The sequence below is a fragment of the Erithacus rubecula genome, assembly GCF_903797595.1.
Source record: "Erithacus rubecula genome assembly, chromosome: 8".
NCBI classification, from domain to species: Eukaryota; Metazoa; Chordata; class Aves; order Passeriformes; family Muscicapidae; genus Erithacus; species Erithacus rubecula.
The window spans coordinates 31,705,709-31,777,797 of NC_136659.1; the positions used below are offsets into that span (position 1 = coordinate 31,705,709).

General features: G+C 42.2%; 1 protein-coding gene across 1 annotated transcript; it reads left to right on the forward strand.

The window, feature by feature from the left end:
• The first annotated feature begins 4,154 nt into the window (after positions 1 to 4,154).
• On the forward strand, positions 4,155 to 17,675 carry LOC306804596 (histamine N-methyltransferase-like). Its single transcript, XM_079311389.1, has 6 exons — positions 4,155 to 4,411; positions 5,284 to 5,336; positions 9,650 to 9,757; positions 13,097 to 13,227; positions 13,749 to 13,842; positions 16,476 to 17,675. The coding sequence occupies exons 1-6, from the start codon at positions 4,275 to 4,277 to the stop codon at positions 16,829 to 16,831; spliced, it is 879 nt and encodes a 292-aa protein (XP_079167515.1). The 5' UTR covers positions 4,155 to 4,274; the 3' UTR covers positions 16,832 to 17,675.
• The last annotated feature ends 54,414 nt before the right edge of the window (positions 17,676 to 72,089 follow it).

The window sequence follows — 72,089 nt, forward strand, 5'->3', positions numbered from 1 at the left end:
GGGACATTTGCTGGGACACTGCAAGCCAGTAGAAGCTGGCTTGGTGTGTAGCTGACAGGGTACTTAGGGTTTCATCTCCCTCAAAATACTCCTTGAAAATAAAGCCACAGAATTAGAGAACTACAGAATGGTTTGGGTTCAAAATTATCTGAAAGACCACCAAGTTCTAAGCATTCTGCTGTGGGCAAGAAAGTCAAGATTGTTGATTTGAAAGGGCAAAACTGTTGCTGGACTCCCCATTCTGCCTGTGTGGATTTGGAATCACTCTTTGAAGCACAGAATTATATAATATGTCAGGTACTAAACACTGTGGCATTGCCACTCCTGGTGAGATCCTTGGTAAAGGGTTTTTGTTTCATTCCCTCAAACAGGTGAGGAAATGGTGCTGTGAATAGAGAGAGAAAGAATTGCAGAGGGTGTTGCCTTTGCACACAGTCGTTGTTCTGGTTGAACAGTTTTAACTGTTGGTATGAAATCTTTATTTGAGTGAACTCTCAGCTAAATGTCAAGCTGCAGCCATTCTCCCTGTAACTGTGCCTTTGAAAGCATCCTTATTAATATTACTGGTATTATTTTATATGACTTTTGTCATGTGAACAGCTCATTTCTCCTTGAACAGTTCATTTCTCTAGCTCCAGAAGGAAAACATCTTTATTTAATTTTAAAAAATCCCTTCTTGCTAAACACAGAGAAACAAAGAATAATTTGAGGCACACACAGGGCAAATGTGTGGTGCCCTAAATACCAAATCACAATGTGATAGCAGACATGGGTCAATGGTTTTGTCCATACTTATATTCCTTGGGATAAAACCTCTCCTCACAGGGCTGCAGAGGGTGCACACAACTTGGAAATGCTTCCCATTGCTTAAGCTCTGGAAAGTAAGGGATAAGAGGAATATCTGCTGGCAAGAAAACAAGCTAAAAAAGCAAAGTTATCTATAATGGAAGGGTTCTATAGGCAAACTGCAAATGATGCTGCCCATCACCACATGCCACACACTGAGACAATTATTCCAAATTTGTCAGGAGCTGCATTTTCTATATTCCTCTGGCAGGGCTTCATTCGTCACCCCTGCTAATCAACACAGGGTCGAGCTCTGTGTGTGAACTTTCCCAGGGCAGGGTGGCTGTGCCAGGCTTGTCCAGGGGACAGCTGGGGACAGAGTGGGTATGGCAGGGCTGGAGCTGCTGCCACATAAGGCTCCAGCTCTGCCTGCTCCTTCCTCGGGCAGCAAAACTCCTGTGACGCTGCCCGGGGGTGGGACAGCAGGAATGGGGCTGGAATGGGGAGGGGGCTGCACAGAAGCTGGGAGCACATCCCAGGAGCTCAGCAGCATTGTTCACACACCCCAGAACAGCCCAGGTAAGTGCTGGGAGTGGGTGCCCATGGAGCAGATTCCCTGACAGGGATCCTGCCCTGCGCTGATAAACCCAAATCCTGCTGCAGACAGCACACAGCTTTGGCTCACTTTGTTTGCTGGCTTCACAGGGAGGGTTGGAAGGGTTTGTGGTGAGTTTAAAGCAGGTTCCACTCTGCACAAAACGGGGATGGATCAAGTAACAGCAGCATGAAGTGTCTGCTTTCAAAACTCCACAAACTTTTCAGGGAGCCACAGTTATGTTTGGATTATCCCTGGAGGGAACATGCCCGAGTGAGTATTGATTGCTACCTTACAACTTTCTGTCAGCCTAATTCAGAAAAAAATAATTTCCTTCCTTCTCTTTACTTATTTTTAAAGTTAGCCGGTCACAATTCAAACAGCAAAATACCCCACAGAATGAAATAAACAGGGTAAATTCCAACAGACAAAAGGGTAATGAAAGAAATGAGACAAATTCCTTGAACTGCACCCAACATGGAAATGAATCTCGGCTGCTCATTAGGGACTGCTGAGCAGGGGATGTTGGCAAATTAAATAATGGGAAGTAGAGGGAGACACAGAAAAAATGGTTGATTATCTAAATCTCCTCTTATAAACTGCAAAATATTTTTTCGAGATTGAAGGTAGTAAAAATGTATTAGTGCAAACAGCAAAACCTCCTTATGCACTTAAAATAAAAAGCAAGGAGTCAGGCATAGCAAAGGAATGGGTAAACACAGAATGCACTACTGTGTTTTCAGAGGGGGTTAGCAGTGAGTAATTCTCATCCAAGGTACATCCAGGAGTTTCCTTCCTTACTATCTCTGGAAAAATCCCCACTTGGATTCCCCAGGTTAATTCAGAGGTTGTTGGGTGCTTGAGTGCTGCTCATCTGGGTCAAGGAGGGGTTGTCAGTCAGAGGCTGATAAAGTTTTTAAAGCTCTCCCATCTACTTACTAATGTTGTACCAGCTCGCTTTTCATTAATGCTCTTTGAAATGCTCAGTTTTGCTATTTTTTCACTTGAAAGTATCCTTGCTGTCTGAGAAGGTGGGGAGCAGGGACTGAACCAAAGCCAGTCTGCCTTGGAGGCAGTATGGGTGGAAAATCAACCTTGGGATCTGCTCCAGAGGTCAGCAGTGGTCTTTGGGACTGCCCCAAGGACAGCAATTAGGCATTGCCAATTGATTATGAATTCTCAGCCACTGCCAATGGCTCTGGTAGCAGCACACTCTGGAGAGGGTGAATTGTCACCAAGCTTCACCACGGCCCTTCCTGCAGGAACCTTTGGGATGTGAGGAGATTTGGCCCATGGGCTGCAAAAACAAAACATGTCACGACTTGGGTGTTATCTTTGTCACAGGCAGGGAAGGAAAATGGGCAAAGTCAAGCAGCTGATTTTGTAATTGGAAAGGGGGCAGGAGAGGGAGCTGGGCAGCTGCTCAGCATGACTGCTGTCCTAGAAATAGTCCCTAGAAATAGTCCCTAGAAATAGTCCCTAAAATAGTCCTCCATGCAACAGAAAGAGAATAGGATGATGGTTAGGCAATGTGGAAATACCAGGAAGAAATTGTTCCAAGCCCATCTGGTGTACAGGGAAGAAGGACATGGTACCACTGTGTATGATATTCTCATAAACAAGTGAGGAAGATGTGGCCTTGATGAGACAGGTATTGGATGGGTGGAAAACTGGATGCACAGTTAGCAAATTTGTCAGAAGCTCACTGCCAGAATGGGAGGTAATGGCAAAGAGGGACCTGAGCCTGTTGCTTTTGTTTCTGTTTATGGTTTGAAGGAGGGATGAGACTGTGTTTTGATGTGCAGCTGGGAGGGACTTGAGCACAACAGAAGCGAGATTTATATTTCAAAGGGACAAGAGAAGCAGTCTGCAGAAGAGGCCATGATTTGAATTCCAGTGGTCATGCTGGTGAGTGAAGGCAGCGGGTGCAGGGTCTCACTGGAGCCAGGGAAGCCATCCCGGCCGTGCTGGGAGCCAGGAAAACCAGCAGTGAGGAGGGGTTTGTGCTGCACTTCAGCATGGATGGGGTTTGGCTGGAGAGAGTCCAAAGGGAGCTGCAAAAATAACAAGAGGTGGCTGGGATGTAACCTCTGCAGGAAAGCCAGAGAGGATGGCAAGAGACACTGAGGAAATGCAGTGTGTCCTTAAACATGGGGCCGAGAGGAGGGAGAGGGTTCTCCTCTCTCCTTGCCAATTAGGACAAGATGTGATGAACTTAAACTGCAGTGTGAGAGAGGACAAAGACATCTTTGTGCACTCTTTAAGGTACAGCCTGACACTTCCCTGCTAACACACTCTGCCTTCCCCACTCCTGATTCCCTACAGGCCTGGTTTAGTGTAACATCTATTCCAGTAACTCACGTGGCTTTGGTGAATGAGCTACCTAACCCATGGGAATTGTACCATCATCTTCAGAAGAACTAGAAAAATAAAGTGCATTTATAAGGTTCTTATTGTTTTCACCCCACCATCAGCATTCCCTTTAAGAACATCAAAAGATTAAAGAAGCAGATAGAGACATCTGCCAGCATCTCTGGAGATGAGTGTTGTGCTTTCTTCTAATTCAGACCCAGCCTCTGGAGCCTCTCCATGCCTCCACAAAACAGAGGCATTGTTTTTGTATTTAAGAACCATCCAAAGACTCTTTCACTGTGTTTAAACAGAGTCCTGTGTCAGCACAGTTAAAAAACGCTGGCACTTGCTCTGCACAGATTAAAGATGATAAATTACCCTTTGCTGCTTGGATCCATTTACTGGATTGTGCAACACTCGGAGGCAGCGCCAGGGCTGGGGAGCAAAGTCTGGGTGCAGGCTGGGCTTTCCTCTCCAGCACATTTTATCCCTTCTGCAGCCCTGAGAGAAGAGGCTGTCCCCTCTGCTCCCTCCTGGCAGCATGGCAGCAGCCATGAGGAACCTGCTGGCGGATCTGGACAGGTACACGCAGGCATTCCGCCTCTTCCTGGAGAGATCCACCGAGCACCAGAGCATGCAGCAGTTCCTGGAGCAGCAGATGCCAGAGGTGATAGCAAGGTAACACTGAGTGACCACACTGGGGACAGCCAGCTGGGCTCAGGGCTCAGGGAGCTGCTGAGAGGGGCAGGTTGGTGATTGCTGCCCTGTTTGTCAGCCTCTGATAGGGATGGGCTGGAGATTCCATCTGCACACAGGGCTGGATGCTGGGGCTGCCTGTGGAGGAGGAGATAAGGCTGCATTGTCTCCTTGCACACAAACACAGCTGGCCCTGAACCAGCTCTGAAATGCACTACCAGATGCTACACTCTAGCATCAAACCTGATGGAAAGCAGCTTTTTAAAAGTAAGCTTTTCAGGTAGTATTTAGGGTTTCTCTAGGATGGCTGGATGGTGCTCCTGCCCCTGGCTGGACTCCTCACTCTGCAGGCTGGTTTGGGAGCAGGCAGCCAGCACCAAATCCTGGCTCTGGGGAGGATCTTCCCAGGGCTCAGGGTTTCATGGCTCTGCCAAAGCCTCACTCAAGGATTTTAGGAGTGTTAGGAGCAACACTCTCCCCTCTCCTTTCTCCCTCCCCATTTTGCATAATACAAAACTTCCACAAATAATTTTAAAGCTGCTGGTCCACACTGAGAGAGCTCTCTGCTTCTCTGAGAGAAGTGTGAACTTGCTTCTGCTTGTATTCCCTCATAATAAAAGCAAAATGCCACCTCTACAAATTGTCAGAATAATTGGAAATCATGAATATCCAAAGGGAAGAGTTCTGAATCTGATCCCTCCTGCCCACTCGCAGCGTTGCCTGTCTACACAGACGTTACATTTGGGTTTTGCCCTACAAGTTTTAGTCATAATGGGATCTCCAATGTCTCACATCATGCATGGAACCCTTTCTATTGGGCAACTCTCCTAAAATGTATAACTAATGTTTTTCAGAATTGGAAATGGGAAGTCTACAATCAATGTTCTAAGCATTGGGAGTGGAGCAGGTATGTATGGACTTATCAACATATCAATACTGATATGTTTTTTCCTTTTTTTTTTTTTTTTTTAAGAATAAAGGACTAAAATTTTCAAAAGGAACAGAATGGGAAATAAGTCTTTCCTTGATAAGTCAGCTCCAGGGAACAGATGATGTTAGTTGGTGTGTGACCACATAATCTGAATGCAATTTGTGCCTCCCCACTCTTATTCTTCTGTCCTCCACAAAATAACTCTCCTTCTACGCCATCACTTCTCAAAGGCAGAGAGAAGCTAGAACTGCTCCATAGGGCTTTTCCCCCAAAAACCATAAAAACAGAAAAAAACCAAAGCTAAACAAATCCAAAACATTAAAAAAAACCAAAAAAACCCCAAAAAAACCAAAAAAACAAGCAGAAAACAACCCAAACAACTTATGTCTTAGATTCCTCAGAATATTGCATTTTTACCTGCATTGCAACTATTCTCCCCTGTAACTTTATTGAGGTGATAACTCCCATCACTGCTGTGCAAGACCCATGGCTGAGCTCTGCTTTGCCTGTATTTGCTGACTGACATCAGAGCACAAGCTCCTCCTGCAGCTACTGTGCCCTAAAACACTGGAGCTGAGCATAAGCTCCAGAAGAAATCACAAATAATAACTCTTTTATCTGATGTTCACTGAGTGGTAATACAATAACAGTAAAGATCAAGTGGTTTCTTTTCATTAAATTCTTGTTTAAGTGTCCCCATAATTGAAACCTATGTTTCCTTCTCTGTCCATTAAGTCACCACATTTAAATTTTATATGAACAGTTGAAGGAAGGAAGGAAGGAAGGAAGGAAGGAAGGAAGGAAGGAAGGAAGGAAGGAAGGAAGGAAGGAAGGAAGGAAGGAAGGAAGGAAGGAAGGAAGGAAGATCACGGGAAGGAAGAAGGAATGAAGGAAGATCACGGGAAGGAAGAAGGAATGAAGGAGGAGAAGGAAGAAGAAAGGAGAAGTAAGGAAGGAATGAAGGAAGGAAGGTGTAAGGAAGTGAAGAGGGGAAGGAGGAAGGAAGGAAGGAAGGAAGGAAGAAGGAAAGGAAGGAAGGAAGGAAGGAAGGAAGGATGAGGAAGGAATGAAGGAAGGAGGAAGGAAGGAAGGAAGGAAGGAAGGAAGGAAGGAAGTAGAAGGACGGGAAGGAAGGAAAGGAAGGAAGGAAGGAAGGAAGGAAGAAAGGAAGGAAGGAAGGAAGGAAGGAAGGAAGAAGAGGAAGGAATTAAGGAAGGAAGGAAGGAAGGAAGGAAGGAAGGAAGAAGGAAAGGAAAGGAAAAAGAAGGAAAAAGAGGAAGAAGGAACGGAAGGAAGGAAGGAAGGAAAGGAAGGAAGGAGGAAGGAAAGGAAGGAAAAAAAAAAAAAAAAAGGAAAGGAAGGAAGGAAAGAAGGAATGAGGAAGGAAGGAAGGAAGGAAAGGGAAAGGAAGGAAGGAAAGGAAAAGGAAAAAAAAAGGAAAGGAAAATGAAGGAAGGAAAAAGGAAATAAGGAAGGCATGAATGAAGGAATGAAGGAAGGAAGGAAAAAAAGGAATGAAGGAAAGTAAGGAAATTAAGGAAAGGTAAGGAAAGAAGGAAGGAAGGAAAGGAATGAAGGAAGGAAGGAAGGAAGGAGGAAAGGAAGGAAGGAGGAAAGGAAGGAAGGAAGGAAGGAAGGAAGGAGGAAGAAGGAAGGAAGGAGGAGGAAGGAAGGAAGGAAAAGGAATTAAAATGAAAGGAGGAAGGAAAAGGAAAGGAAGGACAAGGAAAGGAGGAGAGGAAAGAAGGAAGGAAGGAAAAGAAGAAGGAAGGAAGGAAGGAAGGAAGGAAAAAAGGAAGAAAGGAAAAGAGGAAGGAAGAATGAAAGGAAGGGAAAAAATGAAGGAAGGAGATGGAGAAGAAAGGAAAGGAATGGGAAATGAAGGAAAAGGTCGGAGGGAGACAGAAAGGGCCCCAAAATCACCCAACCCATCTGCCACGTTGTTCTGAGCACGGGTGGTTGTGAGGCCAGGAGGGAGCTGATTCTCAAATTCCTCCAGCTGATCCTGGCTGGTGAGGGAGGACAGTGATGGAAAGGATTTCCTCTCCACTTTTCCATCTGGGGAGAAGAGCCCATCAACTGCACCATCCCATCCCATCCCATCCCATCCCATCCCATCCCATCCCATCCCATCCCATCCCATCCCATCCCATCCCATCCCATCCCATCCCATCCCATCCCATCCCATCCCATCCCATCCCATCCCATCCCATCCCATCCCATCTCCCATCCCATCCCATCCCATCCCCCCCAACACCATGCCTGCTTTCTCTGCAGCCTCTGCCTTATTAAATTCACACTCCAGCACTCTGCACTCTGCACCTTTAAAAACCATAAAAGTCATCAGTGCAGCTATAAAGTAGCAACTGAGCCATAAACTGTCCCGTTACGTAAAATGTTTAATTAGAAACTTAATGGCCAACATAGTGGTAGCCTTTAAAAGGTAATTGTGTTGGAGAGTTTAAATAATTCGGATAGCCTAATTGCCAAATTGTTGATAATGCAAGCTGCCACCAATCTGACTGTAAAATGCCTCGGGACACTTGTTTGCATATAAAAGAGCTAAGTAAAGTCAGTTAAGGCTGTGGATTAAATTATGAATCAAAGGGGAGGGTTTTTTGGTTAAAAACAGTGCAAGGGTGATTTGGCCACACAAGACTGGAAGGGAATATATTAACCTATCTGTATATGGAAATACAAAATTATTATTTTTTTTTATCAGGACCTGCACAACCTTTTCAAAGGACTAAATCATTTTATGGAAAGTTGGCAAAACAAACCAAAAATCAGACTATTGCAGTAGTTCATTACAAATTCTGTGTTCCCAAGTTTTACCATGGCAGACTACAGAGTATGGGGCTTGCAGCAATAGCAAAGCTGCAGCTATTTCTGCTGCCTCAGAAATTCAATTTTCCTCCCTCAAACAACATGCTTCCAGAGATGCCTTGAGAATGTTGGTGTTGCTGGTTGAGAAATGTTGGTTAAGAAAGACACATAAGTCTGAAAAATGCAAGTCTTCCTCATTTGCATATTACATCCTCTGGGCACGAATGAGCAAATTAGTGCCCAGTGTTTTCCTTTTATTCCTCAACCATTCTGTAGATGGAGCTAATGCTGAAGGGGTGGCAGTCCAGGGGCTCTGAAAATGATGAGGGGGGCAGAGGCTGTGCAGGTCCTCCTTCCACAGCCCCTCAGCAGGGGCCTGTCTGGCCATCAGGGTGGTTTTCCATTCCATAACTTTGCTGGGTGGCCTTGCATTCAGTACAAAACTTTATTAATTTGTAGGGAATTTCATAACATGGAGTTTTGTGCAAGCACAAGTAAATCTTCCAGGTCAAAGCTCAACACTTGCTTGTAGCATGACCCCTGGATCTATAATTCACTGTAGTAATCCTCTGCTTCACTCTTTCTTAATTTATTCTGCTGTTATTTTTTCCACCTAAATTCTATCCAAGCACAATAGAGCAAGCCAGCAGGATATTGTTCCTGGACCCATGCCTCAGTCAGAAATATCATCCCCCTGAGTTTCCTACATTGCAGGTGGGGTGAGATGGCTGAGAATGATGGAGCTATTTTTAAATTTTGAAATCTTGGCTCTACAGGTACACCCATCAATAAAATAATTACAGCTGGCCTGAGCAGTGTTTAGAGAGAACTTTTCCTCAACAAAAACATGAAATGCAGTCATCTCTGGGATGTTCTATAAACAGAGGTTAGCTAAACACAAATGGCATGTGCTCTATTCATCATTCTTTTGGCAAAAGTCACAGAACACTAAAGACAAACAGATATGAATATTGTCTCTGATTCCAGTGTAAACACATATTCCCTTTCCCTCCCCCACATGACCTTGTAACCAGTGAGGTGCCTGGTTAAAAATGCTCCTATTGACTCCTAAGAAATCCTGCCAAGTTTGCTGTGACTTGGAACCATCAGATCTGGCACTGTGAGAATTGCACAGATCTCCCCCTCCAGGTTAGACCATGTCCAGAAAAACAGAGGGCAAGAATGACTGTGCCTGGTTTCCCCTTGGTGCTGGTGGTGCCATTTTTCCTTGTAGAAGAGAAATTAAAAGAGTTGGGACTGATATTTGCATTTCTGTCAAATCCAAGACCTCAATCTTCAGCTACAACCTGCTGAGAGTACAAAGCAGCTGCTTGGACCTGTGTGGTGCATCTGCACATAAATGGCAGAAATCAATCTGCCAAGCTGGGGAAGTGATGGTGGGGGGGATTTCCTTTGCCTGAGCTTTGTTTTCATTCTCTGTTTTGTGTCTCCTGCCTCTTTAGGTGAGATGGACTTGCAGATCCTCTCAAAAATACGAGCCAGGTATCCTGGGGTCACCATCAACAACGATGTGATAGAGCCAAGTGCTAGCCAAATCTCCAAGTACAAAGGTATTTTTACATTAAATAAATTAAATTTACATGAATTTAGGTGCATTAAAATGTGTTGAAAAGTGAATGACCCTATGTTCAAATGGCTTCTCATCAGAACTGTCGCTTAAAAGCTGAAAAATTCAAAATTTCTTGCTTTTATGCAAAAATTGCTTCTCAACAATGTTCACTCTCATTAAAATCTTAGTCTCTCACACTGCAAAGAACTCTGCATGGCAAATGCTTGGCTAGACAGAGTTTAAAAGAAAACAAGGTGGGAACTGATGGGTGATTTTGTGGAAATGGAGTGAAATCCCTGCGTTTCAGAGTTTTTCTACTTCAACTTGTGTTGAATCAAGAACCTTCCTCAGCATCAAAGGGAAAATTTTAGTGTCTCATGGTAATTCTCTCACATCTTAAAAATCGTTTCCAACAAATAACTAAACCTCACAGCAGGGCACTAAATTAGTTACCAGGCTTTGAATTAGAAAACATGGAGAGGAAAGCAGGAGTGATAGGAAAGATTTTGCTGGGTGCTCTGGGGCTCAGAGCTCCTTTCCTTCCCCCAGCCCAAAGGTCTGAGCAGCATTCATGAGGGAAAACAAAACATTTTCCGAGGAGAATTGAGTGTTAAAGAGGGTAATTTGATCAAATTGCCTTACAAAGTGAGCATCAAATAGCAAGGCAGAGTTTGATTATCCCTGGATCAGCCAGGATCCACCTGGCAGGTGATGGAGCTGGAGGTGACACCAGCCCTGAGCAGAGCACCCCTGGCCCAGAGCTGAGTGCATGTGGCAGCAATGAATGAACCTCCTCCAGCTCTGGCTGGAAATGCTCCAAACCATAGTAAACACCAGGCTGGAAAACCACACTGTAAATCTCCAATCTTGCTCTTGCTTAAGTCCTTAAAAATGAAGCATTCCTAGTGAGAATCAGCTTGTGGAAGTCAAAGGAAAAAAAAGCAACAATCTCCTTCTCCCTGCAGTGAGGTAGCTCAGAATCATTGGAAACACCAAAGGCTCCCAGGAAAAACCAATTTTTTTCTATATTTTTCTCAATTTAACACAGCCCTAATCTTTTAAAAGGTGCCTTGCACAAAATCCCCCCAGCTTTTACATTGCTGCAGGCTGAAATGGTGAAGGGTGGGCAACACAGCATCTTCTCTGTTTATAAGAGAGTTTGTGCACTTAAAGAGTTTCTGTCCTGTCTGGGCTACACTGGACTGGATTTGCTCTGAATCTTCCCAGTGGTCCCACAGCTACCACCAATTAACTGGCAGTCCTATCCTACTGCAGTGAGTTTCTTTCCAGAAGAAAGTTAAAGAAAATATAAAATGTTGTCCTTATTTTAAGTTTTATGCTAAACTAGAAATGAAATATTAATCTGAATTTCTTTCTTTAAACTCTTTTATTTGGTAATTAATCATGTCCCCAGTAGCTACCATTAATTAGGTTTCTGAGGCCTAAGATTTTCTGTAGAGAATTAGAAACATTATCCCCACCTCTGAGGATTCAGTAGTTATGTTTTCTGCCTCACCAAATGCTTTCTCCATGGGAAGGAGAAGCCAAGCTCACGAGAGCAACTCCCTGCTGGGATGTGCAGTGATGACAAACTCAGGTTTCTCTTAGGCTGTGGCATGTGAGGGAGGCTTTTCCCAAAGCCTCGTGGACAGGCTGTATCTGTGTCATTCCTGGTGGAATCTCTTGGTGGCCATGGTTGGAGTTTTGGTGGCCCCAGAGCTGATCTGCATCAGCAGTGCCCAGCTGCAGGCAGCCCAGTTTTGATGGCACACAACCAGCTTCTAACTGGGAAAAGAATCTGGGGTGAACCCAGGGGAAAAGGTAGGAAAGCTTTTCATGCTGGCTTCAGATGAATAATTAGGCAGGAATTTACCATAATCCCATAATGAATTTGCACTTCCTAGAATTTGGACTTCAAAGGCCCAGGCTGGAAAGCAATTCAGTTTTCTTCCCAGCTCCTCCTTACAGACAGACCAACAATTAAACTGAACCAGATTGTCCCAGATTATTGGTGAGGGGATAGGAGCTGCTCCTGAGTTTAGGACAGCAAATTAAATCTGAGCTGCCAGTGCTGGGGCCACTGGCTGATAAATGGAAGCTAACAGAGTGACAGTGGCAGCATCTGAAGGGGTGGCCCATTTCCAGCCTCAGAGGAGTGGAGATAAGCACTGATGGAGCATTTCTCATCTGTCTGATAGGGATGTGTCCAAACCAGTGCCCAAACACTGTGGTGAGTGTGTGAGGCACTGGTCTTAGCAAACCCTGCTGCTCTGGACATGGGATCTGTAGCTAAGGCTCAGCCTGCCTTTGGGCCATGCGAGTTTTAAAGGATGCTGACTCCAGTGAAGCACAGGAGCTGAACCAGGGCCTGGAGCAATCCTGAGCACAGGCAGAGAGGAGCTCCATATGCCAGCAGATGGACATTAGTATTCCAGCATCCCCCACGTTAGGAAATTATCTCTCAGTTTTGCTCCCATAAAAACAAAGGAAATGCAGCAATGAGCCAGACCCTCTCTGTAAGTCATTCTTTGAATCTGCTTCTCCAAATTTCTGTTTTCCTCAGTTGCTATGTGCATGGTATTGAGGTCTGAAGACATGCCATGTGTCACTCCTTAAAGTTCTTTGCTTTAAAACACTGTCATCCCTTTTGCCTGAAGCAGTTGGTCAGAACTGTGGGTTTCTGAAAAATTGTCTCAACACAGAAGCAGCTGAATGTCAAGAGATGGGTCCTTGTTTTTGGAACAAAGCTCATTCTGTCTTCTACCACCCCAGTTACACACATTTGGAAGAAGATATTCACTTTCTCTGCCCTTCTCAACCTTTTAATTGTGTTTTTCTTCTCAAGAAACCCCTGCTTTGATCCATCCTTGAGCACCTGTTTTAATATGGGGAAAATCCTCCACCATGGCCTGACTCCTGCTCAGCCACGTGGGTTTTGTGTGGCACGTGGGTGCTGTGGCCACCAGTCCTTCTGTTCACCATGAAATGTGCTGCTCCTGGTCTCATAACAATTCACCCCAGTCAACATCCTTTAATTCAGCTTGAGCCAGTCATGGGGAAGAAATTACTTTTTATTTTTAGCTCAGGTAAGCACCAGAGGAGCCCAAATGAGGGAGCAAAGGGGAAAACATCAGACTCTCTTAAGATTTTGTCCTATAAAGCCCTCTACAGACTTCTCCTCACATATGGGCTCAAGGTTTTAGATATTCCACTGTTGTGTTGAACTGATACCAAAACTCTCTACCTAAATATGACTTTTGGATGTATTAAAGCTCTGAGCAGAAATCAGCCCTATATTTGCAATTGAGATGACTCTGTCCTGCCTTCTCCTCTACTTTAGAGCACGTGGCTCAGGCATCAAACCTCGAGAACATAAAGTTTACCTGGCACAAGGAGACAGCTAATGAATATGAAAGTCGAATGAAAGCAGAAAAGAAGACTAAAAAATGGGACTTCATTCACATGATCCAGGTAAGAGTCTCTGCAAAGCAAATGTTGTCAGACTCAACTGTTAAAAGTATGCATGAAGTATGTGACCTCATTATCCACTTGTAGGGGAAGAAAGGTGAGTTTACTTCCCAGTAATTTGAAGTGCTTTAGCATAAATGAACTGCAAAAATGAAAAGCAGCTTTGAGCACAGTAGTCCTATTAACCAGGCTGTGGGTGGCAGTCAACTAAGAATGCATTTTAGCTAGGGTCTTCAAAAGCTCATTGTCCTCTCCATGAAATTGTCTTTGTATTTCCAAGTTCACTGAAGCCTTCACTGAAGAAAGGCAAACCTCTTTATCTCAGGTTGCTGAACGAACATGAGCTCAGCGCTGGCAGTGCCAGGGAGCAGGCACAGCCCACTGCCCACACCTGCCCAAGGTGCCTCCTTGTCCCTGATTTTCTGTCAGGATTGCCCCCATTTGGCTCCTTTTAACAGTGGTGCCAGTCACAATAGCCACCAGCAGGGCCCTGTACATCTCTAAGCACCTCTGCTTTTTTCCAGATGCTCTATTATGTGAAAGATATCCCGGCGACTCTCCACTATTTCCACAGCCTCCTGGAACCGCAGGGGAAGCTCCTCATCATCCTGGTGTCAGGTGAGAGCTGCTGCACCAGCACTGCTCAGTCAGGAAAGGCCTCTGAGGACCTTGGGGTTCCTGTGTGCAGCACAGACCATCCCCTGAAACCTGCACACTGTCTGTGGTTTCATGGGTTGTAAGACCAAGGATTTTCGAGCCATAACCCGCAATGTCATGGGCACAAAACACCTTTCTGTGCCCTTCCCTGTGCAGTGATGGATGGCAGCAGGGGCCCTGCAGCAGGAGAGGATCCATCCTGCAGCTCCCAGCCACAGGAGCCCCTGCAGCCTGTGCTGTTTGCTGGAAAGGCTCTCCAGGCTGGGCACTGCCTCCCAGACACTTGTGGCATTAAGCAAACGGCTCTGGGGGCTCGGGGGTGCCATACAGCAGGTGTTGGAGCACATATGGTTCATTTTCTTTTCCAACTGCCCATTTCCTTAATATCATCATTTTGGGGACAAAACAGCATTCTCAGGCTGTTTCAGATCTCAGAGATGCTCTGTGGTCAATCCAGCAGGAAAATGTTGGAGCAGAGTGAACGACAACTTTTTAATACTGTGGGCAAGGTATGCCAGAGACAGTGTGATGGTGGAGTCTAATTTGACTCTAGAAAGCCTTTAATTTGCCTCAAAAGCTATGGAAATTTCAGCTGTGTAAACAGTCACATCTAACAACTCTGAAAGGTATGTTGAGCATTATTTGTTCAGAGGTTTAAGTTTAATTTCTCATCATCTGGAAACGTGATGAAGTTCCTTTTAATTTTGTTTATGAAGGGTCCACTACCATGTGACACTTCTGACCTGAATTTATTCAGCTACTTTTTTTCCCCAAATGGTTTTGGTCTGAAGTGTTTTCAAAGCAGTTTACAACAAGAATGCTGTATTTAAATGATTTTTAAATAACCTGTTCATATTCTTTGGCTGAACAAGAATAGATCATAATATCAAACTATTGCTGATTACCTGCATATAGTTAATTAAAACTCTTTTCCAGTTGCTTAACCTGTCCCTTTGGATATTCATAAGATGTGAATACAGGAAATAATGTGTGCCTATTCAAAATTAAAATGATTAAAGTTCTGAGTTCATGAAAAGTATTTGAAGTCCTCTCTGGGCCAGATGACTCTGTGTTTTCTGATGGAGCAGAAATTGCTGGGGGCAACAAAAAAATGGGAGAGAGGAACAGGACTTGGAATAGCAGAGAGGAAAGGAAGAGAACCTTAAGGAATGCAAGTGAATAGAGAGGGGTAGGAAGCAGTGCCATGAAAATGAGCGCTGAAGCAAAAGGAGTTACTGAAAGATGATCAGAACAGAGCTCATTTCACAAAAGGTAATGTCATCTCACGCAAACACAGCAGCATGTGCTAATGAAACAGCCTGGGAGCAGGGCTGGGGGCAGGACAGGGCTGGGGTCACTCGGGAGGCTGCGATCCCCCTGCCCCGGGAGCAGGATGGAAGGACAGGGCTGGGGATGGGGATGATCCCCCTGCCCCGGGAGCAGGATGTGCAGGGATGGGGATGATCCCTCTGCCCCGGCAGCATGATGTGCAGGGATGGGGATGGTCCCTCTGTCCCGGGAGCAGGATGTGCAGGGATGGGGATGGTCCCTCTGTCCCGGGAGCAGGATGGAAGGACAGGACTGGGGATGGGGATGATCCCCTCACCCTGGAGCAGGGTGTGCAGGGCTGGGGATGGATGATCCCCCTGTCCCGGGAGCAGGAAGGAAGCACAGGGCTGGGGATGGTCCCTTTGCCCCGGGAGCAGGGTGTGCAGGGATTGGGATGATCCCCCTGCCCCGGGAGCAGGGTGTGCAGGGCTGGGGATGGATGATCCCCTGCCCCGGGAGCAGGGTGTGCAGGGGATGAAGATGGTCCCCTGCCCCGGGCACAGGGTGTGCAGGGCTGCGGATGCGCTGCCACCGCCTCGCAAACAAAAGCAGAGCCATATGCTGAACCTTCCGAGAGCCATTATCCTAATGCTGCGTTCAGGTAGGGGATAATTGTCTGCTCAGAGATGGCACTGAGTCACACAACACTGACACCAGCACATTTCCTGCAATTAGAGCTCTGCATTCAATTTCCACCAGGTGAAAGAAAATATTGTAGCCTCTCTTCTAAACACCAAACTGTTTATTTGACTATAAGTAACTGTTTGGACACAAAGCAACTGCAAAACCATGAGTAACTGGTTTTAGTACCTAGAGAGAATTATTGTTGTAACTTTCAGGAGCTGCTCATTAGGCTCAAAGTTATTTTTGTCCTGTCCAGTCTGAGTAATCCTTCTAAAAATTATTTACAGTAGAAATACCGAATCAAAGATCCAGACTGGGGGAAAATAAAGATGTGAAGGTATATGTGGGGACTTTTGAACTTACCCAGCTGGTTTGCTTTATAAAATGTCTCTGGAGAAGAGGCACACAGGTGTGAGCTGCTGAGGGCTCAGCTGGAGGCTGAAGGAGGTGCTGGAGCTCCGGGGTCGGTGCAGCCCCCAAAGCTGAGAACAGAAACAGGGAGGCAGCACCGCGCCCCAGGACAGCCCTGGAAAGATCCCACTTGCAATGCTGCCAACTGCTGAAAACCCCAGACAATCAAAACTCCTCTCAAATAGCGTTTTTCCTAACTCTGAGTGTTTTTCTGGTGGTTTATCTCTTAGGAAAGAGCGGCTGGGAAACGCTGTGGAGGAAGCACGCATCCTCATTCCCTTTGGAAGGTTTTTGCTCTTTTATTTCCTCTGGTGATTTTCCAAGGATGCTGGATTCAGCTGGGATGAAGTACCACGTCTACGAGCTCCCATCCCACCTGGACATAACGAGCTGCTTCATTGAAGGGGATAAAGATGGGGAGCTCTTGCTGGACTTCCTGACAGAAACAATTGAGTTTACTAAAACTGCCCCTCCTGAGCTAAAGCGTCAGGTCATGGAAGAGCTAAGAAAGCCTGGGTGCAGTGAAAGCAGAGATGGAAAGGTGTTTTTCAATAGCAGCCTGGGTGTAATAGTGATTGAGCCATGAGTTAACCTCTTCTTCTTGATCCAAAGCAGAGATACAAAATGTTAACAGCTGAAATGCATTTTTTTAATCTTTTATAAATGGCTTAATTTACTTCAGCACTGATAATAATTTTTGGAGCTTGTTAAGAAATTAGTATTAACATCTGTTGTTTTAAGTGAGCTTTAATACTTGATTAATTCGACACTAATCTATGAATGTGCAACTCACTAGGCAGTAAATTGTGCTTTATCATACAGATGTTGTGTAATCAGCTATAACTCAGACCATCCACTCAGGCACTGCAGAAACCCAACCATTTCCTAAGGAATAACCCAAAACTACACATGGTTCCACCATCTTCATTCAAAAACTCTCTACAGCCCAAATAAGCAAATTGTAACTTCTTGGTGCAGCTGGCAGGAGTGCAGGCTCAGAATTACCAACCATTGGGTGGATCTTTGATGGGATTTCTTGAGCTTGTGACTTCAAGATCTCAAAGTGGCCTGCATGGTCAGTGGTTGCCTGCTCTTACCTCTGCAGGCATCTCCATCTAATGGCACTGCCTCCCCTTCTGTATTTTTACTTTGTGATCTGCAGAGCTATTTGTGTGCCAGGTCCATAGTGGCAATACAAGAGGGGAGCAAGGGAAGATGGTTAAGGGTTGGTAACAACTGTCCTGGAGAGGGGGATTTCAGTGGTGAGTCCTGATGCAGAGTCTTTGTTAGGAATCAGCTTTTGCAGTCACACAAAGCTTTTTTTTTTTTTTTTATTTTTAATTAACCACATAATGCTTCTGGTCCCAGCTTTCCCTGGCCTGGCAGTTTTGTAGCAAGAAAAATGTAAAAATAAACTCAGATACCAAAATGTCTTGTTCCAGCAGCATTTTTTTTTCATTTTCATTGGCATTGTGTCAGGTAAATCTGTTCACTATACAGGGTCTTCAGGAAGAAGGGATTTCACCTCCTCAGCCTCTCCTCCATGTGAGGCTGTTGTGGTTGATGCATTTGTTTAGCTAAATGATTTTATAGTTTTCAGAACTGTTTTCTCTCCATGAGGCACAATACATAGTGGGATACAATAGAGTCGCTTGAATGGATTTAACAACCTGAATATTCCATTTATCCCCTGAGACAGGTGTGATTTCTGCCATTGAAATAATTTGATTCAGTGTTGAAATGGTTTACTTCAGGTAATACTTTAGCTGCAAGGATTTGTGTTTTATTTTTGCACACACATTTCTGATACAATATAGATTATTAATGATTTGAAGTGATTGCAAGAGATCATATTGGGCCTAATAGCTGTTTATATTTATTTTAGGGCAAGTTATTTGAAACATAAACTTCTCCTGATGCTCAGATGTTAATTCTGGTGGATTTTAGAATGTTCCTATGATAATCCTGTGTTGGACAGAACAAAATCTTTTACCATTTTCCCCAGTTCTGTGCACAAGCTCCTGCAATAGAAGACCTCAGTATATCTGTGAGCTGCTGGTCTCACGCCAGAGCAGGAAAGAAAGAAAATCTGTCATTAGAACAGATTGCTGCACGCATTTCTAATGGGAAACAAATTAAAGTTACATTTATTTTCGTGGCTCTTTTGGGCTGTCAGTGACCTTTTCTAAATGGTGCTTGCAAAGCAGGTGACTGCTGAATATTGCCACATCAACCCTGTCAGGGGTGAGATATCTCAGGGAGCCACAGAAATGCCAGAACAAAACCAAAAAAACACTAATAAGCCACAAAACCCAGCAAGAAGATGCCCTTGCAGATCCTGCTGTTTTATTGTCTATCAGACTTAAAAAAAAAAAAAAAAAGAAACAACAAAATGAGAAAAAGGGATTTTAGCAGTTTTGGAGGAGGCTTGTTCTGAAAATGTGGGAGAGAGCTGGAAAGACAAGAAGCAGCAGATCTGATCTGGAGAGAAGAGAGGAGTATTTGACCACACACACACTCACACAAACACACACACAAATATTCAGTGTGAATGCACAGAGAGCTTCTTCCCCTGTTTTGCTTCTGAGGAGAATTTCATTAAAAACTGGGAGGGGAAAATACAGGAAACTCCATTCTGTATCTTACAACAGCTTGTGTCAAGGGACTGGGGAAAATTGAACCAGCAGAGCACCCTTAAGTGATAAATCAGTTTTAATTTTAAATTTGTAACACATTCAAGCATTTCCAAGAAGCAAGTACTCTAAGTATTATTTAGAAGGAAGTGAATGTGGGGAAGCACAATTTTATCTCATTTTAACATAAAAACTGAAGGACATTTTGTAAATCTCTCAAACAACTTCCTAATAGAGTGAAGAACCACATTTTCATGTGATAGTGATCCTTAGTTGTACAGTGAGACACTGCTTTCCACAGCAGGGTTGGGAATACAGTTTGTCCATGGATTGGGATTTGCACAGCAGTCTGTGCCAGGGCCTCATCACCCTGTGGAATTTCTTCTTAATCCTTAATCTAAACCTGCCCTCTGTCAGTTTGATGCCATTCCCTTTATGCTCTCACTAAAAACCTCTAAAAAGGTCAAACCCCAATCCCATATTTTCCTGGCTTGCACCCCTAAAATAATTAATTTGTAGGCTTTCCACACAGGTTCATTGAGAACAATGGCATTAAACCAGCACAATACTGATTGGATCAAGCTGGGCTTCAGGATACCTGTATTAAAAATGCCAGAAATTATCCTGAAAGCTCTTCATGCATGGGTGCCCCTTTCTGGATAAATATATGTTTTGCATGTGAAATGTGACCCTGGGTAAATGCAATCCTCAACATTGCATCTCTGTGTTTGTCTCAAAGATGGCTCTGAGCAATGCTTGCTTTTAAATTGGGAGACATTCCTTTTTCTTTTCATTTCATGAGCACATAAACCTGGAATAGACAGATTCTAATGCAGGTACAGCAGAAAAAAAGCTGGAAGGAGGGAAGCAGGGAGGAGGAGGAGGAGGAGGAAGGGAGTCTTTTGAAACAACAAGCAAACACCTGGGCCTGTGTCCCTCTGATAAGTAAGTGTGAGCTTGTGGCTCTGATGCTGTGTCAGGTGATTATTCCCAAAGGAATTCCCGAGGGAATTCTGATGTCCATGAGTGGGGCACAGCTTTGCAGTGATGCCTCAAAGGCTGGGGGGGACCACAACGGGGGAGGAAAAGGCTGACCCCACCAAAGAGCCCAAGCTTCCTGCACACATCCCTCCACATCAAACACATCTGCCCAAGCAGCTTCAGGGCTGTTGCTTTAAATCATACACAGAAAAATATTCTCACTGCTTCATTAATTACTACAGCAAATTGTACAAATGCACTCACAGCTCGGCTGCTGTCACCATTCCTGCATTGGGGTAATTCATGCTTGCAGCCCATGATAGGATTTTTAATGTCATTACACAGTAGGGCAAAGTCTTCATTTTTAATAAAAATACAAATACTAAAATGAAACGGATTAATATCTAATTTTACATCTTCATTTACATGATGTGCAAAATTATCTTAACTATTTGTTATGGATGGAGTGGCTTTGCACCAATTTAGGCTTTTTTTTTCATACTGGAGAATGTTAACAGAAATTGTAGCATAAATCATTGCCTTGTAGAGTACCAGAAGGTGCATATAAAAACCCATATCTTTACTGCACATATTTCCCATTAACCATAATCTATTAGTAATTGAAGTTCATTACAAATTCTTGTAGACTTTATTGCTATCATGCTGCATGACATAGTGAACCTGGCTTGCATAACAAGAAGTCCTTGCTGGGAAATATCCTATTAACAATGACAGTGCATTTGTCATTGTGATAATAAATCCAAAGCTGCCTGTAGATTATAAATTATTGCAGCACCATTTCCACTGTTGTAGTTCAAAAGTTTTGTCAGCACTTCCATTTTGCCCCTGCTTTACGGGCAGTTATAACTTGACCATAAAAATCTGCAGCAAGCTGCATCCCATCTTACAAGGTCTCACTCTCAGAGACTGTTTCTTTCCCCAGTGAGATTCATATTTCATCCATATGAAAACCTTTGAGCCAGAAGCTGTGTTTGTGACAGATTTTTAGGTTCTGCATTTGCACAGATTTTAATTGGAAAGCCCAGGCCACTTGACAAGTAATTTGTCCATGATATTTCTAAAGATTGTGGTAAAATTAAAAAATTCAGCAAGACAAAAAGATGGGAGCTGGGCTGAGCTGAGCATTCTCTGGTTTAGCACCTGAAAGAGCTTCTGTCCTTATCTCCAGGTGCCAGAGACTTTGGGGAGCCACTGGGCAAACCCTGCTTCTCTTCAAAAGAGAAACTGGAGAGAAATGATTCTCCCCATAGGGCTCACAAAGGTGTTTTGAGGATTGATTACTAACGCAGAAATTCAGGCATGCACTCAAGTCATCCTTCATCATGTCTGTGCAATTCTTTCAGCTCTATATAGGTTTTAAGTGTTATTAAAAGAAAATTGCTATAGAGTTGAACTTTAAGTGTTAATTATGACTCGAGATATAAATGACATCAGGTCAAATCTTTCACAATTTAACTCCCTAATTGACTTCAGCTCTCTGCACCAAGGGATATCTCTCTAGCTGAATGCATCTGTCTATCACATTTCTCAAGTGCCTATAGCAATGCATCCAATTAGCTGGACGTAACCATTATGCCTCAACAGCTCCTAAATAGTGCAGGATGAAGCCTTCATCACCCTGAAATAATCAGGACAACTTTACCTCTCACCAGGCCAGGTTTTCACATCATCCTGCAACACACACTTTGTTTTCAAGTACTATTTCCACATTGGATAACAGATTCTGAAGTAAAGATGATAATTTTCTTTTCCCATCAGTAATGTCCTTCATCTCACAATGCCCCAAATTTCTTTAAAGTCTTGATATGCAGAATCACTTTGCTGCACCTCAGTGGTAAGTGGTGTCCTGGGTGCAATTCAGCAGCTGTTGGATCGTCCATGGAAGCATTTCCCAGTGATTTATGGCAGGATGAGGAGGAGGAAGCTGGCAGTCAAATGCTGAGGAGCAGAAAGCAATTTCCTGGGCTGGTACTGAGCAGGGGCAGGGGCACTGACGTGTGTCCTGCCAAAACTAATCAGCTTCCCCTGTTCCTTGGCAGGAGAGTGGTGGGACATTGGGCTGGCACATGGGGCTGGCTCAGGGTGGACCCTGGCACATCCAGCAGCTCTTGCTGGTGTGTCTGCCCTGGATGGGCTTGGCAGCAGCTCTGTGTGGCAGTGTCCTGGTGCTGAGTCCATGTGGAAGGCAGGGATGGGTCTGATGGGTGTAAGGGAAAAGAAAATGTCTTCCCTGTTTGTTTCAATGGGAAGCAAATTGCTCTTTGAACTCGCAGATGGATGTGAATGGTACCCAACAGAGATGTGACTCTGTGGTGCTGGTGTGGATCAGGATGGGGCTTTGTTCAAGTGTGGTGAATAGCTCTAAAAAAAGGACCAGAAAAAAATTGTTGCAATGTATTGCAGATTTCTTACTCAATGTTGTGTGTTTTGTTTGTATTATCTGGGCAAACAACTACAAAACCCAGTGAAAACAGAATTAAACAAATTAAACACTCTTTGAAATCCCTAAACCTAAACCATGTCGCCCTTTCCCATTTTGGAATTCCTCAATCTCAAACCTTTCATAGTTTTCCACTCAAACACAATAGAGAGACCTAATACCTTTGTGACTCTTAATGCTATAAATACATTTTGATACTTTTATAACCATGGTTTTACTGAGGTCACAGTGAGGTATCATTTATTTTGGTGAGGGTAAGTAGGCTATTCGCCAGCAGATATAATCTCTTTGTTTTCTTAAAGGAAAATGAAATGACAGTATTTGGAGGCTGCTTCAAGGATCCCGTGGGTTGCAGTGGATCCTGCCAGAGATGAATTGGTGGCCAGAGTATAGGTGATCTTGCCAAAAATGAATAGCAATGCAATTTATCATACCCTTCTGTAATTTATCTCACAACCATGTATTAGATTAGATAAAGACAGAAAGACATGTGAATTGGATGGACTGGACTAATACTGCAAACTTACACCTGCTTTTATTGAGGCTGACAGGAAGATTTCTGTTGCCTGCATTGCAATCAGGATTTGGCTTCACATTTTTAATTTGCTTTGAAGTATGATCTTGTCCAGCAAGGAGAAAAAAGCTAACTCAACATTAAAGTTTGTTGATTGTGTCTGCTATTTCTTATTCAATACAAATTTGTCCCATCATATATTTCACATTCAATCAATTAAAAAGTGTAAATCTAAACAAAAAACCCCTCAGCACTCAGAAGCTTAAAAAGAAGAGTAATAAGCAGCTGTGAAACTGCTGCAAACACTCATTTCATGCTACACCGTTTTCAAGGTAACAAACCAATAGTTTATTTTGTCCCTTTCCAACAAAATCCATACTTCAAAATCCACTTTTCTTACCAAATCGGTCTGTCTGTAAGACAAACAGTGTGCAGCTGGGAGTGTTTACCTACAACAGCAGAAAGATGTGCTACACTGCCTTCACATTCAGGAATATCACCAGCTCCCTTCCTCAGCTCCTTGTGAGCCAGTGATTGATATCTGTTCTTTTGCATTGCTTTCCTCTCATATCTCTTTGTCCTGCTGCTATAATCGATCACAGATTTTTCCATCAGGCTTCATGTCAGATTAGGATAGTGAACATGACTGGCTTAGAACAAACTGCTTCAATGTGCACTGAAGCAAGCCTGGGACTTGAACTGCTCCAGAAGAGATTGTTTTGGGCACATCCATGAAGGGAGTGCAACAGCAGGCAGTCAGAAATATGGTTTTATGGCAGGGGCTTGGGATGGCTCCTCTCTGTGGAACCTGCTGTGGTCACATTTCCACTTTGGGTGGGTGTTTTAAGAGAGGGGCAATGCCCAGCTCATCCTTTTCCTCTTTCAGGCAAAAATTTCTGCTTAGGAATCCATGGATGTACCTGGCAGGACCTGCACACGTTTTCTACCTGAGGCTGGAGCTGCAAACTCACACACAGCTTTTGTGTTTGGTGCTTTATGTGTGCTATCAAGAACTGCAAGGAGTGAACACCCAACTATTTTCCCTGAATAGAAATAGATTTTATATGTTCACTGTGACCAGTCTTCCCAGGAGAAATAAAATATCAGTCCCTTACTTAAACAGTTCTTTGGGGGATTACTGCTTGTCTTTGCAGTGCCTAACACAATTGAGTCTTTATCTTGGTGGGTGTTTTGGGTGCATCTGTTGTACAAATAACAATTTTTATTTTCATGTGAAGAATAGTGCATTGTTTGGAGAAGAAGGCTGTAAGGATTTGATCCCACTGTGGATCAGTGATCATGGATGAGTCTGCTGGCAGCAGTGGCCCCATGGATGCTGTTGCTCAGATCTACAGATCCTCAAAGGAGTTGAGCCATGGCAGCTGGGTGACTCCTCCTAGAAAAGGAACAGATGTTAAGCTTTTATCTAGGTTCAAGAGAAGACAAGAATGCAGTGGATAAGAAGTGTTTTGAAGAGGATCACCCAGGGTCTGTGCAGGACATCCCTGAGCTGTAACAGGCACAAAATTACTAAGGCAAATTATCCCATGTGCTTGCCCTGTACATGAAGATGGATAGGATAGTCACTGCTGGGTCCATACCTGTGACCACAGCTGGAGAAATACTAAATAAATAATCATGACAGCCCAACAATTCAGAGGTTGTTGTTATCCACACTGAAACCACCATCACTGGAGGAACTGTAAAAGACATTGTGGCACAGAAGTGTTTTTACCCATTTGACACAGTAAACTCCTTTTTCCTAACAATGGCTGACATCCAAGCCCAGCACCAGCATTGGGCCACTGGAAGCAGTTCTTGCACAGCCCACAGGAGCATGAGCTCTGACATCCTGAATTTAATCCCAGGAAGACACAGGCAGTGGTGCAGTGGTGTAACGCTCTTAAAGATATTCTGAATAAAAGGCTTTTGGCTATATGTGTGTAAAAAACAGGCACTCCTGGATTTTGCCATGTGAGAGTGGGTGCTAAGAGTGCCTGAAATTACAGCTTTCTGGAAAAAAAAAAAACCAAAAACCTGAGAATCCTTGAGAGTCAGCAGACAGAGAATATTTCCATCAGGATCTATTACTGGGATGGGGATCTTTGCAGAAATAAGTGAGGTGAAGTGCTGCTCAGATGGATGTGCTGCCAGGGCAGGGGGCAAACTGTGAGATAAATACTCAGGTACTCATGGGCTGCTGTAACCCTATACCATGTAATGGTCTAGGAGGGGTAAAAAAAAACAGGATTGAAAAAAATACACATACTGTGCCAGAGACAGGGTTTTCAGCACAGACTTTGAAGTATTCCTGGGTCCTACAGGTCCTGGCTCCTCTTGCCTTGTAGAGGTTCTGAGGCTGTGCCTGAAGACAGCACTTGCCCTAAGGAAGAAATTGGGGTCTGCTGGAAGGCAAAGGATGATGGCCAAAGAAATCTGGAGTTTTTTACCTTGCAGGTGAACCTCAGGCCAAACAGCTGAGCAGCTGATTTGAACTTTGGGTAACCCACACAGCAGGAAAGGTTAACCAGGATTACTGAGGGAAATCTCATTCTGGGATGATTTATGGAGAAGGCACAAGTGCCCTGTGTGCAAGCAAGGGCTGCAGATGCCATGGTTTAGTGTTCAAATGGCTTATCCCACTGTAAGGTCATTCATCACACATTGCTTTGGACTCCCAGGCCAATACACAGCAAAGTCTGTCTCACAGCAGGCACAGCCTTTTCAGCTCCCATCTGCCCACAGCAACCCTTCCATCCCTGCTAATTACATCCCTGTACTTGATTATCTCAGCTACAGCTCACCCCAGAGCCACAGCCAGAGTGTGTGCCCCAAGGGGGCACTGTGTTAATAAACAAAAACAAACACAGGGTCTCCATTTAAGAGCCCATTTCAAAGACCAGAAATTGGGAGCTCAGCCTCTGGACAACCACACTCCCATTTGTGCTCCAAGACTGCTTTATTTATTTCAATTTTCTTGCTGTAATTCAGTTTCTCATGGATAAGTGGCAGGATGCTCCCACTAACAATTGCATATAGGGGGTCAGTTTCTTTTGCAGACAGAAAAATAAAGAAACACACAGAGGAGACATGAATAATGAGCTTGAGAGGGAACCACAGGAGCAGCAAAGCTGATGCAGTGACTGGACTGTGGTGCAGGCAAGGCTGAGAATTCCAGATCTTCCCAGAGCAGGTGTGAGAGGGGAAGCAGTGCTTTCAGGGAAGAGTTTCCTGTCAGCTGTTATGAAAAGGATAAAAGGCAATTAAAATAACCTAAAAATAGGAAAGTCTCTTCCTTTTTCTTTTTTTCTATTTTTTTTCCCAGTGCTTCCCAAGGCTTTTGCTGACCTAGATAGAGGTAAGGGGACATGTCTGGCCTAATGCACAGGCAGAAATTGCTGTTTATTAACCAGGCCATGCTCTGAGGCAGCTCTTGCAGCCCAAGCCCTTGGAGGAGCTGGGAGCTCAGGCTGCAGCTGCTCAGCAAGGTGCCCTGGGGCCAGGCCAGGAGCACTGAGGAATGCCAGGGGAATGGTGAGCAGAGGGGTTAAATTACCATTTTTAGGACATAGGTGTTTATTCTGGTGACTGGACATGTGCATGCCCAGGGGGAGAGGCCACACCACCCAGCAAGGGCCAGGCAGTCGTGCACACCCAAACACTTGTCCCTTCTCCAAAGGAAGGGTGAGACCACCACAGCAGCTGGGAGCTCCAAGTGAGGTGGCTGCTGAAGGCTTTGTAGGCTCACAGCCACGGTGAGTTTTAGGAATGGGCTTGGAGAACATTCAAAACAAGCTCAGAATGGCTGGAAAGGAAATTTGGTGAGTGCGCGCCTTAAAAAATCTGATTGTACCAACAGCATTAACATAAAAGGAGCAGGGAATGGGAAATTGTGTAATGGAGTTCTAATTATTATTCCTTTTGTTTTCCTAAAGAACATTAAAAAGCCATGATGTGACCAACGACTCAAGCCCAAAAAGTACTTCCAATTTTATTTCTACACTCATTGGGGCCCTTGTTAATTTACAGCTAGTGAAATAATAAACAAAGCTGATCTTCTCATTTCCATCTGACACTATAGAAATGGTAATTTCTAAAAGGTTACCCAGAATCAGTTTGAAGCTCTGATTTCTGTCATTAGCATATTTAAGTCTAGCTTAAGCAAGGTTTCTTCCCTGAAACACACATCTTGTTAAAAGCTATTTAGTGCCCTTGTCCATTCTGCTGCTCTCAAAATATGATGCCCTTGCAGGACAGAGCTAACCTGTGCACATGAAATAAGTTTGGTTTAGTGTTTTGTTAAAAGAATTTGGTCTCTGGAGCAGTCACTCTGGTTAATAATATGTAATCATATGCCTTCTATTTAGCATTCATTTAACTTGCCCCATAAAAGCAATGAATCCAGTTTAATTAAATGTTCTTTTAAACAGCAAAAATGACACTGGTTTGTATTTTTAAAAATCTATACGCCACGGGGCACCCTCAAGACACAAAATCCTCATAAAGAGGATGTGAGATGTACAGCTAATAACACAGAGCAAGTTTGACATTTGCAGGGTAATTTAGTGAACCAAGTGCTTCCTCACAGGCTCCATGCAGCAGCACAGTGGCTGCAGTGCCATTTAATAGGAGATGAAGAGCCATGTTTATAATAGTGCTAATAAACAGCTAATCTGGAAATTAGACTAGCATGTGGCAAGGGCTGTTGTGCCTATGTAATAAATGCTCTCAGTGCTGGGTGAAGGCTGTCAGCTGCTGCTGGAAGTGTTAATCAGCTGCTGCTGCATTCAGCAGCCTGGGCTGGCCAGGCAAGGCACCCCATGAGTCCCCAGGCTGCACACAAGGAGTGCAGAATGCACACTAACCATAAAGGATGGGAATAAAGCCAGACAAGGGGCACTGCAGGTGCCTCTTACAGGACTTAAAACAGCTTTGAGGTCCTGACATTCAGGAGAATGGCTTTGAGCTCAGCAAGTGCTCAGTTCTCATCCCAGTGAGGGGTAAGGGGAGGCATTAAGTGTTTGAAAACAAGTTGGATGGGGCCCTGAGCAACCTGGTCTAGTGGAAGTTGTCCCTGCCCATGGCAGAGGCTTGGAATGAGATGATCTTCAAAGCTCCTTCCAACCCAAACCATTCCATGACTGACCAAGCATCCCCTTTCTGCTTTATTTTTCTCTGACAGTGTGAATCTGGTCTAACCCTGGCCAATAAGTAATTTAAATCCTCTTTTATTGAGGGTATCATGAGGTAGAAGAGGTAAATGAGATAGAAAGGAGTGGTAAATGCTTATTTTTCTCCTTTAGAAGAATCAGGATGTTTAATAAAGTAAGTATTAGGGCAATGAAGAAACAAACACTGAAAACATCTCACTCATTACTAAAATGAAAATGCTTGCTAATATATGCAGTGCACCTGGAAATGCCCATTCAAGTAATTACCAAAGGGAAAAACACTGGGGAAACAAGCAAGCATGAAGACAATAGCCATTAGAAACAATATCAAATTAAGCACGCCTTTTGAGATCTACAAATTCACTGATTAAATTGTGCATTACAAACCCTGCCTTGACTTCACTCAGCTGGAGTCCTGGGGCAAAACTGCAACACAAGAAAACAGCCTCTTGTTTTGCATTGAGATTAAGTCAGGGCTGTTCCTAGCTCTGCTTAGTCCTGGGGTTTTTTAAAACAAAAAACCCAACCTTTTTCCCCTCTTTTTTCCCCCTCCAGCCCCCCATATTCCAGCTAGCAAAAGGCACCACACTCCCTCAGTGTGAGCAAAACAAGGGCAGAAAAAGGGCACTCCATGCCATGCAGCATTAAGCTTGGCAAATGGCATAAAGCTCAAAATCAGCAGGAGCCTCCTCACTGACTGAACAGCCCTTGAGTGTGGCCACCCTGAGTGTTTGGGTGAATTTGGCTTCATCCAGGACAGGGATGTTTCCCCATGGAGCCCCTTCCCACTCACCTACAGGTCAGAACAGCTTCTCACACTTTGTTTTGTCAAAGGTGCCTTTCAGAGTGGGGCAGGGGAATTAACCCTCTGTGACTCCTGCCCCTCAGATATTCCTACACCTGGGACAGCTCATGGGCAGCAAAGGTGAGCTGTGGCTCTCTCAAGGCACTCACACCCACAGGGATGTTTGAGTGTTTGTGCAAACAAAGGATGGAATTGAGACCAAAATGTGACCTTCCTGGTGACAAAACTGCATCCCCTTACAGAGACATGAGAAATGAGTGAGGACAAGTTTATTAATACGTTTATTGGAGTGCAGGGTTGTTTATCACCATTTTCCTATTGCTGATGAGATTTCCAGGGCTAATGGAAACTCTCCCACTTTCTCCTGTTCTCTGAGATCTCCTAAAATTGATTGTGGAAGCCAGCAACCACTTCCAATTGATTTTGTGTCATTAAACATTAAAAACTGTGTGCAGCTCTCATGGAGTTCTTTCTGCTGGAAAGTGGGCTATTGTCTACCAGCAATCCCTGTTTGCTGCTAAAACAATGGATTGTCTGGGAGGGGGGTAAAATTATATAGAAAACTCTTTTAAGGTGATACTTACTTGTAACAGCACACACACACACACAACCTGTGCTCCTTCTCCTTCCAAAACCTTGTAGATAGGCAGTTGTTTAATTTTTCCAGCCTTTGGCTTTATTTAGTGAGAAGAGCTAAATAAAGATAATTTCTGCTTCTATCCACCCAGCTCCTCCTTGCTTTTCCCTAGGCAATGAGGTGCTTCTGTTTTGTTTGTTTTTAGGGCATCTCCTAAATACAATTCCTCCCGTTCTCCCCTCAAAAATGTTCAGTGGTGGGCAGTGGGAAGCAGGGAGCTCCTGAACAGCTGCTGTGGGGTTCATGCCTGGTGCTGATCACAGTGAGGGATCTCCAGAGACAGATATGACCAGGCAGCACTGACAGGACCAGAGGACACAGCCTCAAGCTGTGCCAAGGGAGATACAGGTTGCAAATTAGGAAAAAGTTTTTCATGGAAAGAGTGATAAAGTACTGGAATGGTCTGTCCAGGGAGGTGGTGGAGGGACCAACCCTGGATGTGTTTTAAAATAGACTGGATGTGGCACTTGGTGACATGGTCTAGTTGAGCTGTTAGGGCATGGGTTGGACTTGATGATCTTGAAGGTCTTTTCCAACCTGGTGATTCTGTGATTTTGGGAACCTATGTGTGCAAACGAGGCCTTCCCAAAACCCAGTCTGAGAGAAGTGAATTCAGGGTGATCTGTCCCTTTCATACCTAAATAAGAGAATTCTGTGGCCTGAAGCTGACAGGAGACCAGGAGAAAACTGGAGTCCCATAGACCCTTATTCCTCTACAAACCCATCAAGAACCCTGAACAACTCTCCCACACCTTTGCAACTCACATTTCCATTAGCTGTACCCAAATCCACTGGAATGCTGCTGAGGGGACAATGGGGAGATGACAAACAGCAGGACCAGCCACCTGGAATGCTGCTGTGCTCAGATGTCCTGGCCACAAATGGAAAAGCACTCTGGCTGAGGGACTGAGCCTCTGCTCCTGCAGGGAGCACAGCTTCTGTGCACTGTTCCCAATTTGGCAATTAAGGCTGGAATAACCCATAAAGTGACAGATAACATATTAAACACCTTCTGTGTCTTAGGAAGCACACACTGGGTGTCACAAATGGAGGCTCATATGGCCCAGCTGCCTCAGGCCATATGGTCACCCCTCTCCTCACTGTGCTGTGGCAGCCAGGGTGCTGGCCTGGGCCAGGAGCAGTGGCACATGTGAGGGTGACTTGGTGGCCACACAGAGCCCTGCCCCACGTGCTTTCTGTGCTAGGGTTTGTGGCTTGGTTCAGCTACTCAATTCGTGGTATGTAGAGCAGCCAAAATAATTCCATGCGAAATAAAGAGCTCAGAGAGGATGAAAATAGAGCTAATAATACAGTCATTAGGAAGGGAGCCAAGGCACAAATTGCAGTGTTGAGTGTGAAAGGAAAAGTCAGGGGAGGGAAAGGACTGTACATACCTGATGCTGCTCAGGGGACACAAATATGTCCCCAAACAGCAGCTGGGACAGCAAGAGGCTGTGTGGCCAGACCTGTTGTCTTGGCACAGGACAGCATCCCAGCTGGATGGTGCTCAAGTGCAGGCTGTTCATGGCCCTGCCTTTTGGGCAAGAGCAGCAGGCAGGCAGGGACATGTCACACCACACATTTGTGTCACCTGGGAAGATGGGACAAAGACCCTGCTCTTACAGAGGTGCAGGACACACCTGTGAGGGGCTCCTGGCTGGCACCAAAGAGCAAAATGACAGCCCAGGAGAGTCAGGGTGGTGATGAAAAATAATGCCCAGTCCTTGGATGGGCATCAATAACTGCAGCTTAGGGTATGGGACTGGTTAGTCCTGACTGGTGGGGTGGCAAACAGAGCTCAGCCTTGGTGTGCACACACAGCAGCAGAAGTGGTGAACAGCAGCTGAGCAGTCAGGGATATTTTACTGCCATCTGCTTGATAGCCAGTGTTTCTGCTCCATCTAAGGTCAGCCAGAGTGTTTTGGTTTGCCCTCAGGTGAAAGCTGATGATGATGCAGCCTCTCCACTGGCCCTTCACTGCACCTATTTAAAGCTGCTCAAAGAGCCTCTGCAACTGCATGTCCTTAAGCAGAAAACTTCAAGTGCCTTTTTGTGCCAAGTGCTCTTCAGTTTAGACCAATCTTCAACTTGAAGTGGGAGGAAAGTCCTCCCAGAGAGTAACAAGAGGGTGATTAAATATACACTTCATAGAGTGGTAGAACGATTTGGGTTCAAAGGGACTGTGAAGATCATTCAGTTCTAATGCCCCTGCCATGGGCAGGGACACCTTCCACTAGGCCAGCTTTGCAAAAATCCCTGTCCAGCCTGGCCTTGGGCACTTCTAGGGATGGGGCATCCACAGCTTCTCTGGGCAGCCTGTGCCAGGGCCTCACCAGCCTCACAGCAAAGAATTTCTTCTTAATACTTAATTTAACCCTGCTCTCTGTCAGTTTAAAGGCATTACCCCTTTCCTGTCACTCCATGCCCTTGTCCTAAGCCCCTCTCCAGCTCTCCTGGAGCCCTGTTCAATACTGGAAAAGCCTCTGAAGTCTCCCTGGAGCAGTTTCTCCATCCCAAGTCTCTCAGTTGTCTCCAGAGCAGAGGGGCTCCAGCTCTCAGAGCATTTCCCTGGCTCTTCCCTGGACTTATTCCAACAGATCTATGTCCTTCTTGTGCTGGGAGCCCCAGAGTTGGATGCAGAGCTCCAGATGGAGTCTCAAGAGGGCAGGACAGAGGGGCAGGATCTCCTTGCTGTGTTGGATTCCTGGGCTGCACATTGCTGAGTCACATTGAGCTTCTCATCAGCCAATATTTGTTTACAGCATCTTTCTGCCCAAGATGGTCAAGTCAATTCTCCTTTAGATGAGCATTCTGCTTTAATAAAAATGCTGTGGATGGAGCAAAGTGCAAGCCCACATTTCTGAAGTATTGACTGAAATAATTTCTCTCCACTCTTCTTGCCATCAGCTTTCTCTGGTGGCTCCCATCCAGTCTGTTGCATTCTTAAAACGAGAGAAAAAAAAAATACCAATTTCTTAATCACATGTAGGGGAATGGTAGTAGAATTTCCCTCAATATCTCTCTATGCCTCTAGGGAAATATAGTCTAGGCCAATTTCTGGCATCTCTCTTTCCTAATCCCCTATGTACACCAAGGCAGAGGGTTTATTTAGTGGTGTGGAAATGTCCATGACTTCAATAATTTTTTCCTGCTCTGTTGTCTGATTGCTGGAGGAAAAATGTTAAAGGATTTTTGGTTTTCTTTTCTTTATTTTCTCTTTTCTTTTCTTTTCTTTTCTTTTCTTTTCTTTTCTTTTCTTTTCTTTTCTTTTCTTTTCTTTTCTTTTCTTTTCTTTTTTCAACTATGAACCTAAAAAATTAAACTTTTTGCTGAAAAGTTTTTGTTTACAAGTAACACCTAAAATTGCAGTAACAGAATGGAATATGAGACATATTCACACTCCTTTGATTTTCTTTGTTCCCTTGAAAGATTTCAATGTACATAATTAATTTTGCTGTTTAATAAGGGCACTCATGTCCTCTGCCAGAACTTTCTTATCTTCACAAAATTTTAGGCTAGGGAAATAATTTTTTCTCCATAATACAAGTGAGGGACCAAGATGCAGAGACTTGAACCAGATTTCTAAAATCGTTGTTATCTCTAAACATGAAAGCAAAAACTAAGTGGTAGTTCAGGAGCTCACACTGTGTAACACCAAGAGGAGTTAGTAACTATTTTTTCATCTTTCAGTAGCTGAATGTACCAGACTCAGTCCCTCAGAGTGTGACTGGGCTCACCCATGCAGCCTGTGCACGTTGAACCCTGAGTCTGTATCCAGTGATGGTGCAAACATACTAAACACAGAGCAGCACATCCAGAAAAGCACAGAGGAGTGCTGAGGGTAATTAAACAGGTGTTGTGAGGATGCTCTCTGTGTCACACTGTGTGCCCAGGCAGGCAGGGTCCCTCTTTGCCAGGGTGGCAAAAATGGCTCTTCTAAATAAATGTTCAGAGGAGCTGAATCAGGCTGAAAGGTTTCCCTCGTTCCTCTTCATTCCTTTTACAATGCAAAGCAGGAGATACCTATGCCAAAGCATTTCATTCCTTCCAGTTTTATTGCCAGCCTTCAGGCTGCCTCATTCTGGACCTGCTGCAATCCAATCTGCTCTTGCTAATACTTCAAATATAATATTTATAATGGCCCAGGTTGAACCAAAGGCTACTTGCACTGACAGATGTCACAAGCTATAGCTCTCCTTTCCAATTTTATTGTTTGGTAGCTTCTGGCAAAGAGGGAGAGGATCTGGTAATGAAATGCTCCTTCTCTGCTTCAAACTCACAGGAACATTTTGCTGTGCTATTATTCATGGGGGAGTAATCAAGTGGTGGCTGCTTGGTTATCAAAGTGTTATGCAAGGGAAGTTTACATGATGGCAGAGAATAAGATGTATTTCTGATTTAATTATCAAGCTGAAAGCCCATATGAAGTTTTATACTTGTGGTTTTGGGGATGTGGGCAAACGTGCAATGCTATGGACAGAAGGACCCTATTCTGTAACAGGGGAGTAAAATCAGTTCTCTGTAACTAAAATAATGAGTTCTGCAGGACTATAAATAGGCATGGAGCTGTTTTGCAGATAAAGCATCTCTCTGGTGCTTTGCTATAGCAGAGCAATGGGGGAAATTCTGCAGGGAACAATCTTCTCCTGGCAGATGGCTGGACCAGGAGACCTGCTCAATATTTTCCATGTCTAGTTTTCATGATTTATACAACATCATCCCTTGGAAAAGCAATTCTGAGAGGACATTATGATTCCATGATAATTCACTGTACTTGAGAGAGAAGAAAAAAACCTTCATAAATATGTGCATCCCCTATGGTTGGAGTTAACAGACTTGTTCAAGTCTTGTTTCAGTTTTTTAACTTTCTTGGCTAGAACCACATGCAGCTTTTTGTTAGCTGGCTGATTAAGCAAATTTCCATGGGAATAACAGTGATTTTGGGGGGAGAGTTCAGAGAATGGTCAGAGGGGAAGAAGAGGGAGAGAAGACAATGAATTGCCTTCTGAATTGTGCAAGAACTAAGCCCAGTCTCTGGGAATCACCAGACTGAATATTCAGAATTCAGTGCCTCCTGCCCTAGACTTGTGCCACAGCCACTAGAGCTCTTGTTAGCTCTCTCTGGGGAAGAAGGACATGTCTTCACATAGTCACAGAATAAGAAATGGAACAGCAAAAAAATCTGATGGAAGGTAAATATCTTTCCTCCAATCTCTATTTGAGTGCCTCATGTGTGACTGTCCTGGTCTTCATTAGAAAGAGAAGTGTGAGTCAAGGGAGAAAGTAATATCCAAGGGGAGCAAAAGACTTCAGGGTAAATTTTTTGCCCAGTACAACTCAGTTTAATGTTGCTGGCACTGGGAGAGTTTTGCACTGCTCTGTTATGAACTCCACATTGCAGAGCAATGGGACACAGCTGCTGTCCAAGAGCAGCATTTTCCAGAAGTGAAGATGGAAATTGCCACGTTCATTAGGACATCAAAGACCAGAAATAAAAATATTTCAGATCAAGGAAATGTTGTCAGGCCAAACTGGGACGATACAAAAATGTACAGACCAAAGAGTCCATGATGGCCAATGGCTGGAGACAGATTATTTTGTAATTAGCAATTAGCTTTAAATCAAACTAGCAATTAATTTAAAACTAGACTAAGCAGAGAACAATTAAGTCAGTAAATACAGAAACACTATAAAAAATACATATATATATATATATACCAACTTTTCTTATATTTACAGCTGCACTCTGTGTTCCACCCTTGATGTTTCTGTACAGGCACAGTGTGGAAACAAAGCTCAGAGCTTTCCAAAGGCCACACACAAGCAGAGTGCAGAAATCTGACTATTTGTTGGGTTTAGTCTCTCTTGATGTACATCCATGGCTATAGCATAGCATCCACTGACAATTCCTACTTCTGCTCCTTCCTGCAAAGGAGCTGTGCTCCTCTAAATGCACTATTTTTCTAAGGCAAACCACCCTGGAAGCTGGATGTCCTCATCTTGTGCAGATTTAATCTTAAATCCACAAAACAATTTTAAAAGGTATTCTGAATGCAAAGCAAATAGCAATTACCCTGTCAGCTTCCCTATTTCAGCAATGGACTGCAGCTGTATTTGCTCTTGGCCAGGGAATGGTTTTCACTTAAGCCATGGTGAGAGGAGGACACAAATCCCAGAATTTTATTGCCTGAAGGAATCCCCACAGCACACACATTTGGGTGTGAATTATCCCCTGCTGGAAAGGAGCCTGAAGTTATTCTTCCTGCTTTTGGACACAGCTGGCCAGGACAATTTACATAACCTGGAAACCAGGAAACAGAGCTTATGTCCAACTCATTTTGCTCAACTACTGTTTCCTAAAAAGCCCCAGCCTCAGCAGTCCTCAAGAGGTCTCTCCCACTCCTTTAATTTCTTAATACATGAAAAACCAAACTGAAGAAAAACAGAGCAGAAGGTTCATTCAGTTAAGCTCTAGATTGACTTCATCCAACTTAATGCTTTTTAATCACTCTTTGAACAAAAGATTTAGTCCTCATAATCCTCCTTTTGCTCAATTTGCTGCTCCTTACTTTATGAAATCTACTATTTGTTTGGTTCCTCTGATTCCCACCCCCTAAATGAGCCTGTGGGAGGAAAAAAGGGGCTAAAATCACAGGGAAAATGACTTTCAGGAATAAAATAGACTAAATTAACAGTGCCAGCTTTTCTTTTACATCCCTTCATTGGAAAGGTGCATGCAAAAGGTCATGGAGCCCTCTCCACAGGGTAACCTCCTGAGCTGCTCACCAAAACATCTCATCAATCTCCAGGAGCATAATTGCAATTACACCTGCTGATTTCAAAGCTAATGCAGCCCTTTCTTGGGAAGACTGAAATTTAATTTTAGATTTAGAGACATTTGCAAAGAAATTCCTGTTGTAAGCTCTGCTTCTTGGCAGCATCCAGCAGTGTGGCCACAACTCTCCCAAACATTTGAACCTGGTTTTGCCTACATATGTTTTGACTGGGCTGTGATGGAAATTGCCAAACCCAGCCAGCATGGTGGGCTGGGCCAGTTTTGGTGCCTCTCAAAGGCTCTGAGATTCCCTGCAGGAGCCCCTGGTGCTGTGGGTGTCTGGATTCCACCAGCTCCTCCCTTCCAGCAAAGAATAACTGTGCCCTGACAAATAAGTCAGTCTTTCCTTTCCAAACATTTATCTCTGATTCATTGGCCCTTCAGGTCTGCTTAGGAGAAAGTAATTCAACCTCAGGATTTCAGCTGTGAAGAAATACACTTATGTGGGCAGGAGGAGAACCAGACCCATAAATCACTGTCTGCCATCACTCAAATCCTGTTCTACCCTGGATTTCAACTCGTGGGCTTTGAACAAAATCCTCAAGAACTTTTTTGCAAAGCCCAGAGCTATCTGTGCTCACACCTTTCCTAATTTTCACAATACATATCCCAGGCATGCTACAGACTTTCTTACATGAGAACATTTGCAAAATAAAAAATTAAATGCATGTTATCCTTCTCAGAGTCTATAAAACTAAAAATATATCTCATCTTCCATTACTTTCTCATTTAAAATAAATCAATTAAATATCACTTTTAAGATATCATGAACTATTATGTACTTGAAAACATTTATTCTCTAAGTTGATCACAAATAAATGCAAGTGGAAAGTAGTCTGAAGTACAGAATTATATCTTTCAATTAGGCAATTTCAGTGAAAGTCCTTAAGAAAACTTATTGCTGTGTTTCCTACCATTCCATAACATAGACAGATGTGATCAAAAATACCTAACAAACAAGATATCCTCAAAATTCTCCTGCCATCATTTTCTCCTTATGAGAAAAGAAGGATATGCCCTTAAACCAGGTGGAGCAGAATAGTCCATACTCCTGAACTGTATCTGGATTGTTTTGGAAAACTGGAACATGATTTCCTCTGAATAACAGACAGAGCCCCAGGCACTTTATATGTTCAAAAATTAAACTTACAACTGGCATACATCTGGCAGTGGTCCTGTACACGAAATCCATTTGGTTGGCCAGATGGCCTGAGACCTGCAGCTTTTTAATCTCACACACAAAGCACTTCAGGCTGGAAAAAACAATAAATACAACATAATGCAGCATTGTGACAAAAAGCCCCTTTATTGGTTTTCCAGCTATAGGTATGGAAAATTATGGGCAAAGTAAATAGTATTTTCACACTTTAACTTCCTAAAAGGAGCTATATCCTGTGACTGCATTATTTTCTCCTCCATTTCTTCTATCCTCAGTGAAGGGTGAGTGATTCCCTAGGTACAAGCCTGGATGCTGGAGGCAGAGGATGGCATGATCTTCCACAACTCTTCCTTGATGAGCAAAAGCAGGACTGCAGGATCCTAATATCTCTTTTACTTCTGCACTCTTTGGGATGAAAATCCTACATTGTCTTCTGCACTAGAAACAGAGACAGCTTTAAACAGTGCAGTTTTCTACTGCCAGTATCTTCAAACAGCCATGGGCCAGAAAAAACAAACACTCCATTTCCTTTGCTCTGAATGCACATTTCTTTTTCTCAAATACATTTCTGTATGTTAGTGGGGAAAACCTTAAAACCTTTCCTCTTATTGATTTCTGCAGGAGTTGGAGCCCTTCCCCTGTATTTGACTGATCAGTTCTGTGCCTTTATCTCCTTTTTAAGCCACATTCCATTTAAAATCAATGTAAAACTCCCATTGAATACATGGCTCTGTGAAGAGCCATTCACTAAGAAACCATGATATGACCACAAACTGTCACCTGGCCCATCCCACCATTAAATGAGGGGCCCCAGGACAGGAGCACCTTGCTGTGAGTCTGTGTTCAGTGCTCTGGAGTTCTCTGCAGCACAGCAGAAGTGTTTGCTCAGCTGTGTGAGCCAAGCAGGAGCTCAGCCCTCGGGTGTCCCACCCATTCTTGTTCTAAAGCTGCAGGTTACCCTCACTCATCCTCTCCTAGGGCTGCCTCTTACTCACCCTCTCCTTGGAAAGGGTAATGGACCATCTTTGGCTCAGACTTCTGTTATTCACCATGCAACTAATTCACTCAGGATAGCAGGGTGTAGGACACACAGATGATTTCACTCACTGGCTCGTTTCATCTTTCCAGTGATGCCTTTTCTTGCTGGCAGCTTCAAAGGCATCTTGGTGGATAAACTGCCTGACCTACTAAAAGAAGTACAAAGAGAATCCCCTTCTCAATTAATTCTTGTGCTCCAAATTCATACTCAGATTTGTTTCTGAGCAGCTTTCATTTCTGTTAATCAGCTATGACAGTTTTAGCTCCCTTGAGCTGTTGCTTGGCTGCAGAGCTCCTCCTGTACTGTAATTTTCCCAATTGTTTTAGGAAACACTGCTGCTGAAATGGCAGAGGCCTGCACCTCAGCTGAACTGAATCAATACCTCCACCACAGGAAATTATTTCAAATTCATTAAAGTTAAAGCAAGCAGATTTATGACACCTGAGGTTCTCCCCTAAATGTTACAGAGATAGCACATATGTGCTTATTGCCTAAAGACCTGCTCCAAATGCTGCTCTGCACTCTTCAATTCCACCAACACAGCTAGCTGAGGGAAGAGTGCTCTACACAGCAAAGATCCTACAGTAAATTTGTGCCTCAAGGCAAGTAGGTGAATATTACAAGAGATGTTCACAGCACACATGGAAAATAAGCATTGTCCTACAGCCAAGAAAGTGGAAGCTTGGGGAAGGTTCATCCAAGGCATGAGGAGTGTTCAAAGTGGGGCTGGAGAAGGGGTCAGTGATTTTCACTGTCAGCTCTCTGCCCTGAGCACTGGGCTCTGCTGGTCTTCTCAAGGGGTGAAAAGGAAGGTGTGTGGTTCAGAGTCAAGATCTCAGTTTTGTAACAAAAGCAAAGGGAAAAAAAAAAAGACTAAACTATAGTCATTTAGCTACTCTCTAGGGTGGTTACCTACAGCATCTGAGGCATGTAGACAAAGATTTGAGGTAAGAAGAAAAGCCATTAAATAAACTCTTTTCCTCATTCCCAGAGTTCCCAGTTCCCCCATTTGTCACTTGCTGAAATCTCCTCAGCTGGACAGACAGACAGACAGCACAGCTGGGAGCAGAGGACTTCAATTCAGACACCTCACTGCTAATTTATGAACCCAACTCCAGCCAAGCAAGTTTGTCAGGCCTGGCCCCTGCCTATAATGCTATTAGTATTCTGGAGGGTCTACTGACGATTTCATGCCAAATCAATTTTGGCACATTAAAGTGATTTGTCAGAAATCCAGCAAAAGAGCTTTCTTAATAATTCAGCTCTCAGACTCTGCAATGCTGGTGGGAAGGCAGTACGTGCCTGCATAGGTGCCCTCAATTAGCTCTAAAAATTTCAGGAAGATTTTACTGGAATGTAAAGCATTATAACACATTTATTTTAAACTTTTTTTTTTTAATTTTAACACTGAGTTGTAGTTTGCTTCAAGGCAATTTTTAAAGAAAAGAAATAAAAATTGTCTTTAAGGAAAAGTATTTTCACTTGTAAAAATGGACATTAGATTGTGAACATGTACACTAGCAAAGTTGCCTTACTGGTGTTAGTCAGGCAGCAAAGCTGTCCTTCTGCCAGAACAATGATTGTGCACAAATAAACAAATTTATCAGTGTCCTTTGTGGGGTATGTACCAGCTCCAAATATTTCACCCCATATGTGGATTCATACAAATGTGATAACCCATTGGTTTTAGATTTGTAAATTATACACATCTGAGATGAAGGATCACATGAACTGACTTTATGGGAAAAGTTACTTACCCATAAAGGAAAAGTACTTACCCATAAAGGGAAAGGTACTTACCCACTCAAAGCTATGAGAAGAAGTATGAAATAGAAAGTTCATCTTGCTTTGTGCTTGGGGTGAGGCAGGTTCAGAGGTTTAGTAAATGCTGGCAAGTGGGAAGATGGAAAATTAAAGCCAAAAAAGATAGAAATTTAGTTGCTCCCTTTGTTGAATATGCATTAGCAGTCACTGGTTTGGGGCTTTTTTTGTTGAATTATATCAGTTACCAAAGAAACATCCAGAGGTGCTAAATAGTTTGAAATGGGAAACAACCATCATCTGACCTGCCAGCTCATTTAACAAGTGTTTGAGTGAATGTGCTGCAGAGACAGAATTGTCTGAGGTCTATCCAAAAAGTGGTGCCACCCAAATTCATGACAGCTAACCATAAAGGAAAAGCAAAATAAACATTTCTGCCTTTTCATTATGGAATTTACCATCTATCCCTCTTTATGGGGCTTGGATAGGGCCCAGCAGCAACTGAGGCTTTGGGTCCTGCTGTCCAAGACCTCTGGCTCTGGCAGCCCAGGCAGGCAGAGGTGGCACTGTGTGGCACTGCCACCTTGCTGGGCACTGCTCCTGCAGAGCTCCCAGAGCCCCTGGAGTGCCCCACTCTGCTCCAGGGCTGGGCTGCCAGCACTGCATTCCCCTCCCCTGGCAATGTGCCCACTGAAAACTGCTTTTGGGATGACTAAAAATAATCTTAGGGAACACAAAAATTGCCCCTCACAGCCTGTAATGTATGAGAGTCTGGCAATGGATCTGAACACAAAAGTGTGAAATAGAAATAGATGTCACATACAGCAAAAATCAGTTTAATTCCCTGACTTTCCACCATGCAGCATGGTCAAGGAGACATTTACAAGGGGACTAAAGACAATGTCCCAAAAACAAAGAGCTTATTTTGCTCTAGGTAAATGTACTGATATGCATGGGTGGCTTTTCCAGTTCTGGCACATTGCTTCAATCTTTTCTTTCCCACCATGTGAACAAATGTTTGCTTGCTTCAAGTTCAAAACAGGCTTTCCAAGGCAAAATCCATCCAGATGGTCACCAGACTAAGGGGGGAGCCTCAGATTGCTCTAAACAAGTTTTTAAACCAAATAAATTGTTTTCTACAGTGTTCCTCACTGATGATGCCTTTTCTGCTGTTGCTCATGACATTGATAGAATAAGCTGCTTTTGTTGATTAAAGCTCCAGAATCTCATAGGCAGCCTAAATCCTATCAAAAGGTTCATCTTCTCAGATGTTCTTTTTAAGTTCTTTAACTATGATTTCTGAATTCTCCCTACTATTTCAATCCTCATAGTTAAGCCCTTCATGCTATCTTTATGTAGTTCCTAGAAATGACATGAGCACTGCATGCAGTACATATTTAGTTCAAAATAACATCTATGTTATTTTTGTACACCTACCCCACACAGAATTGCACTCCTCATGTACTGCATGGTAGTGGCAGAGTCAAATTTAGCTGTGATTAGCCCAAACCAGGAGGGTCTTCATCACATCCCAGCCCTCCACATCCTGAGGTGCTGTGCAAAATCCCCTTTCCTGGACAGGAGAGTTGATAACCAATACCAGAGTGCTGCAGAGCAGTGTGTGGGCTGGGGGATGCTGGAGGAGCTTTGGGACTGCTCCATGCTGCAGGGATGCTGTGGTGCAGCTGAGGAGGGATCTGGTCACCATAAGGCAACCAAAGAACTTGAAATACCCAGCTTCAATCCCTCTCCACTGGTGTGTGTGACCTTGGGAAGCACAAAAATCTCTGCCTCAGTCAAATGGGGAAAAATGTGTTTTCTCACCTCCTGCAGTCATCAGGCTCCATTCCTGAAAGCTGCTCAGAGCCTGTGAACCCAGTGTAAGTACAATAGATTGATAGTCCTTCCATTAACTTTGGATGAGACCTTATAGGCATTGTGCATTTCTCTCAGTGTTCAAAGTAAGCAATTATCCCTATTTCCATCTGTTCTTTCTCTGCTGTGTCCTTTAAAAGCAATGGCAAAGGCTGATGAGGTCAAAAGACTGTGTGCCTCAGGAATAAGCAAAGTGAAACAAAACCCCTCATCAAAGTACATCTGTAAAATATATATCTACACATAGGAAGAAATCTGAAATTTTTGAAAAATATTTTATGAACCATCATGAAAATTGCCTTTGAGGCTTGGGTGAGTGTCACTTCCTCATCAGCCTGTTCAGGTCAATGGCACAGCTGGGGTTTAAATGAGTAATTTCTGAGTATTGGGATGTTTTAGTTGCAAAACACTTTCATTTTACAATCTTTGTAAAACTGGCTCAGAAATGAACAGGGTAATTGACTTATTTGAGAAGAAAAAACACAAAAAACTTACTACAGCTAGAGAAATTCAATTCAACAAAGAGATCACTTCTGCCCAGTAAAGCCATGCTCACCCACAGCAATTGCATTTTTTACCAGATGTTAAGAGACCTATAAAATCACATAAAACAAGACAGCTAAGTATTGGTTTTGTATAACCCAGCTGCAGGAAAAATGGGAGCAGCCTCTCTGTGAGAAGGGGAAAGGCAGAGTGGTGATGTGGTACCAGCACAGCTCTGAAGAGAGAAAAAACAGTTCTGATATCCTTAAAATTGCAGTCCTAAACCTCACATATGGGCTCTCTCTTGAACTCTGTTTAGCTGGTGCCAAATATCCTCCTAAAACTTCTTCATAAATCTAAACTGCCAGCTCCTGGGGAAAGTGCAGGTTCTTACCTGTGTTAGAGATTTTCTATTACTCTGCCTGCACGAAGGTTTAGGAAATGATTTTGCAGCTCCCTTTAAATGCTGCTCTGTTGGTAACAACATATTCAGAGACTTGGAAATATGATGAATAGTTGGGAATAAATTCAGTTTCATTGCATTTGAGCCTAGATAGTGTGTTTGACTTTTTTAAAATGCATTATCAACAAGCTTTAGCATCTTTCAGGTGTCAGAGAAAAACCTGAGCTGCAGTGGGAAAGCCTTTCAGAGCAGCACTTACCTCCTCTGCAGCAGGTTCAAGGGATGAGTGAAAGAAAGGCCAGGGAGTTGCTGCTCCTCCTCACAGGTGTCACAGGTCCTACAGGGAAGCAGAGATCTGTGTTTCCACCTCTACAAAGTAGAAAATCAGTGTTGGTGTGAAGTCAGACAAGAGCAAGGGGTCAGGAAAGCTTTGAAAAACTTCATGCTGGACACTTAAAACAGAAGCAGGTGAGAGCAGGGGGAATGGTTCATTTCACTTCCAGGATGATTTTCATGTGAATTCAGATGAGATGGTCCTCCCTCCTCCTAAGTGGGATGGTGTGAGGGATAAAGGTCAGACATGGAACATTTCCAAAGGACTCCATTCTGGCATGCTCTGGCTTTCAAAACATTTTTAGAATTGTCCAGACCCTGCTCAGAAAAGGACAGCATCACTGATTTCCTTGATAAGCATCAAAAGAGGAATAAACAGAAATTGACACCTGACACAGGTTGCTCCTGAATTCACATTGCCTCCTTTATTCCATCAGGTACACAAGACACCTCAGTGCCCATGGAAATCTGGATTTCTGCCTTCTGGCTCTTGGAGGCAACTTCTGCTTCTGTTAAAGAAGCTCAGCTGTTGTCACCCAAACAAACCAGTTGGCAACAAAGGTGTTAAATTTCTCTATTCACCACTAGGAGATATGGGCAGGAGTGAAACGTCCATTTGAAAATGTATTTCAATCTATGTGTGGATAGGCCTTTGTGCCTGGAAGTGTTATCAAGGTTAATTAGAAAAATTATCTCATCAGAACAGAAAAAAATCAGGTGAGTGGAATCTCTGCCTGAGACACACTAATCTTTCCCTGCTCGGTTTCAAGTGCAGCTGTGATCCATCAAAGTCACTTCTCTGTGCAGCCCCTCGAGGACATCAAAAGTTTAGTGTGCAGTACTTGCATTGCACCTTCAGTATTAATGAACATGGGTGTTGCCACTGCTTCCTGCAACAAAGCACAACTGAAAAAAAAATTAAAAAGCAAAGCTGACACATCCATGTCATTAAATACTGTTGCCCTTTGCAAAGATACTCACATGTTTCTCTCTGTGGTTAAAAAAGAAATCGTAGCCTCTGTCTGTTTCCATTGTCTTTTGATTGTTCTTATTCAATATTTATTTACATGGTCTTTAAATTATTTTGGTTTTTTCTAATTAAATATGATGACTGGCCAGGCAGGGCAGTGAATAGGGTGTGCATCTCTGCAAAAGTGACTCTTGAAACAAAAGTTAATGGTATCACTGACTCTGTACTTGCTCAGGTTCTACCCCACTACATTCTTCCTTTTTTCAAACGGGCAGTCACTACTACTCATACCTTGCTGGTTGCTCAGGCCATTGATTTTGAAATGTTCATTGTCTCCTTCAGTAAGGTTTTTATGGATCAAAAAGTCTCACACAGCATGATTCAGTGCTCATCTGTCATGCAAATTGGGTACTAGTTGGAAAGGATTGGAAGAGAAGCCAGGTATTTCTGTTGTCAGCTGTAATGATACTTCTCACACTCTCCTTTGAGAGGATTTTGCTGCGTCTCTAGTCCCCTCTCTCATCATTCACAGGACTCATTCCTTGGACTTCAGTTTCAGGAGTGCAAGATTTACCCCACAATGTCTCCTCCAAGATGAATAAACTCTTTTATTTTCATTTTTTTGAGAGTCACCCACACATAGCATGCAGGCCATTGCCTGATCCCTCTGCTTGGGCACTGCTCTCACAGACAATGGAGGACAGAGCTCCAAAGTGCCAGCTTGGGATGGAGAAGGGACAAAATTGTCAGCATCAAGATCTATTTTTACATTTTGCTACACAGTGTGGCCATAAATAAAATGGAAAATCACTGCTGCAGCACTCTCGCTTTCCCCCTTTATCAGTCGTTGTCCTTTCTGCAGAGGCAACACAAAACAAGCAAGAGAGAAAACAAATTAAATTACTCTCTGGTGCATGAAAAAAAATAAAAAGCCATTTAGTCCAGAATCCCACTGGAACTGTCAGGCTGCAACAAGGAGAAAAATCTTGTAATCCCACTGCTGCGATGTGCCAGAGCATTAAGTGCTCGTTGATCTCCTGGCCAAGCAGTGTGCACAGGAAGGCAAAAGTCCCTCTGCAAGGGGTGCAGGGAGCCAGGGGACCATGCTGCAAACTCCCCTGGGTGTTAGGAAGTTCCCACAGCCACCAATTCATTAATCACAGCTGTCCTCACAACATCACCCCTACAGTTCCAAAGTCAGAGCAGCATTTCCAGCATAACTCAGATCAGAATGTTTCCAGTCCCCAATTCACCTGGCGTGTAACACAGGTTGACTCCTGAAATGCATTTTTAAAATTCAGATTTGATTCCAGTATAACTCACAATTAAATAGCCTTTTCTCTGTTGCAAAGTGTTTGCTTCGTTCTGTGCTGATTTGCAGTGTCCCTGATGAGCAGTTAACAAGATGTCAATTAATCATGCAAATGGGAAGAAACAGATACACAGAGGATTGCTCTACCTGTAGCCTAGGTTTGGGACTTCATATAGTTATTTTTGTCTTAATTTTCTTTTGGGTTTTTTTGTCAATAATTTGCATGGCTTTCTGCTTTTGCTGTTAGAGATAAACAGATGCTCAATTCCTCCACTTGTCATTATCTTACTGGTCCTGAAAAGACACATTTCTGGCAAATCTTATTTCATATTGAATACAAAACAATACACCCATGTAAGGGGTTCCATTCCTTCAGAAAGTGTGCACCTCCTGCATGGACTCTGCCCAGATGGTCAGCTTGTGTCTGCAAATCCAGCTCTCCTCCAAAACATGGTGCTTCCCAGGAATATACAAAGTTCCAAAAGGACAAACGTAATTTTGTCACCATGCTGGACATCACACCAACAGTTACAGGTATCTGTGATCCCTAAGCCCCAGCCAGAACCTTTTTCAGTCATGGAATTAGTTTGGAAACATGTTTAAGATTTCAGGGCAATGTCCTGTGCCACTGTCCTGGGGGACAGTGCAGTTCTCACATATATTTTCCTCTTCCACCCATTGGGAATTTCCCCTCGTTAATTTGATTTTGCTGTTCAGTGTTTTCCTGAGCATATGGACTGATTTTTCCTTTTTTTTTTTTTTTTTTTTTTTTCCTTTTCCTTTTTTTTTTTTTTTTTTTTTTTTTTGTTTTGTTTTGTTTTGTTTTGTTTTGTTTTGTTTCCCCTGGCAAAACTTATCCAGTGATTATTTGAAAGGCTGCAAAGGCATCTGGGGAGTTTCTCTTGCACTGTTATGATTTAGGCTTGAAATTGCTTAATTGCTGTTTCCTATACTTCTCATTTTCAGTTCCCTAATGACTGTATCAATTTGTTGCCTATTATTCCCAATGACGGGGCAGTGGTTTTTGTGAGTGTTTCCACAGGCCATTAAAAAAAACTCTTTCCTGAGTTTTCTGAGCAGTAGCATCCAGTTTTTTGTTCTGCTTTGCCCCCTCGTTCCTGGGGACAGGAGGAATTCCCACATAAGGCACCAAGGGTTGCAGACAAGATTACATTTTGTCAACATTTCTGAATTCCACTAAGAATGCTCAAAGATTTCCTGAGTTGTCCTATCACATATTGCTCTTCATTTAAATTATTAATACTGATGGGATTCCATTGAATTTTTGTGAGGAATTACAGTAGTTATAAAATTATAAAAATCTTGAGTTAAAAGATGCACAGCAAAACAAGGACAACAGAGGCAGAAAGGCAGGAAAGAAAAATCAGTGATATGAACAAGTAGGAACAGTGAAAAAATAAAATAAGTATAAATTAACTCATACTGGGTTAAAATAGAAATTAGTCCACGAGAGTCACTGCTACAATATTTGTGAGAGAAATTATCAAATCCAGGATGTGTTTTTAGTGTTGCAGCAGTTCTCAACCCTGGGACAAACATCCTGAACTTGATACAGAGCCCCAAGGTCAAGCAGAGACCCTTTTCAGGTCAAATTTGTGTAACAACTTGTGACTATTAGTGCAACAGGAAGATAGCTCATAAATCACCTTATATATCACTAAATAATTCTTCTATTGGAGATAAACTCTCTTGTTTTCTCTGCTGATATTCTGTTGCTTTTGCTTTCAAATGCCCTGTTCTGTATTTTAGCATTGAAAAGTGAGAAATAAAGATATTTTTCAGATCCCTCTTTGCTATCCTGTGTTTTCAAATGTTAATCTTCTGCATACAAATTTGTTTCATTTTAGGTGGGACTCAGATTTGTCTCTGCTGTCTGTACAACCTCAGGTGTTGGTTTAAAAAATCCTTATTTTATTTGTCCTTTTATGTTGATGGGCACTTTAACATGAGTCAAACACAAGTTAAACTTTGCCAATTGTATCTGATACAAATGTATTTGCAAATAAGAATATAGCTAACAATCTATTTTTGAAATGGATTTATCATACTCATCACTGGGAGTAGTAACACTTGAAAATGGGCTGTGATTAGAAGAAACCAAGCTCATGAATGGTTCCAAAGCAGCATCATCCCTCTGGAAGCAGATGGCTCAGTGCTCAGGGGGTGACAGGTGGCAGCCAGTCTTGGGAAGGAGACTCCACTCACTTCCAAGTTCTAGGGGAGGATATTCAGCATATGTCCCTCCAAGAAATCTGTGTGAAGCTGGAAGAAGAAATGCTAATGCCTTCATAAATTATCTTCTTTCCTGGCTCTAATGGAGTAATTTCAAGCTTCTGACACATCAGATTATTACCTGATCACAGACACTCACTGCTCTCACTAATGGTCACTGATATTTCCTAACCATACAAACCAGGATTTAATACCTGCAGTGTGTGACAAGCACAGCTTCAACCAGGAGGTGAGGCTTCCTCCAGGGCTCTGACCTCTTGCTGATTTTCAATCAGGCTGAGAGAGTTGGGGCTGGAAGTGTCCAAGGCCAGACTGGATGGGGCTTGGAGCAGCCTGATCTAGTGGAAGGTGTCCCTGCCCATGGCAGGAGGTGGAACGAGGTGAGTTTTGAAGTTCCTTCCAACCCAAACCTTTCTGTGATTTTCTGCTTCTAACATTCTGCTTCGATTAAGTACCTCATTTACTAAATTTATAATTTCACTTAATTTCAATTAACCTCACTTCCAACAATCTACATGATTCCAATTTCCAGGATTTAATGTCTGGATCCACAAGGCAAAGTCCCAGTGAGCTGGACCCACAGGGCTTTGAGTTCCTCCATATCAGGTGCATAATTTCAAAAGTGTCATCCCATATTGGCAATTTGGTTAGCCTGCAAGTAATCTGGAAAGGTCAGATCTCAGTTCCATGATTCATCTTAGACTTGAGAGCACATTGTTCATGGTATATTTTATTTTTCAGCACAGCTCTCACTGGAGTGCCTGAATAACTTACAGGTTGCACTGTCATTTAATATAAATTCACATGCAAAGTTTAAAACTCCAGCAACTGCCAGCCAGAAACACGGCTGGAAAACTGCCAATTTTTGTCCAATTTTATTCAAAACATTTACAGCTTACTTGGTTACTTTGATGTAGTGCATTGGGTCAAAATACCCACCAAGCACTTTTTTTTTTGTGTTTGAGGCATGTATTTAGAATTAGCTTAGACAAGGTGCATTACCCTTGAATTATCTGTGTGAGCTAAAGCAAAGCAGATGCAGGAAGAATGTGATTATCTTAGTAATGTTTGTGAAACAGATGCAAGTACTAGCAGTAGAATAAAACACCCTTCTCTGTTACTAATGTTGTTGCCACCAGGTTAATAATCCACTGCACATCCACCACCTCCATACTCAATCTACTGGCTAGACATGTGAAAAAACATTACTAGGAGAAGGTCATATCAGAAACACCTATTTAAAATTAGATTTACCCATTGAAACATTGAACAGAGACTCTTCTGGCTCCTACAGCATCGAATCCCTCAGGTAAGTAAAAACAAGAATCATCTTTCTGTTCCCTTCACTTTCTTTTTCCATTTATTTCCCCTCAAAACAGCATACTATAAAAGCACAAGCACACAATGAGACCAAGCACAATGCAGGCTCCCCTCTGCAATAATTTTTTACCAGTTTGGTGATTGGTGAGCCTAGAGGAGAGAAGAAAAGGTTTGTGGCTACACACTGTCCTAGGCAGCACCCTGTGCCCAGCTTGTCCCAGTTTTGTGAGTGGCAGGGAAGGGTGGGGGCAGCCAAATCATCTCTGGGGTGGCAGCCCAGGCTGACCTTGTGGGGCAATTTGTTTGTCTGAGGGTGATGAGCTGACTGCACTCCATACACTTGTTTTTCATTAAGGATCTGGAAGAGGCTGGTAGATGCCCTGGTGTTATCACACCTTACCTTCCTTTTGTCCTGAGCTGTGTAACCCATGGGAGAAAATCTCCAAATACCCAATCTTGCCTCCCTTGGGCTGGTTTCACTCCTGTGCCAAGGGCTGGGGCCATGGTCTCCCTCCCTGAGCATCCCCTCCTTTCATCCTGCCTGCAGGTGCATCTTGCTGGATCCACACACAGGTGAAGCAAAAGATAAAGGTCCTTCATCCCTCTCTGTCACTGGAAATAAACAGGAGAGGTGGGGAATCTAGTGCTGTGCAAGGCACTAAGTCATACCTGACACAAAGTTAAAATGGGAGATGAACCAGAAACGTAAGGACTTTAACACTCAGCTCACAGCAGGCTGGAATATGTGGAAATTTTTCTAGGCATGAGTCTTTCACAGATTTCAATCCCTGGTTAAAAAAAAAAAAAAAAAAAAAAAGAAAAATCCGTAAAGACACCACGCGTTTGCCTACTAAAGGAAATTGACAAAGGAAAGATAAAAAACTTATATATTTCTATCACCAGCCTCCTAGGGAATAAGTACAGAGCTCTATCTTACTCTTCAGCACTGCACAAGACACAGAATGCAAAATTTCCTCCTTGAAATATTTTGGCAGAAACAAGTATTCTGCACTATTTGTTTAGAAATCCAGTGGGGCTTCACTGAAGAAAAGCTAGCATTTTCATACTGGTAGTTGAAATAAGAATTAATTTCATGCACAATTGGCGGCGCAGAAGGAACTTCCTTGATATCCAAAGAGCAAAAGATTTTATGAGGCTGCATATGTATTTATGATTATTTAAGGTTCTTGTTATAATGAAGATCCTTTAAGGAGAGGAATTTTGTGTCTTAATTTGCATAAAGACAATAAAAACTCTTTGAAAAGCAATTTCTTTCTGTATAAAAAGTGAGAACATAGCACCTCAGTGGCACAGACATCTGTTACTTAAGCAGACGCCACCATGCAAACTCCATCAAGCAGCACAATCCGCCAACCACAAACCACCCAAACTACATCTGCAGCCAAAATTCAGTGGGTGGCTGGGAGCCTCCAAAAGAGGAGAAATGATGGGTTTTTCTTCAGTGTCCCTTCACCCATCCAGCGGCATTTCTCTGCTCTCGGCGAGCAAAGGCGGGCTCGGAGCCGCTCCCCGGTCCGGAGACCCGAACCCCAATTCAAACAGGATTCACGCAGCCCAGCCCATAAATAATCGCTGCTTTGGTTCTCATTATGGCTCTGCTTCCCCGCCCGGGAGCTGATGTATCAATACCTCTGCCAAAGGTTAAATATTGCCTGCTTAGTGCTACATGCAGAGATAGAAACCGGCAGGGCCAAACCCAGCAGCCGGCAGCACCGGCTCAGCCTGGGGCTGATAAACCCTTCCTGAAGTCAGCTTACACTTTAAATCAGGAGTTCATGAAAGGCATTAAGAAAAACTATTATATTACTAGAATGGATGGCAGTACAGTTTACATGTTACACCTTGAAGTAAGCAGCAGGATTTTCAATCACTTGATAACCTTGAAACTGCTAAGGTATCAAATTGCTATCATGAATATTGTACAGGAGCAGAAATAACTCAGAAAGCTGCCTTTGTGAATGATAATGTGGGAAAGAGCAATGTTCTTCTGGGCTAGGCTCACAATAGCACCGACAAGCAAATACACATGAAGGCAAGGCATGTACTCAAACAAGCATATTTGCATTTGCCTATATATCAATCAGTTATCAGTGCAGCTGCATCTTACCTGGCCCTCAGAGAAAATAAAAAGCCTGCTAGATAACTTTGCCTTGCAGGAAAAAGGAACTTCAAGGGACTCATTTGTATATGTGCACCTGAAACTATTAGGATAAATGCCCTCTACTTTGACTGGTATTGAACAAACATTCTAAAGGAACCACAGGACAGACCCATCCATGCAGGGATTTAATTCAACCCCCAAAACAATGTGTCTTCCTGGCTTGCATGCAGGACCTGTGAACATATCTTGAGCCCTGATTCTGGTTTAGTTCACTCTGGATGAAAATGCTGAGGTTTCCTGCATAAGGCAAAGCTGAGCCAGCCCTCCAGGCTCCAGTGTTTATGCCCTGAATCAGTGGAGTTTATACCAAACTCGGTTTTTGTTCTCAAGTACAGCAGGGGTTCAGTCTTGTGGCATTTTCAGGTGACACAGCCTACTGAGATCATCTGACAGCCATGTGAAAACTCAATGTCTGGAGTGATTCATCATTGTGTCAGATTGTCCTGCACTTTGTCACAATGACTGACAATAGGGGAAACTTGGAAATAATACAAAGATTCAATGCTGGCTGATAATGCCTGCATTGTGATTAGAGCAGGCGGTGAGCATGTGAGGAGAATGTTAATTTTGTCCCCCACCCCCAATTTCATACTGCTTGTGCTTTCAACAGCTGGGTGTCTGCACTTGCTTTCTTAATCTTCACTCCTGTGGCATTTTTAAGTGCAGAGCCTTTTCCCCTCAGCATGTTAAAGAGTCATATTATTACAAATGGAAAAAGAAGTAATATAGTGCAAAAGGGTAAATTCTGCCAGTACCACTGGGCACTACTTGGGCAGGAGCATCTCTGGTGGAGGTGCCCTTCCCTCCCAAATCCTAACCCTATCATGGAACCACACCAGCATCTTAAATAATGGTAAAAACATGTGGAGCAGCACTTCCAGGAGTGCTATAAAACCCAGCAAGCATGGGTGAATTTACATGTGGAGCAGGATCTTCCAGCAGGGTCTTATAAAAAAAAAATTATGGAAAAATATTCCCTTTATTTGGCATTGACTCACAATAAAGGTTTAAGGTAATTACTGTCTGATAGGGTGTTTACACTTGAACAGCCAGAAAAAGTGTTTGCAGCAAGTTACATATTCTAAAGCTCTTCAAGTTTTATCAGTGTTCACAGCAACAACATCAGAGACCATGGACTTGCTGTGTAATTAATTGGGAATAAAAGAAAGGTGCTTTCTGTGTGCTCCAGCTGGCCAGGTCATTTTGTTGGGTAAAGAACAGGGGAAAAAACCAAACAGTAGCAAGGACCAACAAAACAACCAGTGTTGTGTCTGCCACAGCAATGAAGGCAATAGAATTTCTCCCATTTCTGAAAATATAAGAGGAGCAAGTGGCTCTGGCTTGTGTGCCCTGTCCAGGGAAGGGACAGTGGCTCCAGGGTGTGAAGGATGGGACAATCTACCTTGGTGGATTTTCCCAGCAGAGACTGGTGTGGCATGTGCTGCATCACCACACAGGTGATTTTTAAAAATAGGGAAGTGCAAATTTCTCTGAAGATTCTTACTTGCTTACAAACTCAGAGGATATTTATAATTTCAGAGCTCATTCTCAAAAGACACCCACTTAATTAGATATGTGCTATTGTGCTTTAGAAGCTGGGCCCTTGGAAGTAAAACAAAAAGAAATTTCTGACAGAAGAAGAAGAATGATCCAGTTATCTAATTGGCACCAGCAGTGTATTTTTCTTTAAGCAAATACCAAGTTTAAAAGTAGTCAGAACTAAAAATGGGCAAAGCTCCTGCAGCCTTGGTACTGTGCTGTGAGCCACTGGCTCTTCATGTGAAGAGCTGCACCATGCCAGAAGTGGTTCAACACATTGGAGAGGAGCCAGGGTCAGACTCTGGCCTTGCTTTTGCTGATATAAAGCTGAAAAACCCACAGGACAAGGTGGAGTCACTCTGAACCAGCACTGGTGCACCTGAAAGAAAATGAGATAAAATTAAAACAACCAGTGGAAAGTTATCTAATTTCCAGTGATCACAGCTGGCATGGGTTAGGTTTGGGTGAGCTGGGAGCTGAGGTTGGTTATATTGGAGCCCAAAATGCATTTTACTGTGATCACTGAGCATTTTATCCCTAACAAATATGGGCATACAGCTTGAAAGTGTTTAATGAATTGGTACATTAATTTAGGCTCAATGACACACTTCCATCTCTAGCTGTGAAACTGCTCAGTGAACACAACTCTGTGCTTTATCTAATTTCAGGGTGCTGAATGAGGGTACAAGAACAAGGTAGATGCTAAAATACATCTACACAATAAATGGTCCATAGATTAAAAAGATGTCAGAAGCTATCTGTTAAATAGAGGTCCACAAACATTGCAAGCTGAGGGAAAGGATGATTTTATTGATGTTGAAAAATCTCATCAGTGACTTTATTTTCTTTAAAATGAGCAGTAAACAGCCAGACATATTTTTTCACTCTGTTGCTTTGGCAAGATGAGTTTGAACCATCAGCTTAAGGTCTCTGGACCTTTAACTTGTGACAACAGTGATGGAAGATGCAACTTTCCTAAAATGTTTTAACAACCAGAACAGTATCTATCCATGTAGATATTACAGATATAGTCAGTGAAAGCAATAGAAATCCACCATGAGATTACAATCTAAACATCTGGGAACAATTGGTATGTTCAATCATTCAGGTGAAATCATGGCTGGCCTTTGGACTTCCCATCACATTATTTTTCCACCAGTAGTTTCCTTCTTATAATTAATACTTAGTATAGAGTACAAAATTTTTTATTTTTATTTTGCAGAAAAACACTCTTCCACATGGATTGCAATTATCTTTGCAATATTTTAAAATCAGAAAAAAGCAAAAAATAAAGAGCAGCTTCATTTTTAGTGCCCCAGTTTAATTAAAAAATGTTCAAGTAATTTAAAAATGTAGGTATTAAAATACCAATTAAGCTTAAGGCAATTTTTCCTATTAATTTTTATGACATCAGTACAGGGGTGCCACATAAAGGTGACCCCTTAGAGACAGGTTATTTTGAATTTAACATTTGACTGTACTACTGCTGAGAGAAAATTAATTAATTTATGAAGAAACTACCCCTATTTGGCTAATCCCAACAGGCTGAACTTTGAAAACCATGTCATATTTCTCACAGCCATTAACTTAGCAAATGTAGCCTCCTTTTAAGGTTTTAATTACAAAATTTTATTTCTCAGATGACCATTTTGGGTGGCCACCTTGTTAAAAAGTTAAAATATTTAAGTGTAGTTTTAACTGTGCAGTATGAACAGAACTGGGATTTATAGTTTGATATAAAGGCTATTCTAAAGTGCATTAATTATCTCTAAAACTGTTTATTGTTCTAATTCTATGTTGGTGGGTAAATGATAACATGATAAAATTCATTTATTACCTGAACTCTAATGCTTTAAGGAATAGACCAAGTTTTCATGGGGGCAGCAACACTAAAGAAAGCAGAAATTTCTAGATCTAGTTTGAATATTTGCAATTAAAGTTTTTTGTGCAACTGGACACCCTAAAAATCTCAGAATAGGTGACCTTGCAGAAACAGCTACTGGGAGTATCCTTATGGACACAGAGAAACGAATTCTTTAAATGAACCTGGTTGTGATGGATTTAAGTGAAATTGCTCTCCTTTCATTTGAGATCTCAAATTGGTTAATGAGGCTGGAATATGCTTTATTTCAGGGAAGTCGTACTGGTCTGGACGAGGCACAGAATTTATGCTGACGCTCGAGTCAAGTGCAAATACCACCATCACTTCTTCATTACCACCTTAACTGGTGAGATCTGTTCTGCTCAGCAGAACTCGAACAAAATGTCAGGTTCCTAAATGAAGAACTCCTGGCTCTCCGTGAGAAACAGGCTGATTGGTTAAAAGTACTTCAACCTTTATTTAATTCATGCCTTATAAGTGCTCTTTGGCAGGAGCTCTTGGGATCTGATCTTATGTCACACTTACTGAAACTCATTTAATTATTGCAGCTAAGGAGGGCAGGGAGATGGTTATCTCACCACGAAAATCTAATCCTCTTCTTTATCAGCTTAAACCCCAGCCCAGGGAAGTTGGTTTGGATTCCTGTGCTTCCCTCAGCCCCACCCGCTGCTAACTGTTTGTCAGTACATGACCCTTCCTTTTGGTGTTTTGTTGGGTTTTTTTTTTAAGAGGGATGTTTTGTATCAGAGATTTAAAAGGGTTGTGCAAGCAGATGCCCACAGAGTCCCTGAACACAGAGCCTGTTCTGGAAATCCCTGAGCTGCTGCTCCTTGCCATGCTAAGGTCATTAAGGGTGGGACTGCAAACCTCCCCATTGGTTGTTTCCATTGCCAGATGAAATAATGGGATAATTTGGATACTGTGCAACCCCAGGCAGCCACTGCCAAAGCAGGGATGGACTGTGCCTTTGTGCCACGGTGCTGCAAAGGGGCTGCAAGTGCTTTACAAGCTTTCCGTGGGGCCTTGCTAAAAAACTTTTATGCTTTGTTCTAAAGAGAGGGAAAAGGCAATACATACTCTGCCATTATGAGCAAAACATGAAATGGTTTTGATGGAAGTATGGGCTGAATAAGGGATTCAGCCTAAGGCTAAAGAGAGAATCAGTGACTTTTATAGCTTTGAAAATTGGTATTATGACCATCATTAAATTAAAGTATCTCTCCTCGTGGGATTTATTTCATCAGGGGTTGAACATCTCTTAACACAATTAGTCACCCCCAGAGCACTGTCGTCATAAAACTTAGCATTTTGAATTGTAACATAAGAATATTGGAAATTTTGAGTGAGAATGTTCAGCAGAAGTCAATCTTAGACCAGGATGGTTCGATTTATGATAAATTCTTATCTCTGTGATTCTCTTGTTACAAATTCCAACCTGAGCAACATAGAAAACAAATGGTATAAATGTTTCCTCTGAAAACTTTTGTGTACTTCATGATTACACAGCTTATGAAGTTTAGGAGCCTTGGGCAAGCCAGCAAATGTGTAAGAGGAAGGCTTAAGAATTGTTTGTATGCTTGATTTGTTTTACAGTGCATTTGGTCTTTAGTTTTGATTGGATTGTCTTACTGAAACATGAAGGGCATTTAGAAAGTAAGGAAGTGAATAGGATACATTTGCAACTATATGCCCAAAAGCAAGATCTTAATGTCAGAAGTAAATTATAACAACTTAGGTTACTGATGACATACATTATAATTCAAAGCTTGGCAAACCACATCAAGGTTGTTCTTACCATGATGCCACAAAAATATCTTTAAAGTCTTGTGGTTTTCAGGATTTATTTATGGTAGGAACTTCATCAATAAAAAGCAAATATTACCAAAGATAAGCTTATTCTTTCTAAATGCTACTGAATCTTTCTAAAAATTCTTAAAATTAAAACATTGAGGCAATAATTGTCAGAGTAGGATGGTTCCAGTGGGTAAGACAGGCTTCAGCCATCGTCCTTTATTCCGGTTGTTTTGGGTGACTGAAATGTTTTCTGGGGATGGATCTACAAAGGACTTAACAAAGTCTAAACTTGTTGCCTCTTGGTGAGGGTATCCCAGGCCTGTAAACCCTTGTGCAGGTGGTGTGGATGTACAAACATGGGAAGTTTTGCTTGTGAGCAGCAGAGAAGCACATGAGCACATGCTGGCCTGGCACTTGGCAGCTCTGTGTGTGTGACCTGGAGGATTTTCCATCTCAGACCCCCAGCTCCCTTATCCATGCAGAGCCAGCTGCAGTGCTGAGGCCAGGGGTGCTCCAGCTCCCTGCTCTGCCTCTGCAGCAGCCCTGCCACGGGAACAGAGCAGCTCTGTGCAGCTCCTTGCACAGGTAGGAGCATCCATCCCCTCCCCTGAATGACTGCAGCCTCCCTAACCCACAACTCCTCACTTTCTGTACAAAGGACAAGCTCTCCATATTCTCTGCTCCTTAATAGATTTCTCTTCCATTAAGTTGTCAGGTCTTCCCCATACTCTCTTAAACCTTCAACATCCACAGCCTTGTCTGGCAAGGGGCTCCTAATTTAAATCAGAGCTTTAGTGGGGGGGAAAAAATATTTTGTTTGTTTTAAATCTTCTCCTGTTTTGGGAGGGGGACCCTCTCACTGCCACTGGTGATTTTACAGATTTTTGTCATATCCCCATCACACATTTTGCAAGTTGAATAGTTACAGCCTGCCTGCTTTGTAAAGAAAAGCCTTTCCAGCAGCTTAACTCATTTGTATCACGAGTATCTGGTTCAATGCCTGATCTCTCCAGTGGGATTAAACCACAAATCTCCCATTTCATGGTGACTTGACACCAAGTTTGTCTCCTGGGTGAGGTGAAACTCTCACCCCAGTTCAGGTTTATATAAACAGGAGAAATGAGAGCAGCCACCTTCTGCAGGCTCCTGTTGGGGCACTTAGGGGAAGATGGACTTGTGTTCCAGCCCCTGTTCTGCTAATAGTTCCCTGTGATGTGCTGATTGCTCAGAGCTCAGGCTCCCTTTGCTCCAGAGAATGAGTCTGCTTTAACTGCACACTGAGTGATGACGAGGAGCAGGGTGATTGCTCCCAATTTACTCCCGTGGAAATGGCTACCACTTTAGAATCAGGCCCACTGAAAACCCAAAAATAAAAATATTCACAACCCTTACATATAATAAGCCTGATTTGTCTTCATTTCAGCTGCAATCAGCAAGAGACATCCGTGCTGGAGTAAGCCTGAATGAAACATGAGATGGCATATTTGGGTTAACAATGGCTGAATTACTCTGGGCTTAGACTCTCGTGCAGGGTTTTAGTAGAAAAGGATCAGTGTCATCACTGTGTCCAGACACTGGAACTGCAATCTCCTGGCAGGAGAGCCACCACATTGTCACTGACAGGGATGTGCTGGGGCTGGACAGAGCTCCAGGGCTGCAGCTGGTTTGAATTTGGGTGGTTCTGAGCATTCCACAGCTCCTGAAGTTTTCACCAAGCCCAGATTTATACCTAGTCTATGAACAAAACTCCATGGGGTTTTTGTTTATTCTGGAGGTGTACACATACTGAACTAGGTCTATTCTCTCAGCAGAGCACAACAGATTTTTGTTTTAGAATCCACACATTATTGCCATTTGTTTTCTGGAAATCCCAAATATCCCTAAGGAAAGTCCACCAAAAGTAAATAAAATGTAGTAAATTAAAATTCCCTTAAACCCACACTATTTAGCTTTAAAAATATTGTACTTTTTGTGTGGTATTGTTTGCTAATGATATTGTCTGTAGTGTTCTGCCTCCACTCTGGTCTGTGCAGAAGAATTGTGTGTGTGTGTTTGTAGCTTGTTCACAGCATATGCACAATAACTGCACTGTGCTCTGCTGGTCTGAATGGGAAATTAAAAGGGAGTTGTCATATGGAAAATTAAAAAGTCGTAAGAGCTACAAAAATCTATTTAATTCATGCTACTTATAACCTCCTGAAAAGAAACTAATGACATTGCCTGAGAAATGTTATAACAGCTCTGAGTACCCACCATGCCAACATGATTTGTTGTGCTATTTTTATGTGCCTCAACTTCTAGAAGCAAAGCCTAGGCATGGTATTTCAGCACTAAGCTCTTAGTGACTAATGCAAAATGTCATTATCAGACACTTCATCTTCTTCTGTTTGTTTGGTTTTATTTCTATTTTTGGACAGTTTCCTCTGTTAAGATAGTGGCCATGCATCAATTCTGTGCTCCTTGGACCAGGATCTGGTGCAATTTTGACTCAGGATACCAAGATGAAGTGAACCCAGTATTGGCATTTTCCTAAGAATCCTAGACATCTCTGACACCCTCAAATGAGGAAGAAACATTCAGTTCCCGAATTGCTTTACAAAAACATTTAATTCTTGGGGTGGGAATGTCAATTTATAATAGGGGAACCAAGGAAGCCAGTAGGTTTGAAAGTGAATTAAATTGGTGTAAGATTAGAGTTTGGCCAGCTGGGATATGTCAACATTTATGCAAGAACATCTGACTGTTGAAGTGAGAATCTGTTCAGCCTGGATTGGAGTCTGAGAACCCCCTGGAGCCTCATCACTTTTATTTCTGCAGGTTTTCCATCAATACATTGGTAGTACAGAATAGTGCAGGTACCAGAGAATCCCAGGATGGTTTGGGTTGGGAGGAATCTTAAAATCAACTCATTCCAACCCCCCCCATCATGGGCAGGGAACCTCCCACCAGGCCACATTGTTCAGGGCCCCATACAACCTAGCCCTGAACACTTCCAGGGACATTTTAAATAACTGTTAAAAACCAAGTCAAAACAAAGCTGCTCACTCTGCCTGTTCTCCCAAATGCACTTTGAGTACAGGAAACTGGATGCCAGGAAGTTTAGATGGATTTAAACAAAAAACAGACTCACAATTCTGCTTCAGAGGATCAAACCCCACAAGTTAAACTCTTCAAGAGCCCAAACATGCAAGAAGCACTGAGCTCACCAAACCAGACCTGCCAGTCACTTACTATGTTTTATATTGATTAGATGATGAGCCTCAGGGATCATTGATCCAGCACTCAACAGACAGAGCAGCTTTCACTTCTGTGGTCACTCCTTTGAAGAGAATCCTGAAGGAAAGGAGGATGCCAGATGGAAATGTCTCAGCCAGCCCTGCCTTCACTGACAGAACTGGGGCCACCCCAAACTTTCCCCCAAAGTGATCTAGGCTGGATGCCTGGCACAGGTGTGGCAGCTTCCATACCTTGACTTGGAATTCCAAGCATCCTCTACAGCACACACTGGAAACATAAAACCTAAATAGCAAAGATTCTAGAGAAAGCAGTAGTTTACCCACTTTACATCTGTTGAAATTTGAGGAACTTTTGAGTTATTTGCCTCTTTCAAATACTCACAAATACAACAGTGTTTCAGAAAGCCCAGGGGCAAGATCAAGGGCAACTCCAGATCTGTAAACACCACTCCTGTGTCCATTACACAGCTGACAGTATTTATGACCGTTGGCTAATTGGGAAAAAGTAAAATGCATTTTTGTGGCTGCTCAAAAGGATCAGTTTTTTGGATTTTTTTTAAGAAATGAAATCTATTTCCACATAATGTTAATTCTAAAGTAAATTTCTACTTGCTCTGTGAAAATTGGAAGTCAAATGAAAGGGAACTAATCTGGGTATCTTACTGTGGGAGAACCTGCAGTGTGAACTCAACCAAGCTATTAGACACCAGAGAAACCACATGGGAGGGAGCTGCTGGAGACAAAGCCTCATAAGTTCCACTGGCCACAGAATGACTCAATTCTTTGTTAGTTAGGATTAGCCCTTACAAGAGCAAATGGAAAAGCTGTGAGAAACTCCAGCAGGTAACTAATTACACAATGCAAAATCAAACACAGCCCATCAGATATGTTCTTTACTCCTCTCAGAATATGAAAAGGCACTCCAGTGCCCAAAAACAAGACAAAAATTTCAAGGGATCTCCATGTTTCCATATAATTTCTGAAATTATTCCTTTTTAAATAATGCAGTAAGAATTGCTGTTTTTGTGAAAATATTAATTTTTTTTACTGAACTGCAAATGCCGCTTGCACAGGGAGGAAGAGAAGCATGAGCCAGATGCAGAAAATTGCTCCATTTGCTGGCAGTGTAGCTATTTATATGTTGACAAACAGTTGTGCCAAGAGCAGATGGATATTTCCTAGGACTGAAGAACTGCTAATTGTTTGCTGCTGTTCCTCTCAAGTTCATGGGGGAAAGCCATTGGTGTTCTGCAGAGCAAGGCATGAAGGAACCGGTTTGAGCCTCGCATTTGGCAGAGTGGCCCAGCTCCTCCTCTGACGGCGTGGAGGATGCCCTGAAGCAAGAAGATGCTCTGCCAGATGTCAGCTCAACAACTCCCAGCCAGCACAGCCACGAGGAGCAGCACTCCCCACATCTTCTGTGAGTCCTTGACCAAGCTGGACAAAGAGTGCAGAGGTTTTCAGCTCAGCCTGCTGAACATCCTGAGCCTATAAATGTTTTCCAGTGTGTCACACGTATTTGAATCTTGTGGAAATACGAAAATTTTTGCACCACAATGCTGGATGATATTTATTTAATCTGACAGGGAAAAGGCATCTTTCCATGACTCTGTGTATGAGTTACCTGAGCTCTGCTTGCTCCTATCTGAGGCTGAGGAATGCATTGCCCATTCCTGACGGGTCCTGTTAGAGCAAAGCGTGAAAAAACTGAAGGAGGATGAAGAGCAGGAAATGTTTTGTTTTCTGTTTATTTTTTTTAAACTGAACTCCTCTTAGCCCACTTTGGTAAAAAAAGTCACTATCATGTGTCTTGATATCCTCATATATATCAGCACCAAAGTACAATTTAGTTAGCTTAAAAAAGTCTCAGATCTGATTTATCTGTGAGACACACTTCACAACACAAACCAATTTTGCTGTAGTAATACCATGTCAATATTTCTTGACAGAAGACAAATGTTGTTATTATTTTGCCATTTCTTACCTTTGTAAAAGTTTAGAATTTTATAAAATGACTCTTCTTTACATGTCAAAATGGTTAGTTGTTGGAAAGAAAAAAAAATTGAAGCCATTCTTATATCTATCAATGGTGATGGATTCTACAGTTAGGTTAAAAATGATTCTGGCACAATATTGATGATCAAAAAATAAAAAGTAGACAATATTTTTAATGGATATTTACATTTTTCCTATCGAAACTGAGTAAAATAAATCAGGAGAAAATCCACAAAAGTTATTTTTATTGTGTTTTCTTGGTATTAAAATGTATTTATATGTATGCTGCCTGCTGTACCTAATTGTGCAATATGTGTAGACATAATTTCCTCTCCATGATGATGATCTCCAGAAAAAGCAGCCTCTCTTACCTTTGCATTCATCCTCTTCTTGTCCCTTCACTACGTGGAGAGTGCCAAATATAAAATATCATCTCTGATTTAAATTGAGTTTAAGAGATTACGTTAAAAAATTACTAAAACTCTTGAAAGAAAATACTTCAAGATTTTTCTCTTCCATTTTTAAAAAGTCTCTACAATACTTAATAAATACAACTTTGAGGAGCCATGCCTTGCACTTCCATATGGATCTTCCTCTCGTGCTGGTCTATTCTTGTTTCTACAACTATATCTTGTGTTAAGAAAAAAGTTTAACAAGAAATGGAAGGACCATTTATCTCTGCTTGAAACTGAGAAACTTACAGGATTTAGCTTGGGGGTTACCTGGGTGTGACTGCCATGGAGGGGAGCAGATTTGCCCAGCTGATTCCAGATGTGCAGCTTGCACACCTTGTTTTGATCTAAACTGGTGCCAACTGATCTGGAGTTAACCAGAGCAGGTTTTGTCCTGCAGCACCTCTGCATGCTGCTGTTCACCATAAAATGTCAGGGAACACCATTTATAGTTTCATCCCAGGCAAGCCAGGATTTAAGGGCAGGGTAAAGAAACTGTGTGATGGCAACAGAGCACTTGGAGAGGGAAACCCAATTGACTTTATCCACCAAGTTATCCACCAGTGAATTGGTGTATTGCTCTGTAATAAAACATGGTCAGTTCTAACCTTTGCAGAGCATGTATGAATCAAGTCTGTTACTTTTTACCCCAGCCAGGTTTCAAAGATGTTCCTTCCCAAATGAGAGTGAGCAAGTGGCAGTTCACAGGTTCCTCAGGAGAAGGACACTGAAGTTTGATATTTGGGCTGTGCTCAGCCAAATTACCAGAGAGCTGAATGCAGAGATATGGCTTCAAATATGGGTGTTGAATAACAAACATAAATATGCAGCTCTATGATATCTCTATTCAAATGAATTATGCAGACCAGCTTCAAAAAGAGCTCCAAGTTTGTAGAACAGAAAGACCTCAAAGGCTATTATGATCAAATTTAACCAAAGTTACAGTATTTATATAAATATTCACACACTCTTTTTTTACTTTAGCACCATCCTGATTAATTTTTAATTGTAACAAATCAAAGCCAAGAAAAACACTTTACATTCCATTTCAAACCAAGGATTACAGAATGAAAGCCTAAACATTTTCACTTATCTAAGGACCAGCTGCACTGAAATCACCGAAATTACTGCTGTGTTTTTATTTATATTGCAACAGCTATATTGGCCTAGAACTGACACAAAGGGAGAATCAGGCCATATATTTATGTTCAGCACATTCTATGGTTCACTTTCATGCTGATTATTTTGCTATGTTTCCCAACTCCATGCTGTGTAAGTAGTTGTGGATGATTATTTTACATTGCAGCAGCTATAGGAAAGGTTTATCAATTCTTGTGTAAAAGTAAACATACCCTGTATTCTGAACTTTAGGAACAGCCTTCATTTTTGCCTTAATTCTATGCATTATATAAGCAGAACATAAAAATTTACCTTAAAAATAAATTACCTGGACTTTAATCTGAAAATTGCACGATAACCCAATTACCATACTGCAGAGATTTTAGAACTATTTTTATTTGTTTGTTTCCCATCTTTATTTCCTTCCTAGCACTGGCACAATGTCCCACAGAGCACATTGCATACATTCCCAGGTATGAACTGGGGATGCAGCAGGGTCAGTGAAAAGCAGAGCATATTTCAGTGCATATTCCTGTAAAATTACCATGCTTCTCTCCTTCTTTATCTTCCACCAGAGACACTAAGCAGATGATTTTGCAAAGACTTATGGATTCATTAAGTTTGAACCATGCCACATGTTCCTCCAACTTCCACAGAATTGCTCACACACTGAATTTAAGCACATACTTAACTGTTTTCTCTATTAACTCTCTGAATTCTGCATGGAATTCAGGAGAAGTTTTCCCTGTGTTCTTATAGGTTTTAAAAATAAGCTGAGAACCAAACTGCTCATAATAAAATAAAATAAAATAAAATCTGTCAAGGAGGTTAATATGCTGTTTATCACATAAAACAATTAACTTGATTAATTTTTGAGGAGAGGCAGTGACAGAATGTATTGTGCCCCTAATTCTTTTCTTTATCTTTATCTTTACAAAGATAAAGAGACTTATCTTATTTACTGAAGTACGTTCTAGAGTCATGCTAGAAGGGAATTTTTCTCAGTATCTCTGGACTTTTAAAGGGTGTCTGATACCTATTTTCCAAAAACTCTATACATTGCAGCTTTTTCTATGAACATAACGTTATTTGGAATCAAGGTGTTTCCTTCTTAGACCTGCAAAAAATCACCAAGAGAAATGAATTTGTACTGCAGCCTCTGATTGAAAGTAAAGATTTGTACACAACAAACTATACAGGAATTAAGCACAGGCATTTATCTGATACCTAATGATTTTTAGTCATTTTTGAGATGTGTATGTATGATATTTTTCCTATTGTTATGATTCCTCTCAATTTCTCCTCATAAAATAAAACTGTGATTTTCTGTTTACCTGTTCTATCTATTTGCAAATTGTTTTTTTTTTTTTAAGCTAAGGAAAAAAGGTAATTAAATTTACATCCTCAGAACAGAAATGTGGTCGTGCCCCTGATTTGTTTCACCAGCAATCAGGAACTGCAGATACAAAATATAATTTTATTCCTCACCATACAAATTGCATACAATACAGACCTTCCCATGTACTTCTAATTTTAGTAAATGGATGTATTTCCAAATCCCCCAAGTTCCTGTTCTTCACTCCCCACCAATCTCAGTATATTGCTACATAGGAACCTGACACAGGGAGCAATTAATCCACACTGCCAAATACAAGAGGAAAGTAATGCTTTTTCAAATATCAAATCAGTCCAATTTCATTTAGACTTAAATGATTTTTCTGGTCTCTCTTCATGTAGATACCTCTGCAGTCAATTAGCATTGTCACTTTTAATCTGTAATACTCAGATACTGGTCATTTCCCATTAAAGTCTTATTAAATAGATTCTTATGGCCAGATAGAACCTTCTGCAGTGTAATATCTGAGAGAGAAAACTGACAGCCATTATGCAGCTGGCATTTACTGAAAGGTTAGATACTGCAGATAACCTTAATCACAAATTGCACTGCATGCCAGTGAACTACCTCACCACTTCTCAATTCCACCTAAACATTTCCCACCCAAACACTCTTAGATTTCTGCTCAGTTAAGCCTAACCATCTAGATGTTTCCTAATTTAAATGTTCTTACACTTTAGAGCATCAGACTTTCCACCAGGATTTCATGTTTCCAAGAGCTTTGCAGCTCCAGAGGTTTTTGCTGCCTGTAAAGACACTTTCCTCTGAGCTGTGGACACATTTTCTGCTGGATCCCACCGTGCTGTCCCTCTGGCCTGATGAGAACCTGCCATTCCTGAGGCTGCCCTTGCTAAAGGATTCACTTGGAGGAGTCCCCCCAGCAGCTCAGGCTGAAGGGGGACAACTTCTGGCACCAGGAGCCACCACAAGCAGCTGGGCAGTGACTTCAGATGTGCTGTTCTGGCACGGCATGGAGCTCAAACTGAATCAGGATTTCTCTCAGTGATCTTTTCTGTACACAAAGATGACAGCACAGGAGTCCAGGTTGGCAGGGTTTTGCCAGAAAGGAACCCTCTCTGTCTAGTTAAAAGGAACTCAACATATTCTAGTCCAAGTAGGAGACAAGGATTTTTTAAAATAAGGGTTTTTTAAATAAAATTCTCATTTTTTAACAAAATTCCGTTGTGACAAACTATTTACTTAAAATAAAAGAGATTTCATAGAACAGCCCAGAACTCCTTTGAAAATAAACCCAAAGGAAGTGATGGACTGGCTGGGATGCAGGTAGATGCAGAAATCAATATATCCATCATGTGGCCTTAAACTAGGATGCAGCAAAAACAGGTGATAAACCATCAGATTTGTTTATTTACTGCCCTTTAAACTCAATAGAAACCCACAGACTTCATGAACAACAGAGCAGATCTATGAAAAAAGTGCTTAAGTCACACTGGCTTACTGGTGTGAGATCATGGCAAAGATTTCTACACAGCAATCCAGACACCATCAGCACTTGAACCATTTCCTGGGGGCACGAGCAACCTCTGCTCTGTTTTGTTGTGGTGCTCAGGGCTGTGATGGCAAATACAGGCAGGATGGTTTGGCAGCAGGGACAGGGAGACTGGCACTGGCTTGTGGCTTGTGCTGTGTCTTTGAAGACTTCTTTCTATATGGACACCGGGTTTAATCTGTGGCAAAATGAGGAACTGACCATGGACCTTCATGTTCTTGTTTTTAGACCTTCCTCCCAGTGCAACTCTAGGAAATGCATCATTTGTGCAAAAGCCAACTCACTATTGTTCAGTTGCTGCCAGTCACTGAATTCACACAGTAGGTGTTTTCAATATGCAACTTTATCAAAATATCTGTTTCATCCTGTGCAATTTTTTTTTCCCTCCTCAGATTTGTTTAAGTGATTGCCTGCCTGATCAGTCCTACTGATTGTTTATCTCTGGTGGCACAACAGCACTGACAGGCATCTCACTGCACGGAATAATTCAGTGCCTCATTAAAAACAAGAATTAGACGTGGCTTTGGAGATTAGTGCCGAGAGAGTTTTGCCATTTGACATTCCTGTTGGTGCAGACTGCAGGGATGTGCAGTGTGGATCAGCAGGGTTTCAGTCAGAAGACTCCACAGAGGTCACTGTGAGCAAGGCTGTGTGGGCTCTCTCCCGAGTCACAGGGATATGTGTGAGTTTGTTTATTGCTGAAATCCTTCCAAAGCACCCCTGTTTACACAGCATTAGGGTGACCCAGGAGAGAAAAAATGGAATAAAAGCCAAAAGCTCAGCAATAATGCTGCTCCTCGTGCTTACACATCAGAATAATTTCTGTCAAACCCTGAGACATAATAACACCAATAACACAATGCTATTTGCTATAGTCTAACTTCTCTGTGCTTTACAGGTAAGTGTAATAAACTTGAATTCTGGTTTGATTTTATGTTCGTGAGAGAGCTACAAAGTAAATCAAAGTAAAAATATTAAGCATCCTTTAGTTACCTTCCTCTCTGTTGTGTGTTTTTCCTATAACTTCCTGTCAGAGATGAAGAATAGCAGCTCTTGGCACAATGAAAAGGATTTGCACATTCACATTTTGAGGCTATTAGGGATAATTTGGTAATGAAATCTTTTCACTGCATCCTTTTAAAGTCTCTTCTTGATTGGATTGAAAGCTAGAAAAATGCTTAATATCCTACCAGCCTCCCTTGCTGGGCAGACAAGGGGCTGTACTAAGGGTGGAGTTATATTAAGGATTATACTAAAGCAGCCTGACTTTTCTGGCTGTGGGCACTGACACAAGTGTCTGGGAGGAACCTCCTTCTATTAATCTGTCTGCAAACATGGGATTTGAGCACTGAGAAGGACTGAGAAGCCCCACTCTGTCCTTGCATAGCCTGTGGTCAGCAGCCAGTCACAAACCAGGATTTCTGCTCTGCTGTTGCACAGGAAAAGGACAATCTCTGCCCAGCTCCCTGCAGCCCCCATGCTCATGATAACCAGAAAGCATCTCTGAGCACAAGTAGTACAAATATTACACAGCTGACTACAGGGAGTGAGAATGGGGGACTAAGCTCTAATATTCATTAACAAATAACCACTGTTTCATTAAGCTGAGCAGTGAGGACTGTGCAGAAAGGAAAACCACAGTGATTTAATATAGATTTCTAATTGGAACATTATGATACCTGTAGAATACTTTACTAAATTACTGATGTCAGTTGTATTTCTCTTTGAGACTAGGGAAATAGGTTATTGGCACAATAAAACATCTAGAGGCATTTAAAATGTCAGTCTAATAGCAAGAACCAGTAAGGCTTTTAATTACCTTCTGTGCCATTTTTTTAATTGCTTCAGTGGCTGCAGTGCTTAGTGAATTCCTGACAGAGCAGCTGCAACTGACTTAATTTAAAATGTTTTTTAAGCTCTTGGAGGAAATATTAAGAAATACAACAGAAATCCAGTGATATTTTATATGGTGCATGTGAGGAAATCTTTGGCTGTTTCAGCATGGGTATGAATGTTTTGAAGAGCTGGAATGGATGTTCACTGGATGTCAGCACTCCCCTGGTCTGAGTGGAAGATGGTGTTGGCTGGCTTTTGTAGGAGCCATGTTTTGGCAATTCAATTCACAGAAAGCAAAACCTATCCCTTGTGGTCCTAGCAGCTGCAGAGGAAAGGTCAGAGGCTCAAGAGAAAGATTGAGTGCCAGAAAATGTCCCAGGTCCATGGTAGTTCAAACAGAACTTTTCCTTATATTGCAGATGCATTTTCAGCTCTGGAGATCAAACTTATTTCTTCTTTAGGAGATAAAGGTATTCTATGAACTGGGAAAAAAGCATATGAAAATTTTTCCCTGATAGAGATTAGTTTGCAGATAACTGGTGCACTCCACCCAAGGATTATTCACAGTGATCACAGAGGTGGATCTGAAGAATACAATTATCCAGAAATTACCAATACCAATATCCAAAAATACCAATACCAATATCCAGTTTTTCCCAGCAGAGAGAGGAAAAGGACACCTGCAAAGACTCAGGTGCCACCTCCAGTGAAACTGTCCCAACCCCACCCTCCCCATCCTTGGCTAACCAGTTTGGGTTGAGGCCCCACTGTCCCAAACACCTCCCTGCCACCAGCCTCCCAACAGGAGAGGCTCAGAGGTTGTCCCAGTGCTGCTGGAGTTTCCTGGCAGAGGGAGGCTGGGACTGGAGAATCACAGCAGAGCTCCAGCCTCTGTCTCTCTGGCAGGGTGAGCCCACATGCTTTCAGGTTGATTTCATACTACACTGCACTCTGTTAATAAAATGGACTTTTAATCCATTTGAAAAACCACACGGGGCACAGATCCATCTTGCAAACCTCTCTTTCCCTCCTGGGGTTTATCTCGATTAGGCTGTAAAAAGACATCATTGAAAAGGATTAGCTTAACACCTCCTAGCATTGTTTCAAAGGGTGTTTCTACTCGACAAAAGCACAGCAGTGTCACATTCTGGCTGGAACATGGTTAAAGGAAACTTTTTTGCTAATGCACTGCAGAGAAGATATTCTACTGCAGCACATGCAAGAAGGTGAGAACTTCAGCCACACAAGTGGTGCACAAACCAACAGTGCCTTATGTATTCCAGTAAATGTGGACAGGACAAATTCTTAGAGGCATGAGGACACATCATAGAAACAGGAAAGAATGAAATATTCTTAATCCAACACACTGATACTGGTGAGCATTTAGAATCATAAAATAAGACTATTTACCAAAAAATATAGGACTTCTTGTTGTCAGTTCCAAATGGAAAATACGTGGTTTTCTAGCTATTAATTTTTTCTTACATTGAAATCTGGAGAAAAACATAGATATGAGGTAGAAATGTACTGACAACTTTTCTAAACTGAGACTTCAGTTAGATATACAGAATAGTCCTTGGAGTGAATATTTAATAGCAATTTTGAAGGTCAGCTATAGTCAGTAAGCAGTTTATAAATTATGCTGAAAAATTCTTTTGATAAGTCCTCGCAATAAATAAATCCTTTTTGTGTAAACTACAACTTATTCTACTGGGCCCTTTCTAATTTCATTCATACTCACATAAATCAACAGAAAATCAATGGAGTCAATGGAGTTACACTGAATGCAGTGAAAAATTTTCATGTGATTTCTCTAGGAAGTGTAAATTCATTGCATCAGCTTTTCAAGATTAGTATCGTTTTAGTGGAACGTGTTGGTGACAAAATCCACCAGAAGAACTTATGCTCCAGTAGTCTAAAAATTCATGCTTATGAAACATTTGTCATAATTTAAAACAGGAGGGGTGTGTGTGTGTGTGTGTGTGTGTGTGTGTCAGATTCTACAGGAAATGGAGGAACTGGACCAGCTTCTTTTATTTTAAGTGAGATGGCTGATTGAAAGAAATTATTGCCATTATTTTAACTCAGAACATATCAAACAGATTTCAATTTATGACTGTCTTACAGGACAGATTTTATTCTCCTTAGCATACCACGATATGTGGTCTTGTTTGCTTGAATAGAAAGAGATTGGATCTTTTTAGATGTGCATAAATACAAAGGAAAAGCCAATAAGTCTCTATGTACACAAAATGCATCATTGTCATCAGAAATAAGAAAGTCTGGCTGTGTGTGCATTTTTATTTCAGATTTACTCCAAAAGCCTTCTTGTAACTGGGACAGTACAGGCATGTTGATGTCTTACAGTCAAATCTCTTTTCAGAGTGAGTGGGTCTCCCTTCTTTACTCACCCATCTGTTTTCACAAACGAGCACTCCCTGATTTCTTGGTCAGCTTTGGTTGGACAACATGTTCAAAAGTTGCCAGCAGGTGTGCACTGAAACAGTGGGACTGCACCAGGCTTCTTTTTTCCAGAGGATTAAACCAAAATATCATTGAATACCAGCAGACAGGTGGAAACATGAGAAACCCCCCAGGTGCAAGGAACACCCTTCCAGCACAGTGACATCCAAGCCTGTTGCACAGCTTGACACCCCAGAGTTCACATCAAGGATTCCCTCAAACATTAAAGCAAATCAGCTGCCAGTTTTACTTGGTTTAAACCACAACCATTCTGGTTTCTTGGTTGCAGTTCCATTTTCGTGAAAATTCGATACAGTATAGGCAAGCAAAAGTCTGGCAAATCCCCCCTAGAATTAAATACTGCTCTTAACACCTCTTGATTTTATGTGGAATTAAAATATCCAAGGAGAATAAACAGCAAAATCAAGTCAGCTAGGTACATGAAAATAAGTCAAAGAGGACAGAAACATCTTCAATAATACACATTAAAATAACATTTAACATGATAATTTCAGTTGTGTTGCAAAAGGATTCCTGGAACCTTGAATAAAGGTGGAGAAATATTCCCATACTTCTCCCAGTGTGTTGTTTTACTCAGGGGTTTTCCCTCATGTCAGGAAACAAAATTGTATAAAGCCAACTAATATTTAAGTACTGTTCTATAAATTTATATAGTAAGAGTTCCAGAGTATCCTTAAAAACAGGATAGGTTGGAATAATTTTTCATACTTAAATTCTGAAACTGACTCAAACAACATAAGCAGTGTACTGGAAGGCTACATTTTCTATCAGTTATCACTATCTTCATTCATCTATCAATTTCTATTCATTACTAGGTTCATATTATAGAATTTTATTGGATCATTGACTAATGTTTTCTATTTTTCTGCTTCTGATTAATGTGTTTATTGATGCAAAACCAAACAGATATTACTTTTGGGAATTAACAGCAATACACTGAATTGAGCTTTAATGTTGGTTTCTTTACCAAGTGTCTAAAAATAAAGAATTAAAATATCTACTTCCATTCATCATTTCACCTACACAAGTTCCAGTATCCTATTACATGAAAGAGGTTTTGCACTTGAGACAAAAGTTTAATTATCAGTCTGCTGCTAGAACTGTGATATATTCTTAGGTAGCTACATTACCTGTGATCTCCTAGCAGCATTTCAGTGTTTTAATTTTAACCAATGAGACACTTCATTTTACATCTCCAGAACCTTGTTAAATACACTGAACAACAACAAATTTTTTATTGATCTTAATGGAGGTGTTCAATGTTAACTTAATTTCACTCTGACATCCATTTTAATTCCTTTTATTCCTTGCAGTCTTTAGTTTGGCAAAGGACAATACAGTTCATTGAGGCTCTAATATGTTTAATTATGCTCCATGGAAACATGTTTAAAATTCATTCCAGTTCTAACAGATGCATAGAAGCCAAATGCTTCCATAAAGAGAAAACTGGAGACTCTACAAATTCCATTTGGTG

Bases quoted from the DNA above. Each gene is read 5' to 3' on its own strand.
- LOC306804596 (XM_079311389.1), top strand. From the start codon at position 4,275: ATGGCAGCAGCCATGAGGAACCTGCTGGCGGATCTGGACAGGTACACG. The intron at 5,337-9,649 runs GTATGTATGGAC...CTGCCTCTTTAG, and splicing joins AAGCATTGGGAGTGGAGCAG to GTGAGATGGACTTGCAGATC. The intron at 9,758-13,096 runs GTATTTTTACAT...CCTCTACTTTAG, and splicing joins CCAAATCTCCAAGTACAAAG to AGCACGTGGCTCAGGCATCA.